This window comes from Porites lutea, chromosome 8 (genome assembly GCF_958299795.1).
Source record: "Porites lutea chromosome 8, jaPorLute2.1, whole genome shotgun sequence".
NCBI classification, from domain to species: Eukaryota; Metazoa; Cnidaria; class Anthozoa; order Scleractinia; family Poritidae; genus Porites; species Porites lutea.
Window position 1 is genome coordinate 5,393,644 of NC_133208.1, and position 72,089 is coordinate 5,465,732.

Genomic DNA, 72,089 nt, shown 5'->3' on the forward strand with positions numbered 1-72,089 from the left:
TGAATATTTTGTTAGGTGACATTCTGTATATTTTTATTCCATATTCTTTTTCCCGTATAGGTCATTATAGGGAATAAGCCCCCCAACGCCCCTCCGGGCTTGGATGATTCTGCAGAAATGGCTCATTGACATTTTATTGTTGGATTTTGTAGTGACTAATGTTTAGCTTCTTACGAAATAACGCTTTCTACGGCCTACCTCTCATTTCTTTTCACCATTACGTAGAGAACATAGAATTTTTTAAAATCTTTTTAAACACGTTTTTATAACCTTCACCTAAAAGCTTAAAAAATTCGAACGCGTTAACTTATCTATGATGACTACCGTAGAAAAGTATAAAAGGTAAAATAGTAAAGATGGCTTTCCTTTTTCCTCTGCCTTAAAATAAATCCCCCTGAAGCATATCACACCTTTAAATTTATTAACTATGTGGACTCCACACAATGGAAACGAGGATGTTTGAATCACCATTAGAAATAATTAAGCAGTAGAACCCATTCAATTACAGAAATGTGATTCGCGCAAAGTGCATATAAATAGGCCATTTGCATGATGACGTCAGTTTACTACTAGAACCAGAATCCTTCAGGGTTTTGCTTTCTTGTGCAAATTAGGTCTTTTGATATTTAAACCTCGCTGGGATTACAAAATTTAAGTATGAAAGGAAAAACGAAAAGGATTGTGGTCGTGGCAGTAAAACGACTCCATCGTGCAAATGGCCTATTCCTTCGCCAGTAGCACTCGAGGGTCCTCGGGGGAAATTCGCCAGACCTCGTCTACCAGAAGTTTCTTTACACCCTTTAGGCCCTAGAAATGAGTATCCACGTACAATTCACCAGACTGATTTCCATACATTTCCCTCAAAAATTAGTTGCGAGAATTTGATTTAAAAAAATCAAAGCATTTTCCCATTAGTGATCATGTTATTAATTCTCATAGGGTTTTCTCTTGATGATGTACTGATATTGTTGAGAGAAAATTCATGTTGATCACCCTTGTTACGTAAAGGATCGAGTAGGCTATTTTAATGAACATCATAGATATTACCAAATTTTTCCGCTTTTATTAGCCATGAAGAGGCATTTTACTTTACCGGTCCGTGAAACAGATAATAACTACTAGAGCAAAATAGCTAAATGTGTGATGAAACTGTAACGCGATCAAAACAACCAATTTTTTTAGAGGTTTTCGACTGGTTTTGATGTTCCAACAACAAACACATCTCCTTTGGACCCTGTGGTTTTATCTGAGACTCAAACGCTGCTGATTCGAAACTAAAAAAAGCAATTAATTTGAAGGGCGGGAGATGATAAACCCCCGGGGGTACTGCCATATATGGGCTATACAGGTACGTGCGGCTGTGAAGGGTATGGTTTACAAGCAGTTTACTCTGGGGTAGGGTAACAGGACTGAGTGAAGTCCAATTCGGTCTGTAATCATACGATTGATGTAGGAGTCGGATTTGTTTAATCACAAGTATGATTACAGACCGAATAAGACGACACGAAGTTCTGTTGCCAGTTAATCATAACTTTAACAAAATTTGTGATATATAAGGCTCTTTTGTTTTTTTAAATCAAAACAGGAGAAATTCCATTTAACCGCGCGCGTTATGGCGCGTTTTAGGTATGACACGTACGCTGAAATCAGGGCAGTTGATAGCCAATCAGATTTGAGTATTTTGTTGTAGTTATGATCTGATCAAAACAGGACAACTCCATTTAAGGGCGCGCCTGATGGCGCGTACCGTCGAATTATTTAGGCATGACACGTACGCTGAAATCAGGGCAGTTGATAGCCAATCAGATTTGAGAATTTTGATATAGTTATGATTAGAAACTGAGGGGAAAACTTCCGTGTTTGTTTGGACACAGACTGTGTGTATGTATTTGATGCAAATCGATCCAAACAGCACATTCAACAGACGGCCGCAGAGGAGTGACTAACATACCCTTGTTGCTGAGTATCCGAGAATGGGATCGGGAGAAAGTAAGGGACACTCAAAACGAAAAACTACAACTTCCTCAGGATTTTTGGGAAGGGGAAGACAAGTTCAGGTAGGAGCCAGTCGGGACTTTTTATAGATCTAACACAGAGGATCCATATTGTCAGGGGCACCCACGTCAATTTTTGGAAAATATCTGTTCGGAAGACGATTTGAGATCTAGAATTTTCGGAACATTTGTTGGAAAATTACTTGCTTGCCTGCCTCTCCTAGGACTTTCAAACATCCAAAAAATGGTATAATTGCCCATTTTGAAACGGATTTTTTTACCCTAAAAAGGTCACCTAGAATTTACGGGAGCCTTTTTGTGGCTGAAATTTTCAAAAAGGTAAGTGTTGATTCCTATAATTTTCGGATCACTAGACTTTCAGCTAGGAAATCCGAACAGATGAAAAATTTTTAGGGGATAACAATATGCCTATTTACCGTTTAAATACTAAAATACGCTTAACAATGCTATGTTTAAGTGGTTTTGAACTATATTCTCGTTGGGCGCCCCTGATATTGTTTTCACCCTATGAACTGAAAACACAACTACTTGATGCCAAGTCGGCCATCAAATAGAACTAGTACTAATTTGAATAACGTCCGTCTAGTCACTTCTTCAGTCTGAACGCGCTTATCTTCTACTTCGCAAGCATTTTGGTATTAGGAAATAGACCCATTGGTTCCCCGGTGTTTTTTTTTTTTCACCTTTTGACATGGGAAAATCCGTCATATCCGTTGGAAAGAGTCCCTTTCAATTAGTAAGAAAAGCACTTTCTTTGAGTGTCAACGTATTTAGCACGAAAGTACTAACTGGGACACTATTTTAACGTCTTCAACTGGAGATGGGAACGCCATTTTTTGTGGTCACCCGCGAAGGTCTAGCCACTTGCAGTGCAAAGGGAGTACCTTATTTTATTAAATAGATACTGATGAAATACCAAGATTTTTCCTTTTACTAAAAAATTATATCTTCATCGCGCGCAGTGAAGTAGCCTGCGTAGCATGGCGGTTTTGGTTGGGCGCGCTCAGTAATAAAGGCGGGCGAGAGATACTTTCAGCACTCGAAGATAAAATTCGTATCCCCGGCGCCCATGTAATATCCTCTATTTCTCAGTTATTTTAAGACCCTGAATATAGTCCGGCCCCGAGAAACGAATCCGCCGCCTCCCGTTGTACAGTCAAGCGCTCTACCGACTTTTTCGCGCTTACGACATCTCATTCAATTTGTCAAATGTTGGCAATTTTTTCAGTTTTTTTTTCAGAGTTGAATTCTAAAAGACAGTATCAAAGGTCAGTTCGGTTGTCGCAAACCGTGAAATTAGGTATTTTCACGTGTTAGTCGTGCAGTGACGGCAAGGAAATGTACAAAAGAGCGTGATGCACGTGCAAAGTTGTTGTTTTCCCAATCTAAACCTATTGCTTTTTTGCCGTTCTCGTTGATGTCGCCGTCGTCGTTGCTTAAGCTTCCTATTTATTATGGAAATGAATCCACACTTAAATATTTTCATTTACAATAATCGTATTTTGATTTGTCTGTTTGCAGTACTATGATTACAACGTTAGAATCCCTGTAGAAGAGATCAATGGTCGCGCTATAGGAAGAGAAATCACTCGACGCTGCGGAAACGAAGGGCAGCATCGATATCTGAATAACGTGGATTGGACGACATTGAGATTTCTGAGAGCAGCCAACTCATTCATCCCTGATGCTAGGGACGATGGCGCCAACATGAGAAATTGTGCCTTCATTCTTAGACAACCCGGAAGGGAGTTTGTCATCATTTCTGGAAACGGAGATTGGGAGTATGATTTCTCGGAAGACGCCGATGGCGAGATTTATGGCCGCTGTGTACGCAAGCCCTTTCTGCGCTATGCTTGGGATGGAGCCAAGTCAGCAGTTGTTCGCATATTCTCGTTTGTTGCTTCAACTGCAGCCGGATTTTTGACGGGAGGTCTCTATGGCGGTTCGAAGGCTTTGACAAATTATTCACATTACTGATAACTTACTTGTTTACTTGCGTGTAAATACAAAGCACAACTTACATCATTTTAGTCTTCTCGAGTTGAGTTAGCTTAGTTTGCTGTTTAGCTGTGGAGTTTACACAACTGTAGCTCCCACTGAAGGGGCTCAACCTCTTAATAATTCTGTGTACAAGAGGTCAGTGATTATAACTCCCTCGCTTTCTTTAATGTTTCATTCCAACGCTGTATTTTTCGTAATTCTTTTTATTTTAAATAAGCTTTTGCTTTGTTCTTAGTTTTTTCCTTTTTTTGTGAGGCATTTGAACTTTTGCGCTACCCACCCGGGCTACCCAGTACCAGAAGTAATGACGCAAACAGCAAAAAGAGTCATATTGTACTAATATTATGTTGTTATAGTAATCAAGTTTGTTATTAGTTTTTTAGGAGGCGTTAGACTTTTTGCACCGCCTCGAGTACCTGAAGGAATGATACAAAAACCTAGCAAGAGTTATATTACAGTATTCCACCATTATATTAAATCAAGAACAAGTTAAGCAGGAGCACTAGGTTTACTTGAAAGTGTGAATTAATCTGTGGTCCTAAATCACATGTAAACATGTATGAGTTACAGTCAAATTGTTGTTTAGTAAAAGTGTCATGTCTTTTCTTTTACTGTACAAATTGCTTAAATCAAAAATAAAATAATTTTATTGTGTGAGGATCTGATTGAATTTTTGTTTTCCTTTGTTGTTGCTGTTTCGTTTTTACTTTTACCGAAACGTTCATCAGAGAGCTTGTTCTTGGTCTTTGAGCCTGTAGAGATGGTAATTGACGTAATATGTATGCACGCCCAACAAAAAGGGTATAATAGGGTACAGAAAGAAGGGAATAGATGTCTTTATTTGATGTTCGTAAATTCTAACAGTACTCAATTAAAACTGACAAACCTGAGGCTGACAGTGCACTCATTTTAACCACCCATCCCCCTCTACCATCCTCCTCTCTGCAGTTTTAACAGGTATTTCGAGCTATTGAAAGCTACACAGAAAGGGAAGGAGTTGAAACAAAGAATTTGAGGTCAGACCTGAGAAAAAAAAAACATGGAAAGCTCCTTCTCACAAGGCCATGCAATAACTGAACTTTGCATATCAAGCTTTGCCATGTGCCTAACCTTATTGTGGCTTCATTCAAAGGCAAAAAAAAAACTCTCTTGAAGCACATTCAAGGGAAGGAAGAGTCATTGTAATTTCAGATGCGTAAAAGTTACTTACATTTCAACTTTAATCTGAATTTCTCACCATTTCAAGTTGCCTCTAGTTATCCTCTCTTGATTTCCACAACATGTTTGTTGATCATAACCTTAGGAAAAAAAAATCATTGACTGTGTAACAACAGTATGGTAACTCAATCCACATAACAAACTGATGGATTAATTTTTAAAAAAACAAACTGTTATACCCATGGGGTTAAAACACACTCACATAAAATTTAAAAAAGTCACAAAATTCTGGTAGAGTCTTATGAAAACAGCAAAAATTATGAGAGTTTCAAAATTTTACTCAGCCATCAGTGAAAATGGATTGAACAAGGACCACTGCAAAACCACAAAAAAGATGAGAATTACAAACTTTTGCGAGGCCACGGATGGAACTTAGGGGCACAATGTGCAAATTGGCCTGTGTTGAAGAGGTAATTTAACCCTGGTTAGTAACATCTGAGAAGCAGTGCCAAAATCCTTGCTCTGAGCTCCCAATGGAGTCAACGAATTACTGGAAATTCAAATTTCCTCTTAACCTGATTGGCAAACAACCTTGTTCCCAGGTTCTCTCTCCTACCCGTCGAGAGACCCTGGTTGGGTCTGGTCACATGTCTCCAAGAATCTGGGAGATTACAAACAAACGATTTGGGGAAGGGGCAGATAAGTGTGAGATTTGTCTCTGCAGAGCGTAGATGGAAAGTGCAGCCGAGAAACTGTGTACCTGACCTTGGCTTAAAGGTCATGACTAGTTAAGAAAAAACCTCGAACACCAAAAATAATGCAAAAAATCCTTTGACTGCGAAAGCGTAACGAACTTCAGAATATCTGGATCTTACGGGAATGCTTTCCTCTCCAAATGTTGACACATGCAGAGGACATCGCGGATTCACCGCTTGATAGTAGTCAAAAATAATTTACACAGTAATATTCATACCGATTTTCAAGACTAGGATTATATAGTTCGAAAGGGCACCGAATAGACCAAACATCGCTGTCCTCACCGATCTCAAAAGTGAATTAAAAAATAGATCATCATCAAAGCAACAGGAAGGGAGAATACGCCGCCCGGAAACAGTTTGACTGTTCAAATGAAAGGAGGTAAACAGAATCTTGAGAGAATATTTCAATTTATATTTTTATCTATGCCTCTGTGCGCTTCAGTTTTTTTCGTCGTCATTTCAAATCAACCGAATACAGCAACCGAATGGCCGGAAGCATCTTTCTTAAAAATATGGCTTGCACGACCGCCAACTGTTTATTATTCCTTTTTTTTATTTCTCTCGATGGTTAGGAATGCTTAGGTTTACAGGATTTTAAGAAATCACAGGGCTGCATATGTTTTTAAATAAAGTTTTCATATGGATCATGTACAAGAAAGCCTTTTGCTTGGAAGGTTATGTTGTCTGTTTTGTCTCTGTTTATACTGCAATAAAATATTATCTTGACAGTTCACCAAATGTGATATGAATTCCCTGCTCCCATATAGCTAGCGCAAAGACCGCTAATGGTGTAGGTTTTGCAGTATACTGATCCAGCCTGATTACCAGCAGCCATGTCAGGCAAACATTGACACTTTCAATGAAAGTTTAACGTAGAGGGATTTTCCCTTTAATATAAACACGATTGTGTAGAACTCAAGATCGTAGATCTTTGTTAGCAATTGGTGTCGTCAGTTAAACTAGGACAACATGAGTTTTTGCTTTCTCCTCTGGTAAAATAATTAACTTTAGGCGAAAATTTCCCATGGATTTAGTTATAGTTGTGGGGTTAGCAAATCTATCTTGCTCTTGCAGACCCTTGTGATCATTGTGTGGTGAACAAGACACAAAATTGAGAGACAAAGGACTTCTCCCTCAGAATTAATTTTGTTCTAGAGCCACGTGACCAGACCCAACCAGGGTCTCTCTCTCTCCCTCCGTAGGGACGGGTAGGAGAGAACGCTGGGAATGAGGTTGATTGGCAAATTGATAACGGTTTTTTAACAGGTTTTTTTTACTTTTCCATGCAGCAGTCTCTATTTCACACAAACAGTTTAAAATACACAAATAGATTCCAAACATGTATGCAAAATAAATGTATGGGGTTGAGTGGAAAACTTGCCCAACAGACTGAAAACCAACCAATATACTGAAAGAGGCAAATCATGATTGTATGCATGGTCATACCTAAAAGGTTTCATAGAATATGCCAATTCATAAATGGCCAGTTGCGGTAAGTTATAAATACCAGTTTATTGCATTTAATATCCGTATCCCACCGTCCACGGTTGAGGACTTGTCTTTTCTTCTTGCCCCTGAAGATAACAAAAAAATTGCACTCACCCCAGAAGACTTCCATCAAATATCAGTTTACCCCCTGAAGAATAGGGTTCCTATGGTATCTGAAGAATATGAGTCTACTCCTGAAGAATTTCATGAAAATTTAAGCTCCACCCTCAAAGAATTCAATACTTTTTTACTCTACCCCTAAGGAAATCCTCAGTTTTTATAACTCAGCCAGGAAGTATTCCATGGTACCTCAAACGGGGGTGGTGGGGGGGGGGGGGGGGGGACAGGGTGGGAGATGTGTATTGAATGCAAAATTCTTGGTTTGCGACCACATGATATGATATGACAAGGTGGCCATGTTGTGGGTCAATACAGTAGAATTTTTCTCGAAGAATTAACATGAAAATAGAGTTTACTTCCCAGAGGAGAGAAGTGTTTTTGTTTTTGACCACCAACATAGCCGCCGTCACGTACAAACCAGCAATAGCCCCTTTGAAAATCCAACTTACATTTTTTAGCGCTAAACACCTGCCTCGCCTTCTTTTCGCCTCCAAGGTAGAAAACTATGCAGCGACAGACGGTATCGTCAAAGACTTCTTTTTTAAGCTCGAGGGCCAGAGCTGTCAGAACGAGTGCTAATCTCTGTGATCTCCATTCAAACGGAATACTGACATTCTTTCACAAATACCGTAACACTTTGAGGTCGTTGAGGGCATTCCAATATCATAATTTAAAACCACCGAAACACCTCGAGACGGTAGTGCAATGTTTCTGGGAAGTTGTAACTCTATTCCGCAATAATTCCAAAAGAAATTTATGGATTGAAAATAGCCGTTCAGATAACATTCGCACTCGTTGCTTGTTTGTGTCAGGCATCCGCTGGCTGAGAGTCTGGGAATAAGTATGAAGAACTCGTACCCAGTTTTCGGGCACGGGACAACGAACAGAAGGGTTCCCCCATTAAAGAAGGGAGGGGAGGGTCAGTGGTACCCTATTGATCTAGCGATAATGCCCCCGATCACTTTCTTCTTTGTCTCCCTATAAAGGGACATGCACTCTGCGAGCAAAGAAAGTCAGAGGAATTGGTATAAATAAATTCAATTAATTGTTGGCATTTGTGATTTTTTATGTTTCTTTTAGTCTGAATACTAGTTTTAAAGCATACGGACTGAGACATACGTCCGGCAGAATCCGGCATTTATGAAAAAAGGACCTTTTCTGGACGTGACTTGACCCCGGCAGCTACCCCTCCCTATGTTTCATTCCTCCCCTCCGCTACACATTGGTGTTGTATGAGTGTGTGACATGTCTGGGAAAACGTGACCGGCTCGCGCCCGCGCCGAAGAAAGACTTTCACCCCTGTATTCACCCGAATCGAGTTCCCATTTAGTAAAAGCAACATGGGGTTTTTCTTGTGTTTTTGCTCCAATAGTATTAATTTTAGTTTCTCTTTGTTTACTATTGTTCCGTGATCCTTTGTTCCACGCGGATGTTATTGACAGCTTTGATCAACGAAGCGGGAAGGCCGTTGGCTGGTAGCCACTGCATCCTATTTGAATTTTGAGTTGCTTTCACCCTGGATCGCCTTCTTTGAATGTTTTGTTTTCTCTGGTCGAATGCACAGCATCAAATTATAGCCTCGTCGAGATCCTTGTGAAGCTGTTTTGGAGATGAAATTAACATGAATTGTCTTGTGGAAATATTAAATACATCTAGCTGGTGTTGACGGTTATAATGTTGGAGCAACCGTTGAAGACGATCGCGACTTTTGGGTGAAAGAATTTATTCGATGGCTTTACGCCGCAAGTTATCGGGATCACCAGTTGAGGTATGAACTTTTTTTTTCAGTCCATTCCGCAAATAGTTTCTTTCAAAAGTGAAATATTGTGGGAGATTTGAGAGTCATAAACAGTGTGCACATTACAAAATAATTATTTTCTCCCTGAGTGTCAAATATTCACACGCTAGGACATGAACTATATAGCTTGCAGGTTCGTGAAAAATTCAAAATATTTTCCTTTCAACTCCAGCTGTTTTTTTAATTTAATGATGTTATCGCCACATAAAGTGAAATCAATTATTTATTGCGCGATGTTTTGTTAACGAAGTCTGACCTTGAGCCGGGTAAATTAATGATGCGCGTGGATGCATGAGAAAGACTAAAAATATCCAAAGAGAGCCAAATTTACTTCCGATCGTAATAGCGTGATTTTACTTCTTACTTTGAAACTAAATCGACTATAAGGCTTATAAATAATGCTCGAATGCTTAAAAATTTCTTTGTGCAAGTATTAATTCGGCGTAGAGTAAATAATTAGTGAGTGTATTATAAAATACATGTTTCGTAGCAGACAAAACTAATCCGTCATCAAACAAACGTTATCTGTGTAGATGGACAAGTATTCTAGACTAGAAAAGCATTAAAGGGAAGTTATTCTCTAAAATAAACCAATCTTGGGCAGTATTTAATAATGGCTTTGCTTTTGAACACAGTCTTGTAAGTATTTTTTAAGTATTATATTTGTAAGTATTACTGTATATAATAGACAATATTATCAATTTGATAATATTTGATAATATTTTTGGTACGTCTGAAAAACATGACACTCCCTTAAATTAATGCACATTTCACTGTATACATGTTTATTTGTATTTGCATCTCTTCTTAATTACCCCACTAATCATGTGCAACAAAATACTCAAATCTGATTGGCTATCAACTGCCCTGATTTCAGCTTTAATATTACAATTTATTAGGACAGTATGTGTCATGCCTTAGTAATTGCTAGCAAAAAAAAATGGGATTTCTTCTGTTTTGGTTTAAAAAAGAGCCTTATATTTCACAAATTTTGGGATCGTTCTAGGAAACTGCCCACCTACCCCTCCCCCACTTTTCACTTTAATAAGGCAAAATGTTGGCTTAGGGGAGGGGTAGCTGGGCAGTTTCCCAGAAATGTAAAATGATCCAAATTTTGTTAAAGTTATGATTAATTGGTGACAGAACTTCGTGTCGTCCAATTCGGACTATAATCATACTTGTGATTAAACAAATTGGAATCCTGCGTCACTCGTGTGATTACAGACCAAATTGGACTCCACTGAGTCCTGTTACCATTACAAACTCTCTGATTCGTATACCCTATCCCAGAGAAAACTGCTTGAAAACTGCACCCTTCACAGCGGCACATACCTGTATTGCTAGCCCATATATGGCAGTATCCCCGGGGGTTTATCATCTCCTGCCCTTCAAATTATTAATTGCTTTTAGTTTCAAATCAGCAGCGTTTGAGTCTCAGATAAAACCACAGGGTTCAGAGGAGATGTGTTTGTCGTTGGAAACAAAGATGGGTTATTTTGATTGAGTTACAGTTCGTTACACATTTAACAATTTTGTTAAAGTTATGGTTAATTGCAGGTCACAAAACTTCGTTACAGTTACTTACATGTGCAAAAAATCAGCACAGCACCATTCATTTTCACTATGCTTGCAATGAACTTGTGGACGCTACAATTTACCAATGTGTAAACACATCATTACCACCAAAGGTTGGCACTGGTGCCCCAACCTTTTTGGGGTGCTAACTACCAGCAGAGCAGAGTCTCAGCATCTCTTATCAAGGCAGGTTGCCAGAAAAGGGATGCATTTTATCAATTTTGCTGAGGTTACAATTTGTACAACCGAGATGCATGAGCAGCCCGCAAAGAAAGTAGTGTCCGATAGCCTGGGGCTAGTGGATTTTGTTATTGGGCTAATAAATTCTGTTTTTAACTTGCCCGATGGGCAAGTGATGTTTTTTGAGGAATTCGAATAACAGAAGAACTGTGAAATCAATTCTGCCAGTCAGAACGTTTTTGGGGCTAGTTGAAATGACATCCGGGCTAGTGAATGCTAGCTTCGGTTTGCCCGAATGGCAAGCTGTAAAAATGATTTTCTTTGCACCCTGATGTGTTGTTTTTATGGAGGCTGCTAATTCACCAATGAAAGTCAAAGAAGAATCATGGACTTGCAAGATCAAACGAGGCCAAAGCCTCTGTACTTCTCTGATGGGGACATCTCTGTTAATAATAATGGTGTTGTACCTTTAATCATTTTCATAGTTATTGAAAAATTCTAAAAAATAAATAGTTAATTAAGTTGGCAAAAGTTCTGTCAAGAGTTTTCATTTATATAATGGTAACACCAAATTTCAAATTTTTGTTAGAGTCACTCGCATGACAAAAATCTTAAGCTGCCACACATGTACCCTGGACTTGGTACTGCCTCTCTCCAAAGTAATAAACAGATCTAGCATGGATTCATTTGCAGCATAATTTCATATAAAGTTACCACATTTGTCCTCTGGTATATTTTTTCCTTTTTAGCTCAAATACAATAAATGTCCTGGCAACAAGCAAGTTGAATGATCTTCCCCATGCATGCATATATGCAGTCTCAGTTTCTCGCAAAGTTTATTACAGCTAACTGGTAACATTCTTTTCTTTTAATCCATCATACTTAGGTGTACAAAGCCTGGTTGAATTGCTGCATATTGGAATATGGTGACTCAACCAAGATCAACGATCTGGCTGAGGGCTTAAAAGATGGGATTGTGCTATGCCAGCTGATAAAATTAACTACAGGAAAGGAGATTGATCAAAGTCAACTGGTATTAATTAACTTTTCATTTTGTAGTTATATTGTGCTAAATGCCTACTTTTCAAACTTAAGTGAATATTACAAGTGCCGTTGTAGGTACAGTGGAATCAAACCCTGTTAACCCTGTCACCATATCAAATTTCCGGCTCAAAATAATTCATGTCTTGAGAGCCATAAGTCACTTAGTAGAGGTGGTTACATATGGAAGTTTGGCTGTAGTTGTATTATACATGTATTCAAAAAAGAAAATTATAATATTTACAAATTATTAAATTATTGAGTGTTTCTTTGGGCATCATAGCATTTCACTGAAGTTTTGGTTTCCCCATTCAGGTTAAAGATGAACATGTATCAGAGAGTACACACTTAGTGCAACTTGTTATAGATTACATGAAAAGTAAAGGAATTGATGTCTTGTGCCAAGCTGAAGGTAAAACTTTTATCTTTTAAGTGCTTTTAATGTGGTGGATAGGCACAAAATTCTGAAGCTCTTAACTTTTTTATTTGCAGTCTCACCGTAAATCCTCTATTAAGCCCCCCCCCCCTCTCAAATAAGCCCCCTCCCTCTAATAAACTTCCCCCCCTTTTCAGGGGAAGAAAGTTAATAAGGCCCCCTCTTTGTTAAGCCCCCCCTCCTCCCCTCCCCTATTTCGTCTTTACTAATAAATGATAGACTGTATTAATCAACCACTACTGCAAAACTTCGTGTAGACTGATCCGGGATGGTTTACTTACCAACTAGAAGATCGGATTTGACTCTGATCCTCGGTTGCATGACCTTAAACTTCTTGTACTTGAGATTTTCCACTTTGTTTTCTAGTTCTTTATGGAGAACTGATACCATCGTTGTTTCTAAATTAAATAAGCCCCCCCTCTCAAATAAGCCCCCATCTCTATTAACATCCCCCCCCCCCTCTCAAATGGGCGTGAAATAAATAAACCCCCCAGGGGGCTTAGAGGATTTACGGTACATAATTATTATACAATGTAATGAAGGTTTGTGAGAGAAGAATTCGGTCGGCTTTTGATGAATCATCAGCTTTATGTTCTCTATGAATTGTGGGCCTTTAAGTGCACTGAGACCTCAGACAGTAGACCTACAGACATGTACTGTCTGGTAGAACATACAGTAGACAGCAGACCTCATGGGTACTCTATAACTGACTGCAGGTTAACACTGCATACTGTACCTTAGACTGCAGACCTTGATCAAAAGCTATATACAATGTAGAACTTTGACTGCAGAACTCAACCTGCAGACCTTACACTGCAGATGTCAGTCTGCAGACTAAAGGCTGCAGAACTCAGACTGTAGACCTCAGTGCTCATTGGCTGCAAAACTCAGGCTGCAGAACCCAACCTGCAGACCTCAGAATGCAGAACTCAGACTGCGGACCTCATAGTCAGCAGAACTCGACCTGCAGACTTCAGACTGCAGACTTAAGACCATAGACTTCACACTGCCAACTGGTGACTTTGTGGTTGATATTTGGAGAGATTAAGAATCACATTTAAAATGTTAAGTAAAAGGGTGATGGTGTACATGGGCCAAAGGTCCAAATGCCTAGGAGTATTGCTACTCCCCCTGGATGGGGTGCTAGTCCATCATAGGCTTACCCCCAGCAGTATGTCACCGGGTAATCAGGTACCCATTTTAAATACACTGGGTGAAGGGAGACATAGTGGAGTAGAGTCCCCTGCATAAGGGAACAATGCCACAAAAAAGTGTTCGGTGCAAATGTCAATAAGTACCAAGTGACCAAGTTTTCGGTTCTTGCATGCTAGTGGAGCCACATATAGCAAAGAAAATTAATTTTGGTTATTCATCCATCTGAGAAATTTTGGTTGTCACGTGACCATAATTATGTCCTTCTGTCTGTTCACCTGACTGTCCTCATGGACACCACAGAGAAACCAATGTGAAATCTCCCTTTATCTAGCTAGTGTAGGAGCCTGCAACCTGATTTTGCACATCCATCATGTTGTGATCAATTGACAGCTGTCAAAACAGGGTTTATGCTGACCAGTATTGCAAGACTGTATTATGGGCTCAGGTGTTGACCCATTTAGGCTGGGTGGTTCTTTTTTTTATTATCCGCTGACAAGTTACATTTTACTAGTTTTCAACTGATCGCAGGCTCAGGCTCAGGTTTTTTTCTTTTTTTTTTCTTTAATTTTCATCTTTTCACTCTTTCTTTTTCTTTTTTTTGGTCTCAGACGTTTCAAGTGGGAAGCTCAAATTTATCCTGGACATCCTGTGGCTTATCATCTTACATTTTGAAATTCACAGTGCAAGTTAGTACATGTTCTACAGTGCAACCTCTATTCAGGGGACACCCTCATGACCGAGGGAAGTGCCCCCCCCGAACAGAGGTTGGGCTGGGTTTTTTAATAATCAACCAACAAAAAAAATTATTCTGCCTTAAGAAAACTTATGCAGGCATTAATTCAACCAGCTAGATAATGTACAAAAAGTCATGGTTAACTTTGTTGACTCTGTGATTTTGTGTTGAATTCCTACAAGTACAGTACATGGATTTATGTGAGATGGGCTGTGTATACAACACTCGTTGTGGTCAGGTACATTTTGAGAGCTAAGACACTTCCCCTAAACCCTGAATGGAGGTTAGTCCCATTCTCCTGAATATAGATGTCCCTTCAATACAGGTGTTCCAAAGGAGAGGTTCCAGAATGCCTTGCAACCTCAGTATTCCGTACATTACATACATTTTACCCCTGGCTATTTATAAGTTGTGGTAGGCAGCAGAGTTAGTTCTGCCTACACTACTCATCCTTACTGTGCAAACCTTTGCAGATGGCGAAATCTGATTATTATAAATTTACTAAAAGTGCACTCGTACAGAATACAGTTTTGCACTTAGTGAAGCTAAGTCTAGTAAATTTTTCGTGGTCCTTAATTCTTAGATCGTGCAGCGTATCAGAGGACAGTCAATTTAGGCAAGAGGTTCCTTTTAGAATGGTGCCTTACAGAAATTCCAAGCTCTGCGATTGACCCAAGAGGACCATTTTTGGACTTGTAAGTCAAGAGGTTTTTTTAGTTCAGTTAAAGGAGCTGTCTCACGGCTGTCTACTTGATTTTGTTATTCGTTCCAATTACAGCCGTCCTTATTAGCTATGGAACTTGAAAAAATTACCTGCAAATGGCAAAATCAGAGCATCGTGTCAAACATTTTGTCTCCAGACCATTAATGTAATTATCAAACGTTACAAAGAACAAAACTAAACTTAGAAAAAAAGTTTTAGACTAAAACCACGGTCGCAATCCGTTTCAGCGAGGCCCTATCCACACGTATCCGTCTTTTTTTTCCGTTTGTAAAAATATTCGCTTCCACACGTAACGTATTCGAATCACACGAAAACGCATATTATACGATCGAAATACGAGAGCTTCACTTGCGGAGCAAACGTAATTCTCGTAGTATTTTCTCAATTAAACGCCCCTGGCGTTTAATTCAAAAATTGGTCTTGTGAACCCTGCGTTTGTTTTAATCTGCAGTTTGTTCTGGCCTCCTGTTTCTAGAGAAAACTTAGAAAATTAAGACACCATGAATCGTATTTGAAAAACTCCGTTTTCGTCCGTCCACTCGTAAACGAGAAGCAGGTGTTTTCAAAAATCCTCACCCTGGAGTGCGCTTTCGGTGACCGTTTTCACCGGATACGTGTAGATGGAAGGCCAAACCGGAGAAAAAAAATCTCCGGTGCCTACTTTTGTCATTTATACCTTCTTTTGTAGTTTGGATGAGGTACTTCTGTTTCACTCAATTTCATGACAGTTCCACGGTTCGAATTTTGATAAACGTCTTGACACAGCTCCTTTTAATGTTTCATTTGCTGTTGAAGTCTGACAGACGATTTTTTTCTTAAGTTTACGTGAATATTTTTTTGACTCTACATGCATTTGCCACTGTTAAGTTTGGTCCTTGGTTATTTTTACCACTGGCAATTGCACAATTGAAATAAATAAATACCTTTTAAAAAAAAAATCCGGATATTTACGGTTTTTTTCGCCCGTCTTCACGTAGCATTACAATCAAGATAGATCTAGATCAATCTATTGTGATCCCGGTTCGTGGACCGTGATTGAAGTTCGTGACTGTTCTAGTGTGCTAACAATAGGAACAGTACAATACACACTTGACAACTGACAGCAAACTTATCAGATTACTTGTATTCGTGATTAACGGTGGTTTTTTTTTTAATAAAGCGGTTTAAAAAAACCCAGAACCATCCAAACATTGTGTATTTCCCGTTCGTGTTGTATTTCCCCCGGTATTATGACAGGGAATTTTAATACATGTACATTAGTCTACCTTGTCCGGATAGCGTTTCATTTTCAGTATAAGCGCTTGATAGAGAACACAATTAGAACTGATTCCGTTTTCTTATCACTACGTTGCGTGATTTTCTGTTTGACGGTAACAAATGAAGCGGAAAATCGACCAGTACTTCACTGAAAAGTAAGGCTGTCTAGCTATACAGTTTAGTTTCCTCTGTCACTTTTAAAGTCAATCAGTTCTTTTAATATAGCAAGGGTAGACCGAAACAGTAATCTGTAGCTTGATAAGGTGATAAAACCGTTTCGTCATAAAACTCAGATCTGCAACAGGACTTAGCAAAAAAATGTGAAAAGAAAGAAAGACGGTCTGAAATTTGCTAGCCGAGAGTTTGTCTAGGGTCAGGACGTTACAAAAACTTGGCCAAGAGGTGTTATAGATCGCATTAAGGAAATCGCGTCCTTTAGAAATACTAGAAAGAGCGTCTTTTTCCTTACGGAGAATCAGAATCTCTGCAATTTATTTATCCAGAGAAGAGTTTAAGAATCGGTCTGGAAACAGACTATTTTGAGTTTGGCTCCAGTAGCCTGGCTGCATTGCTCTCATACTAGCGCTCTAGATCAGTGAACACGTCGTTAGGTGAACGCGATTTTATTAAAATGCATATAATTTTTGATATTTACAAGCGTGTTCTTTTTAAAGTTGCTAATACACTCAGAACGTCTTAGCAAACTGAATTTTTTATGCAAAGTAAATATTTTTAGTCTTCAGGACGGCGTCTTGCTTACCAAGCTTATCGCGAAATATTGTCCAGTGGATGGAGTTGACCCAAGTGATTTGCAGGTATTGAAAATAAAGTGGAACCTCCAGTAAGCGGCCACCCTCGGGGTGGGTAAGTGCCCGCTTAATGGAGGCTGGCCGCTCAACAGAGGTTCTTTATAAATCCGCGTAATCTTTAGCAGAAACATTACTTCATTTTGAAACAAACTCGCGACGGGAGCAGCATTACTGGTCCACAATCGGTCTTCACCTTCTATCTCGTTATTTATTTTCCTTCATCATATTCTTAGAATAAATCCAAATTAAGTGTATCATGCGCTTGATGGCCGCCGCTCAATAGAGGTGAAAACTATGGAAGAACTCTTTTTGGGACGACAAAAAGGTGGCCGTGGCCGCTTAATAGAGGTTAAGTTTACTAAATTCCCCATTCTTTTCTACAATTATTTCGGGGCTTTGGTTACTGACCGCTTAACAGAAGGAGGCCGCTTAATGTAAGCTCAACTGTAACTTATGCTTTAGAGACATGTACTCTGGCTCACCTCCCCTACTCTCTGTTTGATATCTCGATTTTAGGGTACCTGTGCTCAAACAGATGAACAATGTGCAAAAACATTGTTTGATATTCAATTTGTTTATTTTTTAAGGCAATAGACAAGAGCACCCTCCTCAAGGTTTTGATGGCTGCTGAGGATCAACTTGGTATTCCAAGTGTAATACTCAGGTACAATACCTTATGAGACCACAGGATACTTAAGCGTTTCAGAGGCTATTCCTTTTAATGCAATAAAAGCGAAATAATTTTCTGTCCGTTTGAGTCTTTCTTTGGCGCACTAGAAACTGGAATCGACATTAGAGACCCGAAAAAATTACGCACGGTGTAAATCCACCCTTGGCAACTTTTGTGATCATTTAATTTAGAACGCAAGATTTTTGCTATGATTTCCCACTTTTTTGTATATATTTTTGTTTTGTTTTTTTGTTTTTGTTTTTTTTGCTAGCCGTGAAAAGAGAGCAACTGTTCTGTTAGCCGATGGTGCCGGTACTGTCCAATTACGGCTTAATATATAGATTTAGCCAGGGCTAAAGCGAAGCTCTGGTTAATAATACCTGTAAACAAAAAAAAAATCGTGTAATGCTGAACGGGGACGACAATGAAAATGGCTTCAAGACTAAGAGATCTAATTAGCAAAAAAACAAATTGCACGTGCAGCACACTTTTCCTTCTAATTAGCAAAAAACAAATTTTCACGTACAGCACGCTTTTTTGTCTTTCCCTTGCCTTTGTTTTGCCCGACTGCAACGCTGTTTTGTACGACTAAAACTTCAAACTTCCGAGTTACAAATTATTTTTGTGGAGGAATTGTCCTATGTGCTTACCCAATATGTTGTTTCCTGTGTTCATGTTCGCTTTTATTTTTCACTGCCGCTCATTTTCACCTTGCGGGCCGCTAGCATTTCTCATTTTCTCGCCGCCGCTTTGAATTTCCATGTTTTCCTTCCTACGAAATTCTTCTCCTTTTGTTTTCAATAACTCGCTCCAGCTCTTTCTTTGTTATCTAGTACGTTAGTGTAAGCATAAAAAATAACGCCGAAAAAGACACGACTTTGTTGTTGTTTTTTCTTTCTAAAAGTCCGGGCGGCCATGTGATTTCTTTGCATTTGGGTTGCCATACCTGTTGATTGAGTTATTTTCTTTTGGTATTCCTGTGGTGCGGGCGGACGGTCGCTCGCTCGGTGTACGGTCACGTGATTACCAAAATTTTCTCAGAAGGGTAGATTACCACATTTCCTTAGCTATGGGACTTCGCGCCGCACGTGGAGCTCCGCTATTAAGCATGACGTGAACTGTCCAATTAGTGAGGCGTAGCGTGTACTGCAGTCCCATTACGTCTTTGGCCTATCAATGCAGAAATCAGGGCGGAAATTAGACAAAAAAGAATTTTGTGATAGTTCGACAGTACCTCTCTCGACTAGTATCTCGCTGTCTTCTCAAGATGACGCCTTCTTTAGGTCACAGGTCTCGTGACGGGAGACTAAACAGCGCGGACTCGACCTGGTAGCCTTGTCATATTACTCCTCTACTCTGTGAACTTCAGTGGTTACCAGTAGAGTTGTGTATAGATCTTAAGATACTTCTTATCACATTCAAGATACTTTAGGGGTTAAGCTCGGAGCTATCTTAAAAATTTAGTTTCAATCTTGCCTGCTTCACATTCAGTACCAACTGCGTCGAAACGATAATTTTATATTTCTAGAAAGTCCGCGGTTCAAGGAAAATTACTATGGGGTCCAATCGATCGTTTATGGTAGCAGCCCCAGTCACCTGTGGAATAGCCTTCCTTTGTCAGTAGACCAGACTGTTTACAGTCCTCACGAAAAAAATAGGGGACTGTGAACAGTCTAACAACAGACCAGCTGAGAACATTGACTCTTTTAAGCGTTTACTCAAGACTTATTTATTTTCTAAGGCATTTTGTTAAGATTTTAAGTACAGTTTTATGACATATATGTATATCAATTATCTTTTTTTTTTTCTGTTATTTGTTTTACTTTTTTAATCGCTTTTAAATATACACCCCTGTAGATATATTTTTATCCTGAAAGATTAGTCTATAGTTTTATTAATTATCATCGTAATTTTTCATTGTAATGCGCTTTTGATTATTTTTCTAGAAAGAGCGCACTATAAATGATTAATGTTGTTGTTGTTGTTCAGTGTTGTTACTGTTGCCGTTAAGGACATCTGATAAACATGTGATGGTATGTTACTCTTCTAGTTCGTCTGGTATTTTGGACGATGATACATTTGACGAGTACGCAGTGGTGATTTATATGGCTGTGTTACGACGGAAGGTGAGTTCTTACAATTGACTAGTGTAGATACTTCTACTTTGGCGCCCAACCCAATTCCTTTGGAATAGGGTCAGTCCATTTAATACACAGTCACACATACCTTCGGCGTTGACGAAGGACTTCGAAATTTTCCTCCATCAGAAAAATGCTTTTTCCCCAAAAGCCCTCAGAAAAATTCATTGATGAACATATATCCCCTCAGAAAATTTTCCGTAAGAGTCTAATAGCTTTATATATTTTTTCTTTTCTACTTGTTACCCGCAGAAAATCTGGCCTTTAGTCTTACGACCTTCAGAAATTATTTATTTAGCTTTTTTGCTGCTTCTCAGAAAATCTGGTCTTCAGTCCTACAACATTTAGAAATTGCTTGTTTTTATATGCATCTTCATCTTGCATCTTATCTGGTAAACCACTCACAAGAGACATTTCGTTTAACACTGATTTACTTAACATTTGTTTAGAGCCGATGTCGTGTCGAGTTGTGACTGTTTAGCAATACCTCTCAACATTTTTGAGAAATGATGCGATACTTGGGCCTTGTGAGGAGTTTAAACTCTTTCAAGGGACCGAGTATTAAAGGCAAACTTTTTTTATGATCGATGTTTTCCTTCTAACATTTTGCCATAATTATGCATGAAACTACAGAAACTGGAATTTGTGTTTGTTTTCGTTTCAAGTCTGTTTGCAGGTTATCGTTTGTTCTGAAATGCGTGAGTATTCAAGGCAAACTTTCTTATGATCGATGTTTTCCTTCAAACATTTTTGGTATAATTATAAAACTACAGAAATTGTAATTTGTGTTTGTGTTCGTTTCAAGTCTGTTTGCAGGACTTAGGTTATTATATGTTCTGAAATGCGTCACAGCGCCACCCCCCTCTAAAGAGACAATATTGCCTTTCTAATGTGATTTACGCTATCAAATAGGAGATTACATTATACAAATTAAAACATGCGTTCGGTTTTTAGGAGTAAGCATAATTATTGATAATTGATATCCGACATTATCTATGTCTGGTAATGACTACGTACACTATATATTGAAAAAACGTTTTCGCTTTCATAAAAGTATGAACCATGAACGACGAGGCTTAAAGGATTCATGGGTATGTTTTTTTATTAGCCGAAATTTCAAAAAGAAAAGCTTACATTATCACGAGCTTCGCATGCGGATGAAAAACACTGTAGTTTACTTTAGGCATGCCGTCCTTTATTTAAATCTTCCCAGAAAACCTTTACGTCTCATCTTATGATTTTAAAGTGTACGTTGGCGATGTTTCCATGCTCAGTAACTAGACAGATCTCTTTGAAGAGAAACGTGTGTCCAGAGGTGAAGTTGTCGGCTTGTCGCCAAGAAAACTGGAAACAGTTTGAACCTTGTTCAAACTCGTGAAGCTCGTGCCTAAGCGTTTGTAATAAGAACTTTGAATTTTGCAATGTTGATAATTTTCTACCAATTAATCCATTATAAGGTCTCATCATTCCTTGTTTATATTTTTCATGCGATGACACTTTTTTCAATGAGCTGTACATAGCAACGTCTGACCGAATCTTAAGAACCGTATTTGTTGTGATAAAGAATTGAAAAAAAGAGCAGATTGTGGAAGTCATTACTCGTAATCTATGGCGATAAAATACAGCCATTGAAAGTGGATATTCCTGAGCACAGTGGTCCTTCGAGCCAGGTACTATGTCAGGCTAGCGAAGACCGACCAAGATTGTCAGTTGAAGTTGCTGGTAGAGAAGGTCGTTCCCTATGACAGGAAAAAGAAGGAGATCGAAAAGAAGCAAAAAAAATCTGAGCGGGTCATAGAAGTTCTGGAAAAAAGTTACTGATTTCTTTTACTTGGATGATGGAACCGCGAACTGTTGTGCATACCAAGCGCCGCTATGGGAACTTTCCGGTCTCTTTGGCCAAACATGCCCAGGAAAACTGTCAGAAAATTCAGGAATGTAATCGATTTTCTATGCGTTTTAAATGCCAGGGTTACCGAGTGTATAAATGGGAGTGTATAAAGATGCTTTTTTATATCAAAAGTGACTGAGAACGGCAGTGATCTGTCTCAGTATAAGCAGTTTTCCAGTTAAGTCTTACTGCTCGTAAATTCTACGTTTTGCCCGACCAGAAAGATGCCAAACCTAGAACGATTAGTCCTAGCAGTTTGAGCCGATGTATATGTAAGCGCGACGAGCGAGTTGCGTTACAAACAGCATAGGCATGTATAGTAATCCACTGAAAGGTCGACCCTTACAGGGTCAGGTTTTTTTTTTTTCGATGCTGAAAGTCGTCGCCCGTTCATCACTTCTCCTAATACCGCTCGTTGAACGCAGCGTTCTGTTAGGCAGGATTGGCGGCGAATCAGCGCCTTTGGACAGCGCTCTATGGAGACGTCTTTACCAGTTGTTGCCCAGGTGAGTCCCGTAGAGACCAAAAGATTGAAGAAAATCCAAAGAGAGGCGCATGTAGTTTCCAGAATGTCTAGCATCCATAGCGGCCATATAGAATTGGCTATACCTTTTTTTAAGGTAAGTGTTGTCCCAATTTAGCGGTTCTGTGGCTCTCCGTTGCGTGTAAGGGATGTGACGAATTAGAAATAGGTGTTGTAGTGGGTGCAGACCATCTGTTAAATTTTCAATACTGCGGAATGTATGATCATGGGAAAAACCTGATGAGCCGGAAGCAGTGGAAGGAGAATAACGATGGATTCTCTCGGGCCGTGCAAAACCAAACATGCAACGCCGTTCAATCAACATGTGTAAAAGTCTCCCTCAGTTTGAATGTACTTGACTTGAAGGTTTACAGCAAATTCCTTAAATGGCGGACTTATAAAGGCTGATTTTAAACCGCTTTTTGGCAAAGTTCAGGTGGAGGTCAGTGAAAGAATTTCGTCTGACGAGATTTACATCACCAAGCTGCCATCATTCGAAGAAAGGCCGCAACAACCAAGGTAAGAATTGTTTGCGATGATGCCTCCTCGAACGAGAAAATCGTCAGGTACGTCTCTGAATGATTGCTTTCACATGAATGGGATCGTCGCTATATCGGTTACGGTCAACTACCATTAATGAATGCACCCAAACGACGACTGGGTGTTCATGTCACGTCCTTAATTTATTTGTGCCTGGAAGCTAGCTAGCTACAAGCTAGCTGCCCGTAGTGTCGGGAATTCCGTATAAGTGAGGTGCTAGATGCAAGTCAAGAGTTGACGATATTGTACGGAATGCTACATGCCGCGATTTCGTGAAAATAGGATGTAGGATGACGCATGTGTACATGTGTGAGGCAGTCAAAGGATGCTTTTCTCAATGTCAATATGGACAAGAGTAAACAGGGGCGCACTCTTGTGTTTCGAGGACTCCTTGGACTTGTCAAGGACCGTGATTTATCTATTTTGACGTGTTGTTTTCGACATAAATTTACAATCTGTTTTCGTTCATGCAACATAAAATTGAGACATTACATAACAAGTTCCACCAAAGTTGACACTGAATTCGTAAGGAAATTGATATAGTCATTTGATGTTGCTTGATGATTTCGTGAGGGAAGGTGTAACCTCAAAAGAAGTTAGGGTTCTGTATGAAACAACCTGCACTTGAATGTCGAGGGGATTCCGGGAATAGGGAACGTTGATAGTTTGAGAGATAAAGTCCCAACCGATTCAGATGACAGAGAAGAGGACGACTGCTACGCAAAAACCTCCTGGCATATGTCATCGGGGATTTAAGACCGAAAGGTATCGGGTGTATTGTGGGGCGTATTGTGGGATTTTGGCCAAGAGACAAGAATTCTTGATTTAGCCGTAATTGCAAATCGTGATGAAGATCTACCGACAATTGTTGGGACTATAGGACCGTTAACGATAGGCATTGTTTTGAAGCCTCGTGTCTTCATTAGACATTAACGCCTGTTTGCATGGAAGTGGGGGACCCCGGATAAGTGAGGTAATATGTTAACGTGAAAACGTGATCAGATTAAAATGAGAGACCAGATTTAAATTTGAAAAACGTGATCAAATTAAAATGAGAGATTATATGAACAGGCGGGTTACCCCATCTAAGCGGGTTACCTCACCAACCTGGGTTGCCCACCTCCATGTAAACATGCCCTTACAAAACGCGGCGGTAAGAAAGCAATAATTTATTATTAATGAAGATGAGAAAAGAGCTGACTGTTACTGCTCTTTGGGAAGAAATTACAGTACTTGTAAAAGGTAAAATAACAGTTTCGTGACAAAAAATACGTCTCTGGAGGGTTATTTTCAAAGTTACAAAGAATAGAGACAAACTTTGAAAAACTGTCAAGCTTAAGAGTACGCATGCCACGGCATTTATCCCTTCTAACCTTTTAGTTTGCGCATCCGTGCCTTTTTTTTGTTTTTCGCTTTGTTATTTAAACCTTCCTTTTATATGATAAGCCGTTATTCAATTAGCGAAGGAATTGTTAGATGCAAGAAGCGCTTATAGAACACTGAGGGGCACCCAACGAGAATATAGTCCAAAACCACTTAAACATAGCATTGGTATTTTAGTATTTAAACGGTAGATATGGGCATATTTTTATCCTTTAAAAATTTTTCATCTGTTTGGATTTCCTAGCTGAAAGCCTAGTGATCCGAAAATTGTAGGGATCAAAACTTACCTTTTCGAAAATTCTAGGTGACCCTTTAAGGGTAAAAACCCGTTAAGACTGTGCAATTATACCATTTGTTAGATGCTCGAAAATTCTAGGAGAGGCAGGCAAGCAAGAAATTTTACAACAAATTTTCCGGAAATTCTAGATCTCAAATCTTCTTCCGAAAATATATTTTCCGAAAATGGACGTAGAATTACAGATGATGGCAAAGTAACCACTGAATTCAAGAATCGACAAGAATGTCCGGTAAGAATTATCTGTGGTGTCTTGCCGGATTCTGAATTCAAGGCTGTGGATTCCGGATTCCTTGAGGTGAATTCCGGATTCCACCATCAGCAAAAATTTCCTGAATTCCGGAATCCGGAGTACCTTGTCCTTACATGGGGCGAGTGGTACCTTACATGGGGCGAGTGGTACCTCTCTGTAAGCTGGAAAAGTGTCGAAGCCCGCTAATTTTCTTTTTCTTACCGCCTGCAGATTTCTGCTATGAAAGGCGAGGAACCAATGAAAGGTGGAACAAAACAGGAGCAGTCACCTTCCAAACCGAGAAATCACGCAAATGGGGAAGCGGTACAAAACTATTCCCCTAGCAAATTTCCGCATAATAAATCAACGCTGGATAATTCACCCCGTAAGTAAATCTTATGATGATTGCGAGAATATTCTTAAGAAACCGGCATTTCAGTCATGCAAAAAATATATACATATAAAAAATCCCTTCTGTTTTCTTCATTTACCCTAGATTTCCAGGATTAAAAAAATCAGATTTCGTAAACAACGTAGGGTGATCGAAAATGTGGCCTTGTAAATACCCGTGACCTGTGACATACACGTAACCGAAGCTGTACTAAGGAATAGTTACGTGAAAAATCGTTGTGATCTTTGTAATTTGTGTTTATTTATTGTTTTTGGACAGTGTCTCCTCTGGCTCTGAGGAATCTCGTTGATCAACACACAAAGTCTCATGCAGCAATTCAAGTAAGTTACATCAAATGTTAGCAATGTACGTTTTCTAAAAAAATGTATTCGATTTGTTTGAGGTCGACACATTGGGTCAGTAATTTAAACGAAGTCTACCTTAGATCCGCGCGGATCTCTGGCCTTTTTTTTCTGGCCTTTTTTTCTCTTAAGCTGATTAAGGGAAGCCGGCAGTTCAGGTTTTCCTGCCCCCGGGTGGCCTCTGTCGATTACAATAACTGAATTGAACCTCCAGATGTCTTCCTTAGTGGTTTTTTTGTAAGAAGACAAATGCTTTTCCACTCCACTTTACATGTTTTAATGTTCACGATAAATGGTGTTGACATAAAAGCGTCCACCAAACTGAAAATGACTTAGACGCGGTTTTGTTAAACACTGGCTAAACTCCGTTTAAATAACTGGCCTATTGTTTTTAACAGTCTCACGCTATTTTTTGATAACCTGGATAATATACTTAGTCAAATCAAATCAAGTCAATTTTTATTTATTTCACACTGAATATTTTAAAAATAAAAAAAATTTGAAAACGGGTCGTCTGCAGAAAAAAAAACACTAAAAAAGATCTCGTATTTATGCGTTTGAGAAAATCTGCTGAAAACCTGAAGAAAGTGCATGTCAATCTGTCCGATGATAACATCAACAACTCTTTAGGCTGCTTGTATTGACTGTGGAAACTGAAAAAAAAGCTTAAATCCGTCCTTAACAGTAACCAACATTAATATATTATGGCTGAATCGGCCAGCGGGTAAGGTGAAGCGAATCTTGCGTTGTGATTGGCCACCCGAGCGGATGCTTTGAAGATGGGCCCATCTTGACTGCTCGAGATTTCCCGCGTTGGTCCCGCAAGAAAAAGTTCTCTTTTTGGCTATATAATAAATCCTTTATTGACCAAGCCCCAGATGGTTGGATATTGGCCTCGTACTTTTTTGCGTTTTCATTGACCTCGACCTCGAGTCGGTCAATAAAAACGCAAAAAAGAACTTGGCCAATATCCGGCCATCTTGACCTAACGCTTGGTCAATACGCTCAAGAAACTACTGCTGCTACTGTGGCGATTAAACAGTAAAATACAAGACACAACTTTTTACAATACAGGAAAGTATGGCTCATACGCTTCTAATGAGTTGTCTTTTTTTGTCACGCTCGAGAAATTTATTTATGGCACTAAAGCTGTTCCCTGTTTTTGCATAATAATCAACACCTGTTGAACGCACTGCTCGCTAGCTTTGATTTGAATGGTCACACTTATAGAATTCATCCAGAGACTAAAAAGTTAGAGCCCTTGTTGATTGAAATAACCGGTGCCAGTGGAAGATACTGCCCGCTTTAAAAATTTTGTCACTGCATAGTCACGTTTTTTTATGAGTAAGAGAAACACGCACCGTTTGCGATGTAGTTAGCATAATCATTGACGTCTCAGTAAGTCACGTTTCGGGCCTTGTTCTTAAACTTGGAACATAGGTGCGCTTTTCTTGGAACGATAAACAGCGCTGCAGGAAAGGCTTGTTGTAGGTTTTATTTAACTGTGCAGGAGAGAGGGTTTTGAAAGACTAAGAGTTACCTTCCTTGAAGCGTAAGTAGCAGTAAGAGGGTGGTGATTGTTTAGAAGGGCGAGGGAGTCAGTAAACAAAATGTTATCTTGTCCAAACGATCGACCCATGCGACCCCTCAATCAGGTGGAAATGAAGTTAGATATAAATTTATGCGATCTGTGACTAGTCATATGCAAGCATGTTGCAACAGTCAACTTCCTATACAACCTGTTAAATCTATTGTTACGCACTTTTTGAGGAAGGGAAAATGCTGTCTTTTTTGAACGAGAAAACCCCTCCGGCCAATTCTGTTCTGGAAGTTTTACGCAAATTAACAGCCTTTGTTTTTCGATCATTCTTGTGGTTTTCTATCCAGTCTGTTCATGTGTGAAATATTTTTGTTTCCTCTGTTAACGAATCTCCGATTTGCAAAATTGAACCTAAACATTTCGCAGCGAGAAAGTAACTGGCATCATCAGAAAGTGTCTTTGGTGTGAATCGCAAATGTTTTCCCACAGTTAGCGTTATGTTTTAAGCCACTTAATTCTAAAGAAATCGTCTTTTCTTTGTTTCACTTCCGAAACGCTCCACTGCAAACCTGTGCAATTTCAATAAAATTAATATCGACCATTCTTCGAGCTGTTAAGGCTATTTTGCTTTTGAAAACAAAAGGCTTGCTACTTTTAGTAAGCGCTCTGAGTGATGCTGAAAAATAGATGCTGATTTAAGTTCTTGTTATTGACCAGTCTCCGCAAATTAGGTAAGCATTTAATAGTTAACTGACTTTTCGCCTAGTTTTTGAGAAAAAAAAGATTGCAATCTTTACTTTTGCAAATGCAAACTTTGTCTTAATTTAGATCCACCTTTTAAACCTGTGAGCGAGATCCATATTTCCCTTCTGTCGTAGCCATGTATACAGCAGTGAGATATTTTGTAACAGTACACCATTTATTATACCTTCTACCCTTATATATATGTTTCTATAGTTCCCCGTTCGACTTTAGAACGAAAGTAGCAGTTAACTTGTTCCCTGCCGATGTAAATGAAGTGTGCAAGGTTATGCAGGTAGACAAAATGTTAAGTTTTGGCCATAGGGGCTTCAGCTTTGAACAGTGCTACTTTTCCCGTCTGCTTTTGCCTCCTATACCTGGGGGGACTAATCCTTAAGTATGGCTGTTCTATTTAAAGCTGTTAAATAGTATCATACAATAACGCCATATCTCCTGAAATGAGCGATTCATTTGGATTGTTGCTATTTTTATATCTAACTTAGAGCCAAAAAGGCCAGGTTGAAATGTTAGGGATCTTTACGTTATCCTTTTCACAAAAAAAATTACCCGGTTAAAACGTTGTGAATTGAGAAAGTGTTGGTTTTTCGAATTTTCGCGAAAGACGTGAACTGTTTCAAGGCGGAACGTAATGTACTAGATATTTCGCGTGTGAAGGGCCAATTTGTCAAAAGCTTCCAAAATATTTGCCCTTCCACTATGTATATATTAATCACGTAATAAAATAAGGTTAAGTGTGAAATAACTATTGAATACTTTGTGTTCTTTGAACTGCGCTTTTTTTCCCTTTGTGGGAACCAGTATTGGGATAAAGAAAACGTTCCGTGACTGTGCTGAGCGTAGATAGCGTGTAGTTGTAACAAATTCGAAAGAAACTGCGTTCCATGACGCAAAGACATCAAAACACCATTATAAATTGGTCTGTTTTATTCTACGTGGGGGGACTTGGCTACCAATATTACTTGATTTGCGTGTTGACTATTTAATCTGATCCCCAAGGATTGTGTCTTTTGATTTTCATTTCGTTAAAAGTGCTCCTTTCATCTTAAAGGCCTTACAAGAACGAATACAGGCAGGGACAAACCAGGCTACAACACCACGGCTTCAAAAGGTAACTGATAAGCATTTTTTTAATCCTTGTAGTGGTCTGATAATGTGGAAAAATTCGCGAAAAGATCGAAATATCTTTCTTTAAAATGGTATGAAACAAACACCTGTATCCAAAAGTTCTCCTTAAGCGATTTTATTTGAATGGTAACACCATGGGATTTCTACATATCTGAAACTTATAGTGAAGTATCATCTCGCCTTAACTTGATCTAGGAGCCCGAAGGGCTGAAAGTTTCATTGTGAAATAAGCGTGAAACTTACTGCCAAAAGAGTCTTAAAGAAAATTTTTGGAACAAAATTATATCTGTCTATTTTAGCCAAGAGAGGTTTAATTCTATCATTTAAAGCATCTCGATTAGCATTTCAAAGTCGACGTAAAATTAAAACGACCTTTTCATGTGTCTTTGTTTGACTCTATACGCGAGGCTCACCTACATTTGATCTGCTGATAGGTAACCGTGATTAATTTTGATCCTAACACTTACAAAGTGATTCAATATCAAAATTCATCTTTAAGTAATGTACTGCATAAAGCCTCTTGAAATTTAGTCTCTATTAAATTTTACTGGGAATATCCTTTGATTCCGTTTGAAAGGAAGGGCTATTAAAAACTGGCTAATTTCTTAAGGAAATGGCGTACCACGCGAATATACATCAAATATCTTCAAGTTTCATCCGAAAAAAAATATACGCTGAGCATAGTCTTATTTCTACGCTTCATAAATCACGCTTTCTCACCAACAGCCTCCTCGCTGTAGACGAGGCCTAAATTCACCGGTCCAGAGACTAGTTCAATTCAGTACAGTCACTTTGTGCAAAGCAATCTGGGTTAACCGCTTACGAATTTGAGGGCAAGAATTGAACGGCAACTGAAAACTAATATCATTACAACAGAGACTTTCCATTCTTTACATTGCGGTAGTTCACTTACATAGCGCTGTTTTTGTGATACTTTACTAGATGGCCCCACCCCTCCCCTCTCATTGCTCTTATCGCTGCTGTTAACCAGCAACAAGCATCATTGAAAATAATATATAAAAAGAGTATTTACGACAAATTTAACTTTACCATAGAGACTCTAAGAATGGTTGCATTGATTTGCATGCGCTACTTCAAAATGAACTGAACTTCATTATAACTTGCTTAAATATCGCAATAGCGTATTATAGTGATCTTTCAAGACGTTAAAATTCTCGAGCCATCAATCAGCCACCAAGCTGTTTTTCTCCCTGTAACTCGCACTTTTTCCGATGTCGAAGATCTAAACCATTAGAACAGGCTAGAATATCACAAAACCAGCCTTGTCATTACTTATTCTTAAGCCATCAGATGGCAGTTTTCTTTATGCGTAATTACAGGTGTGGTTCTTTTTTCATTAATATCTTTTCAATCCTTATAAAGAAGCTTAAATTAAATTGATCTTCACTTCCCGTCGCCAATAGTTTAGTACGCAAAATGCCGGCGAGAAGCGTCAATTCAAATTATTGCAATGAAATAGACTATATCAAATAAAGTGTGATACAAATATTGGTTCTTGGTTGAACTGAATATCTTTTGTTAACGGGTCAAATGGACTTAACGTAATTACCTATTTGTTCCTTATACACGGAATCACGCTATCCTTTACGGTCGTTAGAAATGTAAGTCGGCAATTTTTTTTCTCCATGATACAGAGCCATGTAAGGCCTTTTTGTAGCCTTTCCTCTTTTGGGCCGCACTTTTGTTTTCTTTGATGCTTTTTTCAAGTGTCCATCTCATGTCGTTCAAAAGTAATGCTATGTAGCTTTATTTAAAAGAGTTTTATTCCAGCCGATTATTTAGCGGTTGGGTTTAAAAGCTGTCTACATGTTGAAATGATTAGAAATATGGGCAAATATTTACCCTACAGGTTGTTTTCGTTGTTCCTTACTGAATGAGTTTTTTTGCCTTAATTTTCAGAAACTTCCGCAGAAGCTGTTAATTGAGGATATGGCGCCTGCTCCCACCGAGGGTGTGACTACCCCATCTATGATACAGCAGGCTGTCCCCACAAAGACGGCGGAAAGTTTTCCAGTTAGTGTGGTTCCACCGGATCATAACGACAATTACGTCACAGTTAATGGCGAGGAACTTTTCACTCTCCCGCCAGTCGATGGCGGAATTTACACGAGTGTTGATCAGCAGTTTCTTGAGCTGATGTTGGATGCGGTGCAGAAGGGATTCATGCCTCCTGAACTAGCAACAGCCAAGACCTGGCTAAATAATGATTCGGCATCAGAAGTGGATCTAAACGGTTCAGCACCTTCCCCTGTAATGGACATTAATGGAACAAATGATGAAGAAATAGAGGGAATAGTAGCAGATGCTTTCGATGATCAAAGGCCACCTTCGTTGGCCAGCACTGAACCAATATCACTAGCCAATGGTGCATCACATCCCAACCTTAGTCCACCCTTTGTGGATAGCGGTTCGTTGTTGGCCAACGGTGAACCAGGGTCTGTTGATTCTCATCAATCACCGGCTAGTGTGGAAACCATTTCCACTGCTGGAGACCAGACAGTAGCCAGTGCCGAGGCGATGTCTGGTGATGATCCCCAGTCATCGTCCAGTAATGGGCCATCATTACCAGTACATGTTCCTGAGAACGATAATGAAGTTATTTCTGATTCAGAGCAATCAGCCATCTCGACGCCAAGCAAAAAAGTCCAGTTTCTTGGGCTTGACACCGTATTTGGCGAACAAGAAAAAGCCGCAGAAGGGCCTCTGGATATTTCTATCTCCCCGAGCCATTCAACACTTGATTCTCTTGTTACGGAGACCGGTGAGGGCCTGCCACCAATGCATTCCTCCCCGAAAACAACTGTGACTTGGGCGACGTTGGATTCACCGGTAAAGACAACGAGATTAATAGAAAATGACCGTGCAAAAAGTCCATCTCGATCAACAGAGGGCCATTCTGGATTTGAAACAGCTCTTTATGACACGGAGGCAGATGAAAAACACGAGGGTGACCTGGACGATCCGTTTATGGTTTACTTAAACTCAATCGAGCAAACAGCTTTGAAGTTCAAGCTTCAGGTTGAGCAAGCCAAGGTGGACACTCTGGAGACGCTAAAGGAAAAACTAGAACGCGCATATGAAGGGACACCCCTTGAGGACATCCCATATAGATTCCAGGAGAAATTACAAGAAACCATCGCCCAAATTGCGTCAGACGAAGTGCTGAAAAAATATCAAGCTCTTGTATCTCAAGACGAGGAAATGGCTGAAGAGGAAAATGCTATTTTAGAGTGCATGAGAAACGAGCTTGACTCCGTTGCCAGCGAGAACTTCGCGTTACATCAACAGCTTGAGTTGCTGAAAGATTACGAGACACGTTACTATGATCTTAAAGAAAAGTTTGATAGTCTCAGCGATGGAATGGCTACCATAAGGAATGAATACGAGAAGAAGAACGGAGAAAGTGAATTTCTCGCGGAGCGAGTCGAGTCTTTGGAAAAGAGCATTGTGAACTTACGAGTAGAGTACGATAACGAAATTAATGACTTGCAAAACGAGAATCTTCAGCTACAGAAGAGTTGTTTTGAACTGGAAAACAGAAACAAGATTTTGGAGGAGGAAATTGCTGCTTTCTCAGAAGGTTCTGGCGAAAGCCAAACAGAGGACAATGTGAAAGAGCATGCGGGACGCCCCAAACAGAAGCTTGTCCCTGAACAGGAATTGGAGGTGCTGGAACTACGCCTTGAGGAATCAGAGAGACAAAATAGTGCGCTTAGAGCGGCAGCACAGGCAGACCAAGCTATGATTCGGTGCGTTGAAGACAAGAAGGGTGAGCTAGAGAGATCACTTGTAAAAGCACAAGACGACAACAGCAAAGTTCTTCTAGAACTCCATGAAGCCCAACGGCAGATCTCTTCGGACAGAGTAAAGCTCTCCAGCTATCAAGAAGAAGTAGATGCGCTGCAGCGCGAGAACAAACTGTTGAAATCCAGTTTGGAGATCGCCCAGAATGAACTGGAGTATCACATGGAGAAGAAAGACGAAAAGAGCGAACCTTGGAAGAGTAACAAGCGCATGATTTGGCGGGAAATTCGGGAGCTCGAGAAGATCCTAAAAGATGTCCATAAAGAAAAAAGGAACTTAGAGAAAAAGTATGTCACTTTCAAACAGGAGAATGATCAACTGAATAACTCTCTTTCGTTGCACAGTTATTCATCTGCGGAGAATTCCCCGGAGCGCGAAGAAGAAAAAGATGAAAGAGATAGACTAAAGAGTAAGTCATGGCACAGTGCAACAGAGGTCGAAAACAACAAAATCAATGCCATGAACTCTGTCCCTGACGATCATAGTTTTTCATCGCCACCGCGCAAAGTCAAAAGCTGGCTGGACGGTCTCAACACTCCGAATGGTGTGGTAAAGAACGATGATTCCTTTGACCTTGGCACGAAAGAACGGACGCCGGTTCTTTCCAACAGGTTTGTGTCTTTTCTTGTTAAGTTTCCTCATTCTATTTCTGACGTTTATTTGGTTGTTTCTCCCTCTGTGTCCTCGTTAGGGTGTTTTTAAAAGATGCCACGATGGCGACGGCCACGAGAACGGCAAGAAAGCAATAGGCCGTTTAGATAAGCAAAACAACAACCTTGCACGTGCAGCACACTTTTCCGTACATTTCTATGCTGTTACTGCGCGACAAAGAAATTGCCTGATCTCAATCAGCTTGCATAATTTTCTTAGGGATTCAAATCCAGGAGTGTTCGCCTACATTTGACAAATTAAGCGAGTTGGGATAATCGCTTTAAAGTTTCAAAGAACACGAAGTCACTTATAAGTGAGGTTTTTTTCGCCGTCTTCGCTGTCGTGGTATCTTAATTGTAACGGAGCTTTACAGACTGGGATTGCGATATTGTGCCTCAACATGGAAAATTTGATTAGCTTGAAGGAAATGTCTCAAGAGTTAAGACACTTTTGGCGATAATCCAAGCTTCTTTGATAGATGGAATAGTTTACATTATCATAATACCCTGAGTGTGAATGTGTTAACCTTTAAGCCTCAATATTCAAATACAAGTTCTCCAGACAGATCTGCGTACATTTCCATAAAGAATCAGTTGAGAGAATTTAGTAATTGATCACAACACTTTCCCTTTACTGATCATTTTGTTTACCATAACCTTTTCTCTTGGTGATGTATGGATATTGTTAGGAGAAAATATATGTTGCTCACTCTTGGTACTAAAAGGATTAAAGGACAATTCGCAACAACGATTTTTAGCGCAACACAGCATTACAGCATTGTTGCAACATTGTTTCGAATGGTTGCAACATTGTTCCAACACTGCAACGCTGTGTTGCGCTGAAAATTGTCGTTGCTTATCGTCTCGTGTAACATCACCTTTAAACGGCAACAGATCGTGTTAACAATTGAAGCAGATGGAATCCGGGCGTGAAACAGCGTTTCTTTATTAAACTTGACGAATGTCACTGAATTTACTATAAATTAAATAGTTGTCAACGTTCTCGATTTCATTACAGGGTTGTCACTGCATCGAGTGGCTCAAGTCCTCGAAAGGAGGATAATGGACTTCGCAACGAGGTAAGGGAGGACCTTTTTCATCCCCAGAGACCCAAGGGTATGTTGTTGATGAGAGGCAGCTTGGCCGGGCGTTTAGAGCGCTGGACTTGCGGTCAGATTTTTCGTCTAACTGCCCCCTCTTTTACCACCTTTTCTCTCGAATATTTATGTTCCTTTTATGGTGATTCAGTCATTCATTTATTCATTCATTCATTTCTCTTTCTCCCTCAGCTAGAAGAGCTCCGTCACCACGTGGGAAGCTTGGAGGCCGAAAAAGCCGCGATTGTTAAAGAACTCAGTTCACTTCGGTTCAGCCGAATGACCAGATAACGCCATGAACACAGTTCAATTGCTTCTGTGGGATCGCTTAAAAGATTAGAAGGCTCTCTATCTTAGCATTACGTTCGATCAAGTTTGCACGAACGTAGAAATAACCAAGTGAAAATGTACTATCATTTTCAAGATCCGGTCAGAGCACTCTACAACAAACCGTGCGTTACACTAAACCAATGGTAGACGGCAGAAAAATGCGGGTGGTGGATGTCAGTCATTGAAAACAAAGCAGTGCAAGTTGCTAACTAGTCAGAGATACAGCTTGAGTCAATCACGCTACAAGTGTTGTAATGGACGAAATCTTGTTCAGATTGGTTGATCACAGTCATAGTTTTCTCGTTTTATTTACTATTGGACAATTGTTTATCGATGAAAATTTTAAGATCGAACATTTTCTTTGTAAGAAACAATCGTGTTGACAGGAAGACGACAGGTTATCGTAAGCGGAAGACATCAGTGTACAGTAAAAACCGCATATAAAAAAACCTAAGTTAGACATCACGAAGTGTACCCTTGCCCTGATGCTGACCTATACACGAAGAATAGCCCATTTCCGAGTTACAAAAACTCCAGAGAGCTATTCCAGAGCAGGACTAAAGCTACGTTTCACACGGAACCAAGCTAACCTCACGAAAATTTGATCGCCCAGCCGTTCAAAAATTCGAACGCTAAAATCGAGGTCAAACTTTTAGATGGTACGGTCGAAAATTTGACCGCAGCAATGTGAACACCGTAGCCCTCTAAATGTTTGTAAGGAAAGGGCGCGATTGCGTGAATGCGTGCATATTAACTCAGCTGGGAGACGCCAACTTGGATTTGCTTAAGAAGTGCTCTGCGGATAAGCAGATGTTGAAACCTCTGAGAAAAGTTAAAATCCAAACCGGTTAGTCAGTTCCGTGTGAACAGAGCGAAAATATTTTTCAGCCGGTCGAAAATTCGTCCAGCGCCGTGTGAACGTGAGATTTTTTGTATGAGAGAATAAAAAAATCATTTTCGGATGAATGGCTTCACAATTAACCTCGTTTTAAGACAAAGATGATTTTTGAACGATGCGGACGACGTTACACCGTAGCTACGTGCAAAGGGACGCAACAATTCCCAACATTGTTGCGCAAACAATGTTGCGTGCGTGTTACATTGGTGTGCTAATAATCTCGTACGCATATCTCTTGTTGACGAAACCGAAGACGAGATCGGGTCAAATCCGATCTGTACACGTGACCGCCCGTCAGGAATGTGACAGGCGATGAAAGAGCGCATGCTCGAAAGAAATCCTCAATTTCAGACGTGTTAAACAACGAATTTGGTAGAGCCGTGAAATTTTCTTTTGCGAAACGTAGTATCTTAAGTATAAACCAACTAATTTGTTGTTGTTTTTCTTCGTAACATCAAATTCAAAGCGACAGCTAGTATAGTTTAAATTTAAAACTGTGAAAAGTTTGAACCCAGGAGTCATTTAAAAAATAGGTTGAGTTTGATCGTCCGGTTGAAAGTAGTCCTGAATAGGACTAGAATTTAATTATTATGGGGCGCGCTAAAAGCTTAAGAAAGTACGTGACTGAATCTTTTTTTTTACCCTTTTCAAAAGTCTTAATATTGATACCGAGAGAGAGTTTTAAAAAGTCTTTAAAAATGAGATAAAAATAGCTTTAAAAGTTATATTGAGACGGAAAACTACTTCTTCAAGGACAAATTTACTTGAACAGAACTTAAGACAAAGAACGAAAACACACAGCGCGCGCAGGAGACAACATTTACGTCATTCTCTCACAATCTAGCCAATCAAGAAAATTTGAAATTTCTTTCATGACCTGATCTCGCCTTTTTGTTGATCGGCTTTTTCTTTTCTTTCTTTCTTTTTTTTTCCTTTTTTTCCTTCTTAAGCCCTTCCTTTACAGAACCAGTCCCCGTTGGCTTGTTGTCTAGTTTTATTACATTTGTCGTGTCTGGCGAGATTTTGTCTCTGCTATTCCATCAGTTTTAGTTGCTTTAGTAGCAATATATTTTTTTTTTTTTCGAGTCATCCGTCGGATTAAAAATTGGAATTCATGCTCTTAAAAACGCGCAGGGACAAAATGCACGCACAAAACTGTCACTGGTGTAAACATTTATTTGTAGCATATGGGTGTTGCATTTGTTTTAAAAGAGTAGAAAATTCTAACGGGAAAAAAACTAGTTGTACAGCGAAAAAAAAAACTGAAACCACATGCTTTCTCTAGAGAGCTGATTTTTCAGCTCGCTGGCCGCTATCATTTCGCATTTTCTCCCAACCGCTATGAAATTGTCGTGTTGTTCTTTCAGCTTAAAAAAATTCGTCTTTTCGGTTTGTTAGCTCTTTCTCTGTTATCAACGTTCTCGTAGACATCAACATTTCGACAAAAAAAAAAGACTCGGCTTTGTAGTTGCTTTTTCTCTTTAAGAAGTCCGGGTGGAAGTGCGAGTAGTAAACTGTGACATTTTACATCGGCTTACACTTACGGGGGTAGACAGACGGGCGGTCACGTGATAATCAAAATTTTTGAGATCTATAGGTTACCACTCTTTATACTCATGGTACTCCGCTGTGTGCCCCTCGCGCGCGAGGGAGCTCCCCTATTATATAACTCAGGACAAGTGTGACGTGCCGTGCTTTAATTGTTGCAAAACAATCGTGAAAATGGATCAAAAGTATAAGGAGTAGTGCAATTAAACAAACAGCTTGCAGATCTTCCTTCTCTCACATCCCGTGCTAAAGTAAATGCACGCCGGAAATCTCTTCTTTCTTCCTTTTAAAAACAACAACAGATGAAAGAATTAGGATTGGTGATGGGGGGGGGGGGTGGGGAGCGGGAGGCTTTGATAGATTGTGCGAGCATAATCTTTGGCATAATTCGTCATTAAGAGCATCATTTTCATCTAGTTTGCGAAAAAAAAGCACTGCTCGAGCATAATTTGCACTTTTGGCTTGTCCCACAGGAAGTGGCACAAGACTTTTTTCACAGGACTCAACACATGCGCATATCTAGCTCGGTTACCCAAGATGGCGTCGGCGTGCTGCTTGTAAAAAAACTATTTTACAGTTGTGGGCTTAGTATCCTAGCCTCTGAGTTTACGTGAGGCTGAGGTTGACCTTGTTTTGATACAAACCTCTTTCCTTTCCTTATGAAAATGACGATAAAAGAAAACTAGTTAGCTTAAAAAATAACATGATAAAGGAAGATGGGTCAACTCCGGTCTCGTTTCCACTTGTAACTTTAAAGTGGACTATTTTTTTTTGGGGGGGGGGGGTTATAGTTGTCAGACAATGAATTTTGTACTTTTAATGCTTCTAGATGTCAATAGGGTGAATGCAGCGGCGTATCCAGAACTTCAGATAAGGGGCGGGTTGGGGGGGTGGGGGGGTATCCATACCTTGAAATAAGGGGGGGCAGGCCCTTCCCCTGGATCCGCCACTGGAATGTGCTTGCCATTTGATGCATGGTTCAGTGAGGTGTATTGTTGTTGTCGTTGTTGTTTGTTTGTCTTTTGTTGTTGTTTTTGTTTTTTTTCCCCAAATTTAAAGAAAATAGTAAATCATAGTTTCTGGATTTTTGGTTAACATGATCGTGATTTAAAAAAAAAAAAAACTAGCATGATTACTGGACGTATAATTTTAGAAAGATACAAGCACTGCTAGCATATTATGCTACTTTTGCGAGCACAAACTATCAAAGCAGCTATTTAAGGTCTCTACTTCATGATACACTAATTGTAATGTCTCAAGTCACACCCAATATTGTAGAGTGGGTTTATATAGGGAAGAGAGTGTGTTGTCTTGGAAGAGATAATGCGAAAAGCCAGTCTGCAGAAGTTGGCATCTCCAGGAGCCCATAACCCGGAGCGAGCAACTTCCTTGCGCTACTGTCACGGCGTTTTCACGGACTAGTTTATTTTTGGAACGGTTCTGCAGGGGCGCGAAATTTTGAATATCTTTAAAATTCCACAAATTGACCAGTTAGCAAAACCTACAAACCAAAATATTTTTTGCCTTTTAATAACGGTTAGTTTGATATTTTCTGCTGGCCTTATGTAATAATGTTTAGTTTTCCTTTTAGATATCTTATACTTCGAATGTGCTCATAGACATGCTGGAGATTCTATTTTCGCGGGAAAAAGTGCCCTAAAATGTGTCTAAAAATAAACTGCTCTGTTCAAACGCCGTTACATAGGCCTAGTATGGGAGTCGCTCGCTCCTGATTATGGGGCTCCTGGCATCTCTGAATTTCCGGTCCGTAAGTTTTCTGATAAGAAGGACCCTGCGGGGGTGGGGGGAATTCCTGGGAATTTTTGGTGGGGGTGTGCCGCCCGGTTCCTCAAATCCTGACCCGATTTCAGACCAAAAAATGTAATTTTCCACACTCCCGTTTTCAGACTAGACCTTTAAAATCCATACCCGTTTTCAGATCTGGCCTTTAGGCAGAAGTTATGTTATCATTACTTAGCCGTTAGAACGCAAACAAAAAGTTATTCAAATCCATTTCGAATTCGCAAATTTCTCTTTCTTTCTTACTCATTTGGAACTGAAACGATAAATACGTTCATACACTCCGTAGTTCCTCCGAAAACCATACCCGATTCCAGACCAAAATGGGCAAAATCTATACCCGTTTTCAGAGCAAAACGGCGCAAAAACCATACCCGATGGGGCGGCACATACCTATATGGCTTATATAAGGGAATACCCCTACTCCCCCCGCTCCTTCGGGAACAAGGGTCAGTGATTCATAATCTAGAAATTAAAATTGAAAAGTAGTTTAATGGTTGTAGTCAGTTTCAATCCCAGTTGCTTCTTAGCTCCTTATCGATATTCTCTCTGTTACGGTCTATTACAGAATGTAATCTATCGAATATACTCTATAAACTAAGGCTAAATAAGCTCTGAGCATGCACGAGTACCTTTTGCATTCATGGTAAAGTGGCCTTACATCCAGACTCTGTGCAATACGCCGTTTTCCGACAGAGTCCGAACTTACGACAAAATTCTTTGTGTGCCGCTTGTTGTTTCATTGTGGAACACCAGCGCTGTACATCAACCCCTCCGCTCTCGTGTTCCGTTATGACAACTTCACATATTGGGTCTTTTTGCTGGCACGCCTCATAGACAGCGGACTTGTCGCAATTCTTCAATACGGCCGCGATCGTATCTTTCCCGGACGAGGAACAGAACGGACACTTGAACACTGAAAAGCAGAATTTAAAATAAATCGAAATAAAGGTGCCAAATCGATGGAAATTTCGGGGCAATTTTTGCCATGCTGGCTCATATTAAAAACAAACTAACAAAACTTTATCCAGGTGCGAGTTGCTAACAGTCGTGTGCAGTAGAGAAATTTAAAGGGGCTGTGTCACGGTGCCCAGTCCAGTTCATTTTGTTTAATTTTGCCAATTTCCCGCCCTTAATCGCTATGGAACTGAAAGTAAGCAGAGAAATTACATGGAAATGACAAAATCAGAGAATCGAGACAAACAAATATGTCTCCTGAGCATTATTTTTGAAGTTGCAAACAGCAGAGATCAACTCTGAAAAACTGTTAGGCTGAACAGTTTTCAAAAACCCTAGTTTCAAACCGTTTCAATCTTCTTCAGTTTTGCCCATCTGTGGCATCTGTTGCATCTGTTGTGTTATTTTAACGCTATTAAATCGCTATTAAAATTATGTAATAATTACCTACTAATTATTAACATTGTATTTAAAATTACATATTATAATTAATTTTATTAAAAACTGAATCATTGGATAATGCAATTCTAACATTTTGATTGGCTTAGCCGTTATGGTATATGAGCTATTATACCATGCTCTCCATATATGGTCGGTGTACGCGTCAGTTTAAAATTGGAAGCTAGCTGAGATTTTTTTCGCGAAGGGTAGAAGGCGCCCGAAGTAAATCGTTTTAATTCATTTCTTGGAATACTAGAAATGCAATTTCATCGAAAGAAAAAAGACAAAAACAAACAAAAAAGCCACAAGAGCTTGTTTGAAAGTTTGTCGAAAAACATATGAAAACACATGGAACTAAAGTACCTTGACCAGCTACGAAAGAAGACAAGTGTTGTTTCTTCATGATCGCGAAGCCATTCGCCGAGCGAGTCACTCGCCGATAGATAACTGCGGCTTGTTTATCCGACATCAAGAATATAAATCACAAGTAACCAGCTACAAATACAGGCCATGCTGCCATTCACTAGAGCAATCGAGGCCGCAGTATAGCTTCTTTTCTCGTTCAGCAAAACCAGCTTGTGGCTTCAAACAATTTCATAACAAGCGACCGAGGTAATAGTTTTTCTCCGTTGTTCTTACTTTTATAACTGCACCGAGAATCCAAATTCACTCTAATTTCGATGGCTGTCACTTAAAAATTCTTTTCCTTCACATTATCTGCCAGGTTTTTTAGCTGTTCTGCTGTGTAAAATCCTAGAATCCCGATGAGTTTTTAAAAAACTAATGTTCATCGCTACAATGTTTTGATTTTTCATTCATGCAGCCCAGGCGAGTCCGTTCGCGCGTTGACAGTTTTGATAGACGTGTGACATGTGAATAGCGGAAGTCCCTTGTCTTTTCCGGTTTGTTCTAGTCGGGGAGATTCAACGAGATTTTGCGGGCGTTTTTAATAAAACAATTATTCCACTCGCGCTTGTTGGATATGAGATGATTATAGCCAACTCGGCGCTACGCGCCTCGTTGACTATCTATCATCTCATATCCAACGCGCCCTCGTGGAATAATTGCTGCGGAGCGACCGAAGGGAGCGAGCAGCAACATAATCAGGATTTAAAGGAAATATATAAGGGGCGACGAATTCTCGAATTCATCACTTTTTACCACAATGCATTGCATTTAACCAGAGTGCATTGCACCACGAACAACTCAAATAAAAACACGGGGAAGTTCGGTGGGTGAGAGAGTGCATCGTTCACTGCTCAGACTTAGAGTTTTCTTTGTTGCAAATTTTCTACAGCACGGTTAGAGGTCTTACCAAATTTTAAGACACGCAGGAGTCTTTCAGATGAGTACAATGGTTAACTTGGGGATTGGATTTCAATTCAAGAGCCTTTTTTGACTCAAGAGCCTTTTTTTGCTCTTCGACTCCGCAACACGGGGGATAAATTCCAGCTGGCTAGAAGGTGATGTTAAAGTGAGAAAATGTCATGCAATGCTATTCTTAAGAAACTGTATGAGCCGAAAATGGATGTGACTTTGACCATTCGCTTCAAAATAACAGCGGAAATTGAGATAACAAAACATATGTTTTGTGTCCTACTTTGCAGACGAGGACGTGTATCGGCGTTTTGAAAAGCATAATTATGTTCTTTCATTAATTTATTGCCATGGAATATGCGTTTACATTGTTTTTTCACTGTTAATAGCTCGGTTAATGCGGCTGGCGATCATCTTGCCGGCGAAGTTTCATGGAAAAGGAATAAAATGAAAGACTTTTCCTGCAATCTACGTCATCAGTCTCTGTGGTGTAGTGGTTAAGTGTAGTCGCGTCGAGCCGTAGGTGCCGAGTTCGAATCCGACTGTGTTATTTATTCCCTCTTTCTTTTTTTTCCCGTTTTTTGTGTTGTTGTTTTCTATAAATATATAGCTAAATAACTGTTACTTAATAAAGTGCAACAAACAGCACGAAAGGTATTGTGTTTCCAGAGAAAATATCGTGCACAGTATATTAAATATATGGATAAACGATCTGAATTTCTATTATTTCCTACAATTTACTGTGGGAAAACCAGAGTTGACAACCACTTGATCATTTTCTAAACAACGTTCCCACGAGTTCTTTCTATAGACTGATAGTAATTATTCTAGTACTTTCCAACATGTAAATAGGACATTCAATGTCATTTTTGATCTCACTGCCTAACTAATGCCAGTATCAACAGAATGTGCCGCAGCATTACTATCTTTTAGATACCTTAGTTGTTAAATATACTATAATTACAGTTGTACTTATATGCTTTAATTATGTAATAATCATATACTATAGTTACGCAATCGATTACCTACTAATTAACATTGTATTTAAAATTACATTCTATAATTTTGCACTCACTAAGAATAATTATGTTATGACTTGGTAAAGAGCATTTTCTCTATAATACGATTTAAAAGGGTCTATTTCAAGTCTATTAAGCTTTCCTGTTCTCTTGCTTCCATTAGGAGTTTTTTTCCAGAGGACCGATCCTCTGTAGTGAAGCCTATGTTTCCCTAATTCTAACTTAGGTTTAGCAACATAGAAGTTAACTGATGGATTTCTTAGGTTATAAGAGTGAACGTCAGAGACATTCACAAAAATATTTCTCAGATACGGCGGGGAAATGTCACGAGTTATTTTGTACATTAGAATAGCGAGTTGGTTATCTGCGTACCAAATGATGGGCTATCATCCCGGCTATCATTAGGAAACAGCCGGTTTCGACTAAATAAAGGTTACAATTTTGTTTAAAGTTGAATTACTTACATTGGAGAAGTCTTTTGTCCTTTCTGGTCACTAAATTCTGCCGCTATATTCCTTGTAGACAAGCTTGGAAACACGGTTTGTTTTGATTTAGACGGTCGATATGCATTCATTCAGTCTTGGTACCCGAGCTTCCTCTTCGAATCCTAAAGCGCGGGCGCTATCAAAACAAATCGTGTTTTGAGGGTTTTGTACAAGAAATATAGCGGAAACGACAAACGACTACTTCAATGTAAGTAATCAACTTTATTAGACAAAAATTTAACCTTCATTTAGTCAAAACCCATGTTTATAGCCCGTGCACCAATTGCGGTTTTTGAAAACTTGTTAGCCCAAAAGTTTTTCAAAAATTCACTTTCGTCAGTGTTTGTAGATTTGCAATGATGTTGCTTGAAAAACATGTTTGAAACGAAGCTGTCAGTTTTTGATTCACAAGTGATTTCTCAAGTTCCATGGCGAATCAAGACTCAAATAAGAACTCGTAATTGGCATTACGAGCAAAATACATTAAAACTAGCCCTGAGCTAGCCGTGACACAGTCCCTTTAACAGTTTAACTCCAGGGAAATGGATTATTACATAAAGACAAAATAAAAACATATAGCTCTAAACAGGCATACCTTCTGGTAAAGGGGCTCTGCATCCAGATTTAGTGCAAATTGTCCTTTGCGCACACATTATATTTTCCTGTGGATTGCACTGTTGTTTGTTTTCCTCATGCATTTTCTTAGTAGTACACCGACGAGTAACTCTCACTCGTTTACTTGGGACATCGAGCAGCATGACCTCACAAACTGCTGCATCTCCTTCTTCAACGCACTCCTCGTCGACAGCGCTTCCCTCACAATCCATTAATACCTCTTCCCTATCAGTACCCCCCGCGCTGCAGCTAGGACAAGAGAAGCCTGAAAAGCAAGAATTTAGGACGAGACAAAATCATTAGTATTACACAGGATTGGCCCTTGAACGTTTTTGCCATGACTAGCATACGACATAGGGAAAGGGGGCTGATCAATAGAGTTTACTCTGGGGAGGGGGGAGGGAGAGGTTGTGAGACGTATTTTTACAGCTCTGATATTTTCCTTCACTGGCCCTACTAAAATCCTAACAGTGGTGCCAGGAATCGATATGCCTGTTTGCGTTGATATGGAAACTGTCAGTTGCTCATAACCCTGTAAACTGTACAAAACGAATCTGAGTTCAGCTCTGCTGTTCAGTATAACGCATTTGCCCTCTCTTTTTTACTGTTTTCTTGTTCATGTATTTTGTCTGGTAAGAATAACTAAGCCATAGAATGTTACTCTAGAGCTCCTATATACGTTATCAAAATCGTACTGTCAAACAACCCATTTATGTATTTCACACTAATAAGATTAAATTTACAAACATCAGTCTTTTCTCTAGTCTGCGAAAACAGCCGTCTCTCCTCACCCCTTCCCTCTTGGGACGTTTCGCTAGGAGGAGAAACATCCCAATAGGGGAGGAGTGAAGAGAGGCGACTGTTCGCAGGCTATCGTTTCTTCTCACGATTTAACAAATGAAAATCGTTACTATAATTTTACCTTGGACGCTAATCAGGCCAAATATCATACAGGCAAGCACAGAGGCTTCTAAATGCAGTTTCTTGGCTAACATTTTTTCACCTAGAGATAAAAGACGTTTTTATTACAGGGACGATTTACATGTATACGTACATAGCCTGCATAAGCCACAGAAGGAACTAAACTTCGCGTTGAGTCCGTCTGCGAAAAAGCGCCGTGTTCATGACTCCCACCTGTAGTACGAGGATTTGAGTCGCACTATGATTGGCTTATTAACAAAGCTGTTGTCGATTTGCCAATCAGGTTGACAGGAAATTCGAAACGGATTTCCGGTAATCCGTTGAGTCGGTAGGAGAGCCCAGAACAAGAATATCGCTGTTATTTCGCAGACGTTACTAACCAGGTTAGATTACATAGAATGAAGATGATGTGAACTGCGGAAATACAAATTTATATAAAGATATGATCGTCGCAGTGGTAATAATTGCAACTTAAGCAACTGAAAATTAACTTGAAAGAATTTTGGGACTTCAACGGAATCGAACCCATGGCCTCTGCGTTGTTGCCGCAGTGTTCTACCGACGGAGCTAAGAAGACCCATACTTTTAGGAGTAGGCTAATTTGTTGAGTTCATCTTAGCCCGTGAAAGGAATGAAACGCAAAAATAAAAAATATGTGAATTGCGGAAATACAAATTTAAATGAGGATAAAAAATATACATTCGGATTTTGCGTCCACACGATTCCGGATTCAAGGCGTATTCAAAAATGTCCACTATGGAGAGCACATTCAAGAAGTTGCGGATTGCTCGTGGGATAGTTATTTACGGCGTTTGGCGCGGGGTAAGTGGAACAAGCACGTGACCAAGTTCTCCAAAGGGTAGGAAAACATGACGAGCTAGTGTGCATTCCTTTAATTTACGAAGTGTGGAACGTGTATTTTGCATAACGATCGATCCTCGCATCTTCAAGCCACGACTGTGCAATAGTTACTCAGTACTAGTAATTCAGTGAGTGCATCTAAGGTATTTTTCGCTTTGTGAACCGAAATTACCCTTGGGACCATTTCACATCTTCATTTATTATATTAAATTTTATCCATAATATGCAAACCGAAGGAAATTAGGCAACAATCTTCTTTCCATTTCTTAAACTTGAAGAAAAAACAACAACAACTAGCCTACTTGGACTTAAGCCGTCTTAGCTGCCACACATGTTGACCAACGATCGGAGTTTCAAAAGCTTGAAATTAGTTTGCGGAATGGAGTACGGCGTGCATGACTTGCGAAATGGCATAATTATGCGGCATATACCAGTAGAAAAAATGGAATAAATCCAGGAGACAAGTACGCGTGCCTTTTGTTGGCGTCAAATTTAAACCAAATACATTTCTTATGGTGAACGACGGAATTTCGGGTTCAAACTACAGCTGAATCTATGCTGCTGTCGAGCAAATGAACAGATGTTTGAGGCATTGAGGATTCCGAATATCTTAAATCGGCTCCTGCCCAACTGTTTTAAATATTTCAAATGTTTCACACAATTAGTCTTCCTGGATGCCAAGAACAAATATACTGCATATTAAATGCAAGTAAACTTAAGATCGGCTTTTATCCCGGAACTGAGACAATTCACGGTTAATGCATCGGTCTGCTTACGTTTCCTATTTTCTGAGCAATTAGTTGCCGTGCTCCTAATTTTCTTTATCCCTTTTAAACTAAACTTTTTTCTCCAACTAGCCCTCATAGAAATTTATTATTAACATGCACAAATTAAACAAGTGGAGTGTCAAAGGCATTGTTTAGTACTAATGAAAAGTCCATGGCAAATTATGCAGTGTGCACTGATTTCTTATGCTGTGTGTTCTTCTGCGAGATTTCGGTCCAGAACTCTCTAAGATCGCTTAAAACTCTCTTCCCTCTTAAAAAAGACTACTAGAATGACAAAACAATAGTCACATGTAATTTAATTTGTTTTTATAATTTGACTCATTATGAACTAATTTAAACAAGCAAGTTGACTGGACATTGCTTTACGTATTAGTTTTGATCTCTCGTTTTATCGTCTTTAAAAGTTTCTTTCTTTGGAAATGCCAGAGAGGAAGGTGAATAATAAAACAATATCACGTGAACGGCTACTCTTTTAAAGCAAAGCTGGTTAGGTATCTTAGGTCCCCTTCGCGCTCGTAACTTTATTGCTTACATTTGTCTAGGGCACATTATCTCTCTTAGGCGCGCATTTGATTCCCGCGCTCGAGAACTTTGAACTTCCATCCAGAAGAAAGTTTGCTCTGAGAACACAGTCGACTGCTTGGGATATTCATGGTGTAAGTAATTATTAACTGCGCTTCTGGCTACAAATAAAAGAAAATTTTCCGTTTTAGATCTGACTCACCTCAGCTCTTGATCCGTACCCTTGCAAAAATTAATGTGACTCGCTAATTTTACAAGCTGTTATTCTTATGAGAGAAAAAAATTTTTAGGCTACATGCATACTTGGGCAATAACAATTCAACCAATCAGCGAGCACGCAACTGGCTAATTTCAAACCACCTGTGTACCAGGATTTGAGTACGCACTATGATTGGCCTGTTTATAAAAGCCATTGGTCGAAATTTTGTATAATTGAAGATCTTGTTGTTTCTTACACATCTAAAGTCGAGATACCCGTTTCTACATATCTATAAGTGATTTTGAAGAGTGTCTTTGTTTTTGGGTCTTAGGTCTTCGTTTTCTACCCACCCTTACTCGCTCCGGCCAAACTATGCTCCGGCTTAATCAGGGCTCCTGCTTCAGTTTTATCATTTTTAGCATAGTTAGTAGAGGAGACTGATTAGAGAAGCCGGCAAACATCAAAGTTGAAAACAATGGTGCTGTAGGTTATATTGGAAGCTCCCTGACCGTGCACAATCCTTTGGTTTTTGATCACAAATTGTGACTGAGTAAATTAATGCAATGTTGCTATTGGTCGGTATTAAGCTCAAAATGATAGGAATGCTATTGAACATTGTGCAAGGTCAGGTCCAAAGAAGCTAACAAAAACACGTAACAAAGGATTTCCCAACCATTCCACTTTAATTAACTATGTTTTTAGTAGGTCCTTACAATAGGAGTTTTTCTCGATAAACCTTATATTTACTTTAAAACTGGCTAGAGTAACCAATTCACACTGAAGGCTAAAAGTAAGTGTCCATCGCAGCCAACGAGAGAAGATTAATAAATGAATGATCAGGCCAAGCTCAACCACCATTTACCAGTTTGTGTTTGGTGTTAATCCTAAGGGCTGGCATTTGATGAATTGTTCATGCGCGGTCATGCATGCCTGATAATAGAGCTTTTCTTCTAGGCTACCACCTAATTTTACAATCACGCGCGTCACATTCTTAAGAAGTTCATCGTAAGAGAAGGGCTGAAGGAGAGCTCAGGTAAGGAGAGTTCTTTAAAAGTGTACTTTTTTGGATCATAGAAGCACTGGTAATGATGACTTTTACCAAAAAAGTCTATCAGTAAGCAGCCGACTGAGTTCCCAGAGAAAATTCCTCTCCAGCCTGCCAGCATCGAAGTTCAAAGATAACACGCCAGGCAATCAAACCAAATGAAATAAAATGCGGGCCAAAAAGATGCAACGCGTCCTAGAAGCTTAAAAAAATGGACAACACTAGCTAGCGTAAGGAAAACTCAACCTGTTAATGGGATTGTCTATGTCAAGTCGATGTCCTTAACTTCGTAATGAGCCAACTAGGGCCAACAGTGCAAAGCTAAAGTTACTTACTGCTATTTGTTTGACGGTGTAGTGTTTGTTTTTGTTTTTGCTTTTTTTGGAAATCTTGTTGTAAAGAAGAGACTTTTAAGCCGGGTTAGAGTTGAGTTCTGGCCTGTGAAGCTATAAATAAGAACATAGAAGATACTACATTAATGCAAACTACATTTATCCATTACCGTAACAATGAGCGCTTTTGCTCTTTTTCAAAGCTCTGCTCCTTAATTGTTAACTGACAATGCAATTTTAATTTTATGAAGGCTTGCGAGCATAAACTTTTTAGAACTTTATACCATCATTCGTTTGAAATCCTAGTAGTTTTGTTGAAAGGGGAAGCTCTTTTAAAGAGGAGACTTTTAAGCGTCTTAGAGTGATCATAAGTTCTGGCCAGTAAACTGCTGCATGCATGAAAAAAACAAAGAAGATACTAAATTAATACATACTGCATTTGCTCAGTGGATTACTCAAAGAATGTGCGCTTTTGCGCTCTTTCAAAAAACACCGCTCTTTTGTTAACAATGGTACGTTATTTTCTATAAAGGCTCGCAAGAAAAAAAAAAAAAAAAGCTTTTTAGTAAGGATGTATTAGTAATATTTATCATTTAATGTGACCCCTCTCCCAAAGATTAAACGCTTTCCTGGTTGAGGAAGTGGTTGGGGGAAAGAATCAATAAAGAGGGGCTTAAGCGAATTTTCATGCCCCACCTACTCTGTCAAGAAGCTTCGAGAGAGAGTCGATCAACAATTTGATTTTCGTGACTGGTAATAATAAGTAGCCCGGTGGATTGTGTTCTCAGGACAGAAGTTCATAAGCCAGACTGAGCAAGTCCCACACTATTCCTATGAAACTTCGAAATGAACTCATTTGAAGTATAAGATATGAAAATGAAAAACTAAACATCATTTAGAGTTCGCAAATGCCATTTTTTTATGGCTTGTGTCGGTTTTGCTGACTGCTTCATTGGCACCAAAATCGTTCCAAAAGTAACCCGGTCGGTGAAAACACTGTAACATGGGTGTTACTCGCTCCAGCCATACTGTGTTCGGCTTATCAGGGCTCCTGCTTCAGTTTTATTATTTTTAGCATAGATAGTAGAGGAGACTGATTAGGAAAGCCGGCAAATATAAATTGAAAACAATGGTGCTGTAGGTTATGTTGGAAGCTCTCTGATCGTTCACAATCCTTTGTTTTTTGGTCACAAATTGTGACTGAGTAAATTAATGCAATGTTGCTATTGGTCGGTATTAAGTCTAAAATGAAAGGAATGCTATTGAACGTTGTGCAAGGTCAGGTCCAAAGAAGCTAACAAAAACATGTAACAAAGGATTTCCCAGCCATTCCACTTTAATTAACTGTGTTCTTACAAAGTACTTACAATGTGGGTTTTTCTCGATAAACCTTATATTTTCTCTAAAACTGGCCAGTGAAACCAATTCACACTGAAGGCTAAATTTAAGTGTCCATCGCAGCCAACGAAAGAAGATTAAATGAATGATCAGGCAAAGCTCAGCCACCATTTACCAGTTTGTGTTTGGTGTTAATCCTAAGGGCTGGTATTTGATGAATTGTTCATGCGCGGTCATGCATGCCTGATAATAGAGCTTTTCTTCAATAATGCGTCACTTCATAAGAAGTTCATTGCAAGAGAAGTGCTGAAGGTGAGCTGAGGTAAGGAAAGTTCTTTAAAAATGTACTTTATTTGGTTAATCATAGAAGCACGGGTAATGACGACTTAACAAAAAAAGCCCGTACGTTAGCAACCTACTGAGTTCGCAGAGAAAATTTCTCTCCAGATATAATTGGGAGTCCAAAGATTACGTGCCTGGCAATCAAACCACTTGAATAAAACGTGGGCCAAAAAGATACAAGGAGTCTTACAAGAAGCCTAAAAAAATGGACAACACTTAGTTAGCGTAAGGAAACCTAACCTGTCTTATCCTTAAACTTTATTTTCCGCTGCACGTTTGGAAACAAAGTCCCGTTAAAACTGTGTAGTACTGAAAGGATAATGTCTATAACGTCTATAATTTCCGTAATGATTGAGTCAGTTAAGGCCAACAGTGTAAAGGCAAAGTTACTTTTTGCTATGATTTTTTGTCGTTGTAGTGTTTTTTAGTTTGTTATGGAAAGCTTCTTTGGAAAGAAAAGATTTTTAAGCTGTGTCAGAGTGGTGACGGTAAAAGGCGAAACGAGTTTGCGGAATGGTACGTGGCATGGCTTGCGGAATGACATAATTAAGCGGAATGTGACATATGCAGAATGACTCAAAGAAATAAATTAAACTGAAAAGTATGCGCGCGTCTTTGCCGCGCCTTTTTATGGCGCCAATTTGAAGGAGCAACTGCTTTGCCGGTCCGTTTATTACTGTACGTTGGAGTGTCGCGAAAAGGCTAATTGACAGTGAGAAGTAAGGTACCCTGCGAGTGCAGGTTTCTGTCTTGCATGGCTTTTAACGTTAATGAAGTCGTTCGCGTGGCTTGTCAGTCGCGTAGTTGTTTTGCATTATATGCCCCAAGGGAAACGTTCTCCCCTTTCTCCAGGGGGGTAAACACATCAACTACTCGACAGACAAGCCAAGCGAACGACCTCGTAGACACTAAAGGCCATGCAAGAGAGAAAGCTCTGTTCGCAGCTAGGGTAGAAATCAAGGAGTCCTTCATGGATTTTTGATATCTTCGATGAGTCCGCAACGTTAAAAAAGTGGCTGCCTTTGCAAATTGATTGGCGCCAAAAAAGGTCGCACTTTTCATTTTGAGTCATTCTGCATAATTATGTCATTCCACAAGCCATGCCACATGCCATTCCGCAAACTCATTTCCGCTTTCATCGCTTACTGGGGTTAGAGTTGAGTTCTGGCCAGTGAAGCTTAATAAGATCATAGAAGATACTCAATAAATGTAAACTGCAGTTATCCATTCGAATTCAAAATCAATTCAATCAACTTTATTTAAACACTGTAAATGGCTCAGCAAGCTCGTTTAACAAGGCTAGTTCTCAGACATGCCAATAATCAAGTAGGACTGGACAAGTAAATTAATAGTAAATAGTTTTAAGAGTCTCTTGATTATCGGAAAGTTTTCTATCTAGTACAGCATTTGCAAGCAATTAGAGACTTAAGATGAAATATGTTTGATCTGCTTATCCCAGGTTAGCATTTCATCAATATAAACCTCCAATAACTTAGTAGAAGGTTTATGTTCAATAGGACTATCATCCATCTTTAGATTCATGAACTTGGCTGTTGCTAGGTTTTGACGAGAGCCAATTCTCATATAACTAGTTTTTGAAGTATTCCAACTGAATTTGCTTGTCTTAAACCAATTATGTACTGCAGTTAAATCACTATTTAAGGAACAATGAGCGCTTTTGCTCTTTTTCAAAACTCTGCTTCTTTTGTTAACTGACAATGCAGTTAAGCTTTCACTCATAAATTTTTCGGTGGATTACTAAAAGAATGAGCGCTTTTGCGCTCCTTCAACACTCCGCTCTTTTGTTAGCAACGTAATTTTCTATGAAGGCTCGCAAGGAAAATGAATTTCCAAACACGGAAAAAAAGTCGTCAGTTTGATCAGGTAATATAGATCCCATTCAGGTCACTAAATCAGTTAACTGCTCAAGTTATTTATGGATTTTAGTTTTACGAGGACCGGGAATCAATCAAGTCACGAAGTAACAATATAATACCCATTGTTTCGGACTTAAATGAAAATGAATTATTAAGTTCGCGTTTTGTACCCACCCCGAGTCATTGTTACCCACGAAACTATGCAACGCGCCAAGACCAGTATCACTCAATGAGCGTAAGGAGTTTGCTTGGAAAGACGATTTTCTCCGAATACCGTAAAATTCCGAAAATAAGCCCCGGGGCCAGGCCGGGGCTTATATTTTTCAACGGCCCTTTTTGATGGGCTTATTTTTGGAGGGGCCTATATTCGGAGGGGTTTTATCTATTAAGGAAAAATTTGCGTTTCAAAATCGATTGGGCTAGCCTTATAGTTGAAAGTAAATTTACCGTTTTTGCTTTGTTTTACTTTGTATTTGAGGGCGATTTCCAATTACAAGCCCCGGGGGGTCTGATATTTGGAGGGGCGATTTAACGGAGTGTTTTATGCGTTACGAGTTTGGGGAGTTATCTTTGGAGGGGCTTATACATGGAGGGGCTTATTTTCGGAATTTTACGGTATGCAATTGCCTCTACAGATAGAATAAACTATGCAACTTCGCTGCCTGTCGTTAAATCGAAACGTCCCCGTGAACTGGAAACACTGCTTCGCGAGCCGTGATAACGAAGACAGCTTGGTCGGTGGCTGCCAATACAGCTTCATAGGTAGCACTCTAGTTCGCAAGTGATCGAGGGGCGGACCATCAAGAAAGTGATGTTTTGGAGGGAGGGGTCTCAGTAAAACGCGGGGTAGGGGTCTATCTTTTTTGTACAAAAAAGAAAAAATGCTGTTTTAGGGTTACGGTTAGGGTAAGGGTTAGGGCTCACACTAACCCTAACCCTAACCGTAAGCGTAAAACAGCATTCTTTAAAGAAAGATAGATCCAGAACTCGGCCCAGACCTCGGCACCTGCCCCAACCCCGCATCCGCGTTTTACTGTGGTAGGGGTGGATAAAAGTGCAGTATTTTTCAAGTAGTGTTATTCGGGCCTAACAAAACTAGTCTTAAGGAGAAATATTGATCCACAAGCTATTGTAGTCTGAATCGGAAACAGAACTTGCTGTCCACGCCAATCCTAATATTAAAAAATCTAACCGTAACTTCAGAGACAGACCTTTGAAACCAAATCAGGACTTAAGCTGTGGCAAAAAAGGACACACGTTAACAAAAAAATGGAACTGAAAATAGTTTTGTAAGTTACGAATACGGGTCTTTCGTGATGTGCAATGTACATTGAAAATCACCGTAAAAATATAAAATAATCACGGTAATAATATTCTTCTTCTGCCTCTAGGTGCAAAAATGGTAGCAAGAGAATTTTACTTGGGAGCTGCGGTGCTTTCCTGTATGATACTTGGCCTAAGCGCCGAAGGTAATATAGACATTTTCATTTGCTTAATTTAAAATCATAAAGAATTGGGACGCCGAGGATGTTGGTAAATTTTGTACCTAGACGTACAGTATTTTCTTTTCTTTTTTTTTTTTTACCCCTACCCCAGGTTACATAAGGCATTAAAGTAAAATTCTATAAAACTTAAAATCTTTGTACTACCCCTCGCTCCTACGACGAAGAAGATTCTGTTGGTCTGGTCCCTTCGGTAAGCTCTCAATTCATTGGGCAATATTTCATTGTCAGTATAATAGACCTTATTCACTATACCCACCATCTTTATTCGCGCTAATGGATTAATAGGATAAAGCCAATGTCACGTCGCGTTGTTTCTCAGGGGACAAACCAGTCTCGTTCCCAGTCGTCCTCGGCGATTTCCGATGTGACATCACCTGTCAAGCTTGTCGGGAAAGTTCGCACTCGGTTCCAAGCCTCCTCTGGTAACTCGGATAGCGCGAACTGGCTTGGGTACGAGGCTGGGGACAAACAACAACTGATAAAATCTCCCCATACAAGAAATCGAGGTCGAGTTTGTTTATTCTGGACAACAGAAAAAGAAGGTGGCTCTACCCTTTAGGTCCAAACTCTTACCCTTTTATATACAATTTCTGGCAGAAGACAATGTGTCCCTTTCGTATACGCTCTATTGACAAATGGTTTCCCTTTTTATATTACTGGTTTTCAGTGTCACGCCATTCAAAATAGATCAAAATAAAGATCAAAACCATTCGACAGATAAAGTCCAGAATCTGGGAAATGAAAGGAGGTAAATATACAAAGACCCTCGCCAAGATTTGGGTCGAAGGAATAATTCGTATACGAAAGATCCGAGGAAATGTTTTACCCAAATTTATAGAGCTTTGTATGGAGACGCCATGCTGGAGCTCATCCGGATGAGCTCCAACATGGCGGACGGAAACCAACAGAAACATCTGTTACCGAGTTTTGCCACAAAAGGGTGAATTTACTCCTAGAGGAACTCATAAAAATTAAAGTAATACTTTTTCTAATACTTGAACTGTTTAGATAGCAAAATTTCTCGAAAAAAGTCACTTTTTTAACCTAAATGACAGCTCTCTCGGCCGTCAAGTGAATGTTGCGTCACCCAAAAGCTTAGAAATTCAAGCGTACTCTATTACAAAACCAAGAAACCTTTTGAAGCGAAAGTTTTTTTGAAAATTAGTTTTCAGCTGCTTTAATACACCATGAAAGTAATATCTCAGTAGGATCGATAGTTTTGTAGTTTGAATTTCAGTGACGTCATGTGAAAACCAACAGTACCTGGTTTAGAACTTTACATTAATCTCTTTTAACTGCTGTAAATGCACTGTCTTAACCCTGATATGAATAAACCACAAAATCAGCCCTTTTGGGTCTTTTTACCGACCTTATGACAGTTTTCTTTACATTTTCAGACAGTACTACTAGTGAAATCCCTAACCTTTCACAAACCTGAAGCCTGCAATAGGTGACCCTTTCGGGCGGTGTCCCCCCGTATGCGCCATTATAGGGCGTACCCCCCCCCCCGGGAAATAAAGTCTATTGCTTTGAGTTTGACATTCTAATTGTTACTTTGCAGCCTCGTATTGCCCTAGTTGCAGCGCGGGGGGAAAAGATAAGCATGCCGCATTGACGGCGTGTAACAAAAAAGTTGTCGAGCAGGATTGCGATGAAGACGGACCGGCAGTATGTGAGGTCGTGCTGAATGTGTTCAAAAGTGGACGAGCCAGAGTAAATCGCTGGTGTTCCACAGTGGGAAGACACAACGAACAAAACCAAATGTGCAAACAAAGACAGGAATCCGGCCGAGGTGGAGAACTGGCCTGCTCCCTTCTGAGGGCAATTTGTACAGAATCTGGATGCAATGCCACTTTACGCGATTCAGGTATGCATGGCTTAAGACTGCTTTATATCGCCTCATAGCTCACTTCGGAAAAGAGAGAAAGCCTGGGACCCGAACTAGGCGCGCGCGCATTTATGAGATTATTTGAGGGGAGACGAATGTAAACAAACATGGCGGAAAGCGAACTGGAGTGTTTCATCGGGGTTAAAACAGCTGAAAGTAGCAAAACGGAAAGAGAAATTGAAAGAAAAAAAAAACATAAAAATGTGAACCTGAAGGAAGCTGTGCCTGCGGCGATTTTACCTCGAGAAAAAACAGAAGAATGCACCGTGTGCTATCGCAGTTCAATTCAAATTAGCGTTTCGAAGCAAACGTACATATTCTCACTGGATACGTCTTACTTTCGTATTCTATAAAATGCCAGACCAGGCGAGTTCCTGAAGTTATTTGTAGACAAAGCCACACAACAAATATAATTAAACAATCCCATAATTACACGCGCACTTAGTTTGGGTCCCAGGCTATCACTCTTTTCCGAAGTGAGCTATAACAATGCTTAAAACATAAAGGCTAATTTTACACCATGCCGGAAAGCTTTTCGTGCCTCTGGTATAGTATGAACACCTATCCGATATGTGTCTCTCCACTGCAGAGATCGGCTCAGCTAGTCTTCGCTCCGATACGGAAACCAATAAGGCCGCGAAATCACTGTTCTTATGTTTTAACAGGAGCCCTATCCAATATTGCTTTCGTGTCGGTGCACTAGTTATCCGTTATAGCCGTGAACCCCCGGAGCGGGGGGCACTGTAGGAATTTTTGGGTGGGGATGTGTCGCTGAGACCCTGGAACCCTTAGCCTATACCTGAGCTAGTTCAGCTGAATATTGCAACTTTTAGGCTGAGTTCTCGCTACTACACGCAGAAGCGTCTGAAGAAAACTTTGCCTGAGGAGGAGACAAACAAGGGCCAACGGTTGAGTATTTCGTCCTGCTTAATTAGTGCCCACAATCCTGGCCAAAAGGTATTGGGACACCTCCCCTTTTTCGCGTATATGTTTGTATGGAATTTGCAGCTAATTTAACCGGCAATACCGTGAAACACTTCATAAATACAGCCTTGACACGATTCCCCCCTGATCCACAGGGGAGCCAGGGGTCAACTTGAAAATCATTTTCCTCACGTGAAACACCAAGGTGTCCCAAACGTTTTGACCAGGATTGCACAAGTCTCTCTCACTATATATATAAAAAAAAAAACCAAATCTGGCTGCAAAGTACGGAGGGACGGTGCGATGTGTGGCTTTGCTCGCCTTTTTGTATTTGGCCAAGAAACATTTGACAAATGTCAGTAAGTTATACAAATAGACATTTGTTTTCTCAAGGGATGCTACCATTGGAAGACTCCAGTCATATTCAATACAAACCGAAATTTTGATTTCAGTCTGATCTAAGACAATTCCTTTCCATGAAAGTCTTCATTTCTCAAGGATAAAAATTCTCTACTAGCAAAAGTTAACCTGATCCGTGATAATTGCCGAGACAAAAATAAAATGCAGAATAGGGCTGCTAGAATTCTCACCTTTTCTAACTATGAGGTTCGCTCAAGTGTTTTGTTGGATGAGCTTGGCTGGGAATGGTTAGAATATGTAAGACTTAAATAGTTGGCTGTGACAATGTATAAAATCCATAATGATATTTCCCCGTCGTATCGAAGGCGGATCTTTACCAACACCTCAAATGTACACTCACACATCTTAGAAATTCTGAGTTAAATTATTATGTCCCCAGACCCAGAACGCAGTCTGCAAAAGGGAGCCTACACTACAGAGGATCTGTTCTGTGTAACAGGATTCCCTCAGAGATTAGAAACCTGCCTAGTTTAAATGTTTTAAAACTTCATTTCAAGGGAAAGATTATCTTAATATACCATGACTCATTGTAACTCTTATTATGATATAAGTTTTTGTATTTTTAACTTTATAGCCAAGTAGTTCCTTAGAGTATTTTAGTCTAATTTTACACATGATTCATAGGAAGACCACGTAAAAATGATACGATTTCGCGTATAAATAAAGATTGATGATGATGATGAAGGTACTATCCTAGCAGGAAAGAGGAACACAAGCGTTGTCTTGAAAGAAGATTTAGCATTTTTTAACAAGGATTTGAGTTGCATAGGTTATAATTATTTCCAAGTTATAAGGTAGCAAGGGAAAAATTCAGGTGACAATGTTGTATACTTGCCATTGATTTAATTTAACACATTAGTTTTTATTTGCTCGTCAGTGTTCAAGTGTCCTTCGTGTGACGCGTTAGGGAACAATGAAGACGACGCATTAAAGGTTTGTGACGACAAAGCCGTCGACCAGGAATGCTCTCAACAAGATTCGGTTTGTGGGGCCGTCTTGGAAAAGACCGGAGCGTTCGTGAACGTTTTTCGCGGGTGTACTACCAAGAAAAGCTACGAATCAGAAAAGCAAAAGTGCCAGCAAGCATCTGAAGGCTGTCCGCAAATGGCAATTTGCACAGAATCGGGATGCAAGGCCACTTTACCAGCAATGCAAAAAGGTAATCATTTTAAACAACTAATCGTTACATGTTTACCTTGAATACGTTCAATTGGTCATATTCTGCAATTACACTACAGCAGAGTGACGGAAACCTGGGCTCCTTTCCCAAACAGCGGTTGGTAATCGGGCCTAAAACAGTTCAGAACTGGAGACAGCTGGACTTGTTTCTTAAGTCCGGGGGCCAAACAAAAAGGAAAGAACGATACATATGACGTAACCTGAGATGATCAGGCGGTCCTTCTCTCCTTTCTTGGTCCGCCACGGTAAAAATGATAAATTAATATTCCAATTGCACAAGGGAGTGCCCCTACCCCCCACTGGAAAATTGCAAATTGGCGGCAGATATTAAGACTCCTACACATACCGGTTTAGGCCAATTAAGGGAGCTGCCCTCCCCCCCCCCCCCCCCCCCCCCGCTCCCATGACAAAATTACAAATTGGCGGTACATACCTTTTTAGGCCAGTTAAGTGAGTGCCCCCTACCCCCACGGGAAAATCACAAATTGGCGGCACATACCAAGAGTCCTACACATACCTGTTTAGGCCAATTAAAGGAGTGCCCCCACCCCCTATGAGAAAATCACAAATTGGCGGAACATACAAGGAGTCCTACACATACCTGTTTAGACCAATTAAGGGAGTGCCCCCACCCCCACGGGTAAGTCACAAATTATTTTTCTGATAAGTCTTTCCCTCCCCTATCCCTTCCCCCTCCCTATGCCAGACATGTAAACATCAAAAATCCTAATACATCCTCATTCTTCCTTCTGTTGTTTTTAAAGGTGAAAGAAGAGATTTTCTGCGTGCATTTTACTTAGCACAGATGCGTAAGAAGGCTGCCGAGAAGAAGTTGCACTACTCTACAAGCCGATAGTTCATTGCCTTGCCTGGATGACAATGCAAAAACCTTAATGACGGACTGCATCACAAGCGCCTTGCCAAATACTTTCACTTACTTTCACTTACACAAATACTTTCACTCACTTATTTCATTATTATTTTTGCGTTCGAAGTCGAAGAAGGCAACCTAATTAAAGACTGTGAGAATCAAAACCTGGGCACGAACATTTACAGTAAGAAAAAAAAAACTCGATATTTGGTAGTTTGGGTGAATTACTGGAAACGGAAAATAATCAGCACTGAAATAATTAATTCTCACGATCTCAAAGCAATTAAAGCACGGCCTTAACTCGCTTTTGTCGTTTTGTCCTTGGTTTCAAATCATTAAATTCAGAAAGGAGTAGTATAGGAAATGATTCCTTCTGGCTCACTTTAACATTTTTTTCTGGCTCAACTCACAAAGTCGCTCCTCTTGTTCTCTCATTCACTCGTTTCTCTCGTTTCGCTCGTTTCACTCGCTTACTCGCTTACTCGCTCATTCGCTCTCAAGTAGTCGCTCTTTTGTTCGAAGAGCCAGAAAAAAATGTTAAAGTGATCCAGAAGTAATCATTTCCTATACTACACTGTAGTAAATTATTTACTATACTACACTGTAGTAAAATAAGACTATTCTATTAATATGATTATATTATTTTAAGCTTGACCATGGAATCCATTCTTTACAACCGTATGCATTTTTAAACATTGCACCTTTTTCATTTTGTGGATAACAATTTTTAAAGTCTAAACAGTTTTTCCAGATTTTACAGTTATTAGTTTTTTGACATTTTTTACATCTTTGATTGTGTTTATTTATGTGTTCTTCATCAAAAGCATAACTTTTTTTTGTAAGACTTTTATTGAGTTCTTCGTAGTATATTATTTTATGTAGTGGAGTGTTGTCTAAAAATTTTTGTTTTTCTACATCAATGTTGTATTTTTTGTAAACTTGTTTTCTTGTTAGTTTGGTATTCATTTGTATTATAGTTATTTTAATGTTTGAGTCAGAAAAATAAAATTGATTTTTTTTAAAAATATATACGCGTGTAGGAAAAATGTCTATCTCACACAAAGGCTTTTCAGATATTCACAGAGAAAATGTAAGATATATAAAAAAAAATATAAAAAGAGATAGTACAGATATATATTGTTATGATAGTTCTGATAGTTATGATTATATAAGAGATTATATTTATACTTTTATTTGTAATCAAAAACGAATAAAAAAAATGTTAAAAAAAATTTCAAAAAATGTAAATTCTTCTAATAGAAGAGCTTTAGAAACACTCAATTATTATCAGGATAGACTAGTAAGAGATTTTTATTACAATTATGTTGTAGATTCAGATATATTAAGATTAAGATTAAGATTAATAAGTTTAAAATATGGTTATTAAAATACACAAAAATAAAATTGATTTAAGAAAATAATTATAAAAAAAATATAATGGGTTTTAAATCAAAGAGTAATCAGTCAAATATTTGTAAAGGTTTTGAAGTTGGTGGATTAACATTTGATAGTCAAGATGATTATATATATTTTAAAAGTCTTGATGAAAAAATTAACCAAGTAGTTCAATCAGTAAAAGATGGTAGCATTGATTTAGAATCTTATTTTGATAATATTAAACAAATTAGTGTAAAAGAAAATTATCCTGATGCAAGAGAAGAATTGGATGGTTTGTTTAAAAATGCAACAGAATTATTAATTTATGATGATTCATCATTTGAAATTGAAAACAAAGTTGGTGATTATTTTTTTAGAAAGATTAGTGTAAAATATATTGGTTACGATTATGATAGATATATTTTTGATAATATTAATGATATTGTATAAGAAAAAATATTTTATTTTATAACTTTTTTGTTATAAAATAGTTTAAAAAAATGAAATAAATAAATAAAAATGTATTGTTATTGTAGAGATGAATTTGATTGGTTGATGAAAATGTTAGAAAAAGGTGATTGTTTTTCAGATTGGGAAAATGTTTTTGAATTTATTGATGATGACTTGTTACAATTACGTTATATGAAAAAAAGATTTGGTTATTTATTTTATGATTATCATAAATTTATAAAAAAAGTTGATGGACGTAATGCTATTTTTGTTAATAAAGAACATCAATATGTTTGTCGAAAACCTGAAGAACCAACTTTTCATGGAATTGATGAAAGCAAATCACCACTTAGTAAAGAATATTATATTAATGTTACTATTCCTATGAAAGATACAGAGCGTTATGAAATGAAGATTTTAGACGAAATAGATAGAGGAGATCCTTATATTACAAATGATGAAAAATATCAGGATGAATGTGTAAAAGATACTACCAATATTTTTAAAAAGATAAAACTAGTACAACCTGAAATATTTAACAGTGATGAATTTTATGAAGTTTTATATTCCAAAAAATTTGATAACATCGAACTTGAAAAAGATCCACAAAAGTTTTATGAACAAGTAAAGAAATACGTATTAAATAATTTTTATATAGATGAAGAAGAGAAATATGATTTAGATGAAATAAAAATAGATGAAATAAAAAAAAAAATATGAAATATAATTAGTATAACTATTAAATAAAAAAAATGGATGAAAACGAAACTACTTTTACAAAAGAGGATAAAGATTTTGTAGCTGATGATGTAATTCAAGAAAAAAATGTTCTTACAGGAGAAGAGTTTAAAAAATTAACCAAAAATGCTAAAAAACTCGGTGCTGAATCACTTGATTATTCATCTCGTAAAAATAGTAAATACATGGCTAAACTTCCAGGTGGAAAGAAAGTACATTTTGGATCTCCTAAATATGAAGATTATACTATTCACAAGGATAAAGAGAGAAGAGATAAATATTTGTCTCGTGCTATGAAAATCAAAAATAAAAAGGGAGAATTAACCTATACTAATCCAGAATCGAGTAACTTCTGGTCAGTACATTTACTTTGGCCTAGAAATTAAGATTAAAGAAATAAAATTTAATATAAAATGGTTCTCATATTAAAAAATAATAAAAAGTTTTATACTCATCCTATTTATGAAAAATATGCAGCAAATAAATATGGTGAAATTATGAATGTTAGATTAAGAAAACCTATGATAGGAAATCTTAACAATACTGGTTATTTAAATTTTGGTATATTTATATCAAAAAATAAAAATAAATGTTATCTAGTACATCGATTTGTTTATGAGTGTTTTCATGGGATGATAGAAGAAAATAAATGTATTAATCATATTAATTTTATTAGAACAGATAATAGGTTGAAAAATTTGGAAGTAGTAACAACAAGTGAAAATAATAAAAAATCAGTGATTAATAGAGATTATAGTTTTCTTAAGAATAATCATAAAAATATAAAAACAGTCAAGGCAATTAATTTGTTAACAAATGAAAAATTTATTTACAATAGTTTATACTCAGTTAACAAGTTATTGGGGATTAATGCAGGTCAAGTTAAAATGATTTGTGAAGGTTTGAACTATTGTAAATCAGCTACTTCAAAAAAAGATGGAAATAAATACACGTTTGAATATTTAAAAGTGGTTTAAGAATTAACTAATTATTAATAAAATGCAGTTGTCAAGTTACGAAAATATTACCCAAGACAATATCGTGTTTAATGAGAGCAAAGAGTACAAAGTAAAAGATAGCAAAATCAAATATAAACGTATTCCAATTGAGATTAAGTATCCAAATAAGAAAAAAGGTCCACTTGTAATAGAAACTCCAGTTCTTTTCTCTTTTGGAGTAAATGAAAAGAAAAACCAAGATACAAAAAAGTTAGTAGGTTACTCAATACCAGTATGTCTTTGGTCTCGCGATAGTGAACCAAGTACTAAAGAAAAAGAATTTTTTGATGTTATTAATAATATAAAAACTGCATCACAACAATATTTAGAAAATGAATATGGTCCTGATATGGCATCAAGTTTATCTTCACCACTTTACTATAAACAAATAGAATACACAGACAGTAAAGGAAAAAAGAAAACAAAAGTTGATGAATCATCAGCACCAGTTCTTTATGCAAAACTTATTTACTCAGAAAAAACAAAAAAAATTCTATCTTTGTTTAAGGGAAAGGGAGGTCGTGATCTAAATCCTTTTAAATATCTTAATCAATACTGTAATGTTAAATTGGCTCTTATAATTGAAGGAATATTCATAAGTAAAACTGTAACATCTTTACAAATAAAAGTACATGAGTGCTATGTTAAACCACTCAAACCTAGAGAGTCTTTATTGGCGTTTGAAGAGGAAGAGGAAGAAGAAGAGAGTGATGGTGATTACACAAAAGATGGTCTTGAAAAAGATAGTGATGAAGAGTAATAATAGTATTTATTTTTAATACATTTTTTTTGTATTAAAAATCAACTAAGTCGTCTAAATTTACCCATGAGTTAAATTTGTCAGGATACCCACTCCATTTTACTAATGCTAATTTATTTTTATTATCTTTTTTAATAATTTTTTCTATTCTATAAGTTTGTTGTTTTGCTTTTTGTAATTCTTTTTCATAAAAAGAACCTTTAATTTTTTTTCCCATTAAATCTACAATACTATACGTAACAGGTTTTGTTGGAAGAATATCATCAATTACAAATATTTCTTCTGTCCAGTTTGGTGTGTAACCTTTATCAAATACCGGTCTTTTATTTTTTGAAATTCTAACTTTATCACCAATTGTAAACTTAGGTTTACCAGGTTGTAAGTAAATTAAATCGTTATACAAATTATACCAAACTTGATTTTTATTTTCAGTTTTACTTGCTTCAACAGGGGACATTTTTATACTGGTATGATAAGTATTGTTATAATTATCAAGTATTTTATGAAGTTTATCCCAGTAAACAGTGTTATTATTAACAGTAAACATTTTCCAAATTCTTTCTTTTATTGTTCTATTCCATCTTTCAACTACACTAGATTTTTCTTTGTTTTCAGTATAGTATGGTATTATTTTTTTAATACCAAGATAATTTTTAAAATATTTACCTGTAAATTCGGAACCTTTATCTGTCCAGAGCATTTTTGGTTTTCGTTTACTTTTTATTATTATATCTCTGAAAGCTTCATATACAGTTTCAGCTTTTTTATTTGGTAAACCTCTTATCCAACCATATTTACTAAATATATCAATAACCATTAACAAATATCTAATTCCATTATTCCACTTACTAAACTTTTGCATTTCTACTAAATCAGCAGCCCAAATATCATCTATGTTATTTACAATTACTCTTCTTTTTTGAAATTTTCGTATGATTGGTTTGTGAAGTTCGTCGGCTAATTGTTGAGACCATGCAATCACTACTCAACGCCGACTGGCGTTTAAACCCATTCCAAGTTTTTGTTTTGTATTTATCATAGTTCTAGCCATAGCATGCCCCCATTGTCTTTTTTTCCAAGGAATTGCATCTAGTGATTTTATCATTTTTTTATCAGCCTCATTTTTACATTTTACTTGTTCACTTTTTGGTTTATTTCCACAAACTGTGTAATCCACATCATGTTGCATACTAACCGCATCAGTTGGTCCTGTTGGTTGTTGGTAGATTTCTAATATATTACCCTTATATATAATTATCATCATAACGAAGTTGGTCCTCAAGAGGATTACCAGGGCCAGTATAATTATGACCTGGTAAAACAAAACCTTTTTTGGGTGCCACTTTTAGAATAGCGTTATGAATATCTAATCCTCTTCCATCCAACTCTGGTCTATCAGTTTTATACTTTTTATTTGGTCTAACTTTTGTTGACAGTTGATCCATTGCTGTTCCAACAGAATTTTGAATAAATGGAGTAAGTTTATTTATTCCGTAGTTTACAGCTTTCTTTTGAACGTTTTTATTTCTCATTAACTCACTTGCTCCATATTTTCCCATTTCAACTGCTTTTTTTCCCATCCAAGGTAAACCATAATGTACAAATCCATCAACTGCTGTACCAACAACAGTATCAAAAATGCCCGCCCCTTCAGACGGGCTTACTAGTTTTTTGACTTTCTTTTTGATTTGGACTTTTTTCCACTTCCAGTTTGAGAAGCTGTTCCAGTTTTTACGTATCTAACTTTTTTAATTCCACAAACTGCACATCTACAAAAGAATTGAGTTCTTCCTCTTTTATCTTGTTGGTAACCACTTGGTTCTGTACAAGGAGTTACTCTTTTATCTTTAATGCAATATGATTCTTTCATTTAATATAATGTTTAGATAAAATATGTCTACTAGATCTAATTTTCTTAAAAGTGAGCTTACAAAAATATATAATAACCTTAATATGAGTTATGAATATGCTGATTTTTCTAGACTGGAAAATGATACTAAATTTATAAAAATATTTGAGTTGCTTATGGAAATAAGTGAAAAAGCAAGTACTCTTAACAAAGTTGTAAAAGGTAATTATCTATTTGTATAAACTATTAATAAATGGAAAATCTTAGAAAAAAGATATTGAAAATTGAAGAATCATTAGATGAAGCTTATGAGTTAGTGGGTTTTCAATATTTAAAAATAGAAGAAAAATATGAAAGAATTGAGGTAGGATTAAATGTAATTGAAAAGAAATTAAATGAGATAAAAAAGTTGTTAAGGAAAAGATAATATAGACTAATAATAAATGGAAGCCAAATTCTTTTCTGAAATTGAGAAAAATATTGATGTTAAAACAATCAAGGATTTTGAAAAAGAAGTGCGATCAAAAATATATAATGAGATGGAGTCACTTAGAAAGAAAAATGATGATCTTTCCAGAGTGTTAATGGTTAGTGAATGTGAGATATGGAAAAAAATTAGAAATGAGGAATATTCATGGTTGAGTATAAATAGTGATAAAAAGAAGAAACTTTATAGACTTATTGATATTTACTCAAATTTTGTTGAAATAGTTGATAGTGTTAGAGATTTAAACACAAAAGTTGAGAAGGTTAAACTATTAAAGAATAAACCAGTTGATAGTGATTAAAATGTGTATAAATATAATATTTATTACAAATATTATATTATTTTATATTTATCCTCCAAAGTATGCTTTTATAAAATCACTATTGTCATCATCAAAATGAGGGTTATGTATTACATCTAGAATACTATTACCTCTCTGTCTCTCAAATAAGTAGTATAAACACCAATATCCACAAAGTACAGTATTTCGATTTTGTATTTCATCCATTGAGTAAAATATTTGTTTTCCAGAAGTATTAAAATATCTTAATGCTTCATTTGGCATTATTAGTCCAAAAGGATCAAAATACTCAACTACATTTTCTATATTTCTATAACAAACCCAATGTGTTCCAGGACCTTCAATATCATCTAGATTAATTATTCCACATTCTTTTCTAATATTTTTTGGTAGTCTATCACGAGTATATATTCCTCTAAAATATTTAATACCAAGTCTTTTTATCCAATCAATAAGGTCAAAATTAGATAGAGGTTTAATTACAAAATGGAACCGAGAATGGGAATTGAGTTGAATGGGCTGTTTTTTCCTAGTAGTAGTCCTTTTCCCCTGGATTTGGGCTTTTTTTTTTTAACTCCCATTCCTATTGGGTTGTTCCATGTACCTATAAAAGGTGGTGAGTGATAAGGATAACCTTCACCATAAGTAGATGGAGGAGGTGGAACGTAAATATTTGCTGTATTAGATGATCCACTTCTATCTACTTGTAGTCCAGAACCAAACATCTTAGATACTAAACTAATTGCCATTGGAATTCCAATAGATGCAAGTGTTCCAAGAAATCCTCCTTCTATTTGTTTACGAGTTGGTTTAATAATTAATCGTCCACCTGTTTGATGTGCTTTGTTAATTTGGTTTATTTGTGATTGTGTAAATTCTCTTACAATAGGTGGTAGCATTGGGAAAAATTTATGGGGGATTGTTATTCCTTTTCCAAAAATTTTATTTAATCCAATTTCTCCAAGTGCAGTGGCAGCACCAGTAGCCAATGCAGGAACAACTTTTGATACTCCTTTTATTGCGTAAGGTAATACTTTTGCTCCAAGAGATGCGAGTGATGAAAATAAGTTTCCACCATGTTTTACAGAACGTCTAATCTGTGTTTTACTTATCTTTATATCCGATCCTGTACCATTTGCAATAGATTTTTTTATTTTAGAAATTTGTCTTTTTGTTAACATTAATTCATCAGGACCTCGAAGATGTGAATGTTTTATTCGAAGAGTTAGTTCTGATTTATTTTTTATAGCAGAAGCTAGTTTTAACTTTTGTCCATCTGTAAGTTTTACTCCGTATTCAATATAAGTTGTCATTTTTATTATAATATTTATATTATTTTGTTTTGGTGGTTTTATGTACCTGCTGTAATATAAATATCGTATGATTTTTTTTTTACGCTTGTATTTAATTTTGTGTAATCATAACAGCTTGTAGAAAATTCTGTGTAATCATAACAGCTTGTGTAAAATTCTGTGTAATAATATGCGGTGTAGGTTTCCTTATGCTCTTAACAATAGTTTTCCATTTTGTTGTGTTATTTCAGCTTCAGTTTCGTGAAGTACCAGAGCATAAACATTGTAGTTAGCTGCAGTTGTTCCAGATAACTCATAATGAAATGCAAGTTTTGTCACCCCATCTTTTATGTCTAGTTTTTGCTTGGTTAAGTCAAAATATACAAACGGACATATATCTTCAAAAGTAGATCTAGTAAGAAGTGTACCTCCTTGAAAATCATTGTTAGCATAAACATACTTCATAACATCTCTAAAAACTCTTGAAGGATCTGTTGAAGGTTTGTAGTGAATATCAGGATATTCATTTCCATTTCCTACCTCAAGATAACACCTGTCAAGAGTCCTTGGATCTGTAGAAACACTGAAAGTATTATACAAAAATGGATTTGCTGTTTGTGTATCTATATTTGGTGTGTTAATTATAAAAACAAATACATGTCTTGGTTTTGATATACCATTTGTAATTCTAAAATTACCAGTTCTTTGATTTCCAGCAATGTTTCTCTCAACAACCTCTTTTAGATAAGTCCATTTATACGGTTTAAGATAGTTTTCCATAAATAATTTACTTCCTTCTGCATTGAATACCAGCCTAGGTACAAAAAGTTGAAGACGAGTAACTACTACTCTACATCGATTTCCTCCAGCTCTCCAAATAAGATTATCATCTTTTTCGATCTCAAAATTTATTTCGATTTTAGTGTTAGGAAGAAGTTTATCTTCAAGCGCCTCAAAAAATGAATACCTATTAAGTGGAATTTCACAGCGTACTGTGGATGATGTTCCAAGTAAAGCTTTACGCTTTGCAAATCCTTTATTATAAGATGATGGGCTGTTATCTAACATAAAACCTGCTTCATCAGCACCACCAGCAGCATTTTGACGATGAGTAACTTGTCTTTTAATAAATCTATTTTTATTAGCAGTTGTTGATGTATCAAGATAATAAAATTCATTTGTTGCAACTGATTCAGCGTAAGTTTTGTTATACTCAAGTAAATTTTTTATGTTTACACTATGATTAGCATAATTACACTGGTATAGTTCTTTTCCATTTGCTAATACTGATAATCTTGAAATAAAACTATTTGCTCCATTTACAATCCCCATTTGATCATCTCTATATGCAATATACTGATCAGCGTTTCTAGCAGCTGTAAGACTGTCATCATCTACATTAGCTCCAATAACAAAATTAGTACCATCACGTTCTTGAACTTTAAAATCTATTGCTATTCTAGCATTATACCAATCAAATGGTGTTACTTCACCTGAATTGTCAGTGATAAATTTAAGGTTATTTCTATCTTGATCAGTGTTGTTTGCTGGAGCTGTATTAATAGCTTGTTCCAGATCAAAAACAACATCTTCATATCTCTCTAGGTAATTTGGATTTCTAAAAGACTTCATTTTATTTTAATAATTATATAATTTTTTTCTTAGTTTAATGAACCTCCGCTAAGAATGGAATTCACTCTTTTATTTATTTCTTGTTGAGTCATTTTTCTTGTTGGTAAACTTTCAACTTTTTTTTTGGAAGGGGTTTTTTTGGTGGATTTTACCTTTTCTTTGGATAACATTTGCACTATCTTATCACCAGCCTTTTTACCAGTATATTCACCAGTTTTTGTTGCAGTCATTTTTAGTAATTTATCACCACTTTTTTGAGCACTTTTTTTAGCAGTTTTTTTCATTGACTTTGCAAATGTTTTTTTTCCAAAGGATTTAAACCTATCCATCATTCCTTCTCCATAAATATGTTTTCTTGTATATTTACCCAATTCAGGGTCAAGTTTCATTTTAAACTCTGATTGTCGCATAATTTTATTTTAATAGTTATATAAATATGAAGTATTACATCGAGTGGAGTATCAAAGTCATATACCAATCTATACCATTAAAATTTACTGGTCTTCCAACTGAGTCTGTAACAAATATTCTCATTTCATCAATTTTAAACGCAGAAACGTCACAATACAATGGTCTTTTAGGTTCGAAAGTAAATTATGGAAAAGATCTTGTTAAATTATCAGTTGGTATTACAGCAATGGTATTTGTATTTATTCCATTTACAATACTATTAGTTATTGCGGTTGTGTTTATATTTAACACATCAATAGAATTTGTTATATTTGGTAGTTTTGTTCCATACTCTGTTTTTGTAATAAGTTTCTTTTCAAATCCAATCAGGTCTCCAAATTCTGTTCCTCTCAGATCAAGTTGATAATCTCCTTCAATTGATACTAACACTCGATAGGTGGATAGTATAAATGATATATTAATTGAATAAGTTTTTTTTCCACTTGAGCCTGATGAGTGAGATTTTTGATCCATATACTGATGAATGTAATCATTTATATCTGAGTAGGAATACATTCCATCTGTAAAAGTAATTGTTTGCCAAGTGGATCCATCGTGAGTATATTTAATCTTATTATTTTTATAATCACTTCTAATGTTGTACCAAGAGTAAGTCATGGACAACCTATCAAGAGCAAGTTGATGTTTTTTTTCAGGGTCAAGTTTTAAAGAAGGATTAAACTTAATAGTAAAATCACCGGGTCTGCTTGTTCCTCTTTTTTCCCTATTTATTGAAGAAATATGAATAGCTCGTTCTTCCATTTTTATCTAATTGTTATATAAGTTTTTATTAAATCATTTAACTGTTTTTTTGTAATTACTTTCATTTGGTTTAGAAGATGTGCTATTTTAGAAAACTCATTTATTACACCATTATTCCCAGCAAGAATTGATCCACCGAGTAATTCAAGTCTGTCTAGAAGTTGATGTGGGTTGTTAAAGTAAATCATTCCAGAGCCAGATTTTTCTTTAAAATACCTAAGATTAGTTATATTTTTATAATATATGCTTATTGTGTTAAAAGTTTTTATGTTATTAATAGTTTCTTTTTGTGGATTTTTACTTTTTGGTTTAGCTAAATAATAACCTTCTTTGTTTTGATAAATAGAAGCAGTGTTTTTTATCATATCTTGAAGATTTCTCATATCATCAACAAGAGTATTAATTATTTTATCAATATTTTCAATATCATCGTTTAAATATGAAGAAGGTAGATTATCATAACCATTTTCTTTTAGTATATCTCGACTTTCATTATTTATTAAATATTTATCAATATCTTCAGTTGTAAATTTTGCTAATTGTGGTTTTACATCTTCTTTACCTTTTGCACTTGCTTCACCACTTGCTTCACCACTTGCTTCACCACTTGCTTCACCACTAGCACTACCACTAGGTAATTTAGCAAACTTAATTTTTTCTAATCCTTGAGTAATAGCCAATCTGTTTTGATTAAGCCCTTGTGTAAGAGCAAGTTGATTAGCTTGAAGTTGTGCTATAGTTTTATTTTGCTGCTCATCAATACTTTTTTTAACACTCTCTTGAGACTCAATAAGTGGTTTAAATGTTTCTGTAAACCCCTCTCTCATATTTTGTTTTTGCCATTTTGTTTCTTTTATAACATTTCTCACTTGTCTAGTCAAAGATTCAGCCTCAATTTTATTTCTTGCAAGTTTTTTATACTCTTCAATATCCATTTTTATATATTAATTAAATAAAAAAATTTTATGTAAAAATATTTAATCATTAGATAAAAATCCAGTTTTTTTTTTATACTGTAATAGATCTTTCAAATTTGATAAGTAAACTCTTAATATGTTATGATTTGATATATCCTTTAATATTTTTTTATTTATACTCTTATCTTTTGGTCTAGCTAAATAATAACCGTTTTGTCCAAAAAAATTAACATAATTTTTTATTTTTGTAGTATAATATTCTATTCTATCATAAACTTCTAAAAATAAAGTTTCAATATTAATATAATCATCTTCTATATATTCAGAAGGTAGTTTATAAATTTTATTATGAGTGAGAGCAATTCTTGCATTATCGTCTAATAAATTTCTATCAATGTATTTTTTAATAAATTCTTTATATTTTTTAGAGTTTATATCTCTATAATCTTCATCTTCATCTTCATCTTCATCTTCTTCTTCTTCATCTTCATCTTCTTCATCTTCATCTTCATCTTTATCTTCATCTTCTTCTTTATCTTTATCTTCATCTTCATCTTCATCTTCTTCTTTATCTTTATCTTTATCTTTATCTTTATCCTCATCTTCTTTTTTTACGTAAAAATTATATTTTCCCTCATTTATAGCCAAAATTTTTTTAATAGCATCTTGAACTTCAATAAGTGGTTGAAATAAATCAATAAAACCTTCTCTCATATCTTGTTTTTTCCATTTTGTTATTTTTATAACATCTCTTACTTGCTGAATTAAAGCATCAGCTTCAATTTTATTTTTTGCAAATTTTTTGTATTCTTCAATATCCATTTATTTAATAATTAAACTACATATCAAATTTATATATTAATTAAATAAAAAATGGAAATACCAAACTATGATAGTTTAGATAACCCAGAAAAAAAATATAAACAGTTATTTTCTTATATGCCATCAGATACTTTTAGAATGTTAATTTGTGGAAACAGTG

General features: G+C 37.5%; 2 protein-coding genes across 2 annotated transcripts; both read left to right on the top strand.

The window, feature by feature from the left end:
* The first annotated feature begins 1,873 nt into the window (after window positions 1–1,873).
* On the top strand, window positions 1,874–4,676 carry LOC140946062 (uncharacterized). Its single transcript, XM_073395130.1, has 2 exons — window positions 1,874–2,057; window positions 3,537–4,676. Exons 1-2 carry the CDS (start codon window positions 1,974–1,976, stop codon window positions 3,990–3,992), a joined length of 540 nt encoding a protein of 179 aa, XP_073251231.1. The 5' UTR covers window positions 1,874–1,973; the 3' UTR covers window positions 3,993–4,676.
* Window positions 4,677–8,842: 4,166 nt separating this feature from the next.
* Window positions 8,843–35,899, top strand: LOC140945687 (uncharacterized). Its single transcript, XM_073394719.1, has 14 exons — window positions 8,843–9,308; window positions 11,980–12,126; window positions 12,450–12,546; window positions 14,334–14,411; window positions 15,042–15,153; window positions 17,176–17,254; window positions 17,836–17,912; window positions 19,969–20,044; window positions 25,152–25,305; window positions 25,591–25,652; window positions 29,024–29,083; window positions 31,021–33,536; window positions 34,594–34,654; window positions 34,865–35,899. Exons 1-14 carry the CDS (start codon window positions 9,270–9,272, stop codon window positions 34,961–34,963), a joined length of 3,657 nt encoding a protein of 1,218 aa, XP_073250820.1. The 5' UTR covers window positions 8,843–9,269; the 3' UTR covers window positions 34,964–35,899.
* The last annotated feature ends 36,190 nt before the right edge of the window (window positions 35,900–72,089 follow it).

Coding starts and splice junctions, on each gene's coding strand:
- LOC140946062 (XM_073395130.1), top strand. CDS start 1,974: ATGGGATCGGGAGAAAGTAAGGGACACTCAAAACGAAAAACTACAACT. Junction 2,058..3,536: donor GAAGGGGAAGACAAGTTCAG/GTAGGAGCCAGT, acceptor GTCTGTTTGCAG/TACTATGATTACAACGTTAG.
- LOC140945687 (XM_073394719.1), top strand. CDS start 9,270: ATGGCTTTACGCCGCAAGTTATCGGGATCACCAGTTGAG. Junction 20,045..25,151: donor TGGCTGTGTTACGACGGAAG/GTGAGTTCTTAC, acceptor TACCGCCTGCAG/ATTTCTGCTATGAAAGGCGA. Junction 33,537..34,593: donor ACGCCGGTTCTTTCCAACAG/GTTTGTGTCTTT, acceptor ATTTCATTACAG/GGTTGTCACTGCATCGAGTG.